The sequence below is a fragment of the Tamandua tetradactyla genome, chromosome 5 (genome assembly GCF_023851605.1).
Source record: "Tamandua tetradactyla isolate mTamTet1 chromosome 5, mTamTet1.pri, whole genome shotgun sequence".
NCBI classification, from domain to species: Eukaryota; Metazoa; Chordata; class Mammalia; order Pilosa; family Myrmecophagidae; genus Tamandua; species Tamandua tetradactyla.
The window spans coordinates 93,990,127-94,054,183 of NC_135331.1; the positions used below are offsets into that span (position 1 = coordinate 93,990,127).

Here is a 64,057-nt window from a genome sequence, read left to right on the forward strand (position 1 = left end):
AAGAAATGTTTATTTGGTACAAATTTATATTTTGACTAGTGCATTTCCTAATTTAACTTATGTGGAGTTAATTGAACACCATAAGTACATGGAACCTTGAATAGGGCATGAGATTTTGTAGGTTTGTCCAGGTTAGTGTGATGCCCCAACAAATCTCAGAGTGATCTGAGCAGTGAATGAAGAAGTATTTGCAAAGGAGGGGTGGGGGTGGGGGAATTCAACTTCCCCATTTGGAGAATTCCTGATATTCTCACAAGCAGTGGGGACAACAAAATCAATAGGCCAAACCCTCAATCTTGGGGGTTGTTAATATGAAATTTATCCCCACAAAGGGTAGGCTAAGCCTACTTAAAATTAAACCTATGAGTCACCCCCAGAGAACTCTTTTGTTGCTCAGATGTGGCCTCTCTCTCTCCCTCTCCCTCTCTCTCTCTCTCTCTCAGCCAACAGGGCAAGCAAACTCACTGCCCTCCTCCTCTCTACGTGGGACATGACGGGGTGTAAACCTCCCTCGCAATGTAGGACAGAAATCCTAGAATGACCTGGAACTCAGCATCAAGAGACTGAGAAAACCTTCTCGACCAAAAGGGGAAGAGAGAAATGAGACAAAATAAAGTGTCGGTGGCTGAGAGATTTCAGACAGAGTCAAGAGGCTATCCTGGATGTTGCTCTTAACGCATTATATAGATATCTCCTTTTTAGTTCGAGGTGTATTAGAGAGGCTGGAGAGAAGTGCCTGAAACTGTAGAGTTGTGTTCCAGTAGCCATGTCTCTCTCTCTTTTTTTTAAAAATTTATTTGTTAATTTAAAAAAAATTAACAACAAACGAACTAAAACATTAACATGAGATCATTTTGTTCTACATATATAATCAGTAATTCACAATATCGCATATTCATCATTTCTTAGACCATTTGCATCAGTTCAGAAAAAGAAATAAAAAGACAACAGAAAAGGAAATAAAACGAAAACAGAAAAAAAAGATTATATATACCATACCCCTTACCCCTCGCTTTCATTGATCACTAGCATTTCAAACTAAATTTATTTTAACATTTGTTCCCCCTATTATTTATTTTTATTCCATATGTTCTACTCGTCTGTTGACAAGGTAGATAAAACAGTAGCCATGTTTCTTGAAGATGATTGTATAATGATACAGCTTTCGCAATGTGACTGTGTGATTGTGAAAACCTTGTGTCTGATGCTTCCTTTATCTATGGTATGGACAGATGAGTAAAACATAGGGATTAAAAATAAATAGATAATAGGGGGGACAAATGTTAAAATAAATTTAGTAGATTGAAATACCAGTGATCAGTGAAGGGGAGGGGTAAGGGGTATGGTGTGTATGAGTTTTTTATTTTTCTTCTTATTTCTTTTTCTGGAGTGATTCAGATGTTCTAAGAAATGATCATGGTGATGAATATACAACTATGTGATGATATTGTGAGCCACAGATTGTACACCAAGTATGGAATGTTCATATGTTAAGAATGTTTGTGTTGTATATCGTTTATCAATAAAAATTTTTAAAAACGAAGAAAAAAAAAAAGAATGTGTGTGTTGTTTTGTCACTAAAAATATTATGCTAAGTGAAATAAACCAGAATCAAAAGGACAAAGAAGTTCTTGCCTGCCATGCTGGAGACCCAGGTTCGATTCTTGGTGCCTGTCCATGAAAAAAAAAAAAAGGAAGTGGACAAATATTGTATGATCCAATTATATGAAGTATCTAGAATAAGCAAATCCAGACAGAAAGTAGATTGGAGTTTATCAGGGGTAGTGGTTGGGGAGGGAGAGGGGGAATGAGGGGTTACTACTTTGTGGGTACAGGGTTTCTTGTTTGGGGTAATGACAAAATTTTGGAAATGGCTGGTGGTGATAGTACACATTATAAATGTAATTAATGCTATTGAATTGTACACTTAAGAGGGGTGAAAATGGCAAATTTTATGCTATATGTATTACCACAGTAAAAAGTTTTTTTTAAAGTAGAGGCCCACAAAAAGAAGTGTAACTAATAAGGTACCAGCGGCTAAAAGAGTTCAAATAGAGTCGAGAGGCTACTCTGGAGGTCACTCTTACACAAGCTTCAGTTAGACATTGCTACCTATCATAACTTTCCAAACCCCAACCAAAACCATTCCAGCCAATCCTAACACCTAGGGCAGTATATAAGATTCTTTGAAGATTCCATGCACTAGGGTAACTTTCCAGAAGCCCATAACTTCCAGATGGGTCTCTGGACCAGATAAATCCTGAAACCTAGAAGGTCCAGCCTCTCTAGAACGTCAGCTAGTTCCGTCTCCCTATCCATGTTATTGACAACCCCTTCCAACATGAAAAAGTTAGAGGGGGCACAGCCCAAATACCCTAAAGAGTGGGATAGAAAGATCAAAAGCGATGGTGGAGTTATATAGAGAAGGTAGCGCTTAACAAATGAGTTTGCTGAATTATTACATTGATATTTCTTTTGGTCTCCAGTACCTTAGAGCAGCTAGAAGTTAAAACCTAAAATTGTGGAACTGTAACCCATACCAAACTCCGAAATCTGTTCTACAAGTAATGTGGCGAAATTTTGAAATTTATTGCTTTTTGATATATATGTTATTTTTCACAAAAAAGAAAAAAAAGTCCATTGTGATGATAAAAATATATATATTCCTTCTAGCCTCCAATGTTCTGGAGCAGCTAGAAGGAAAAATCTGAGGTGATGGTGTAGAAGCCCCTGACAAACTCTGTGATCTGTCCTGTTATCATTTGTTGAAGCGTGCTTTGAAAATCGCTGCTTTTTACTTTCTTTGCTTTATATGTATGTTATACTATACAATGAAAATTTAAAAAAAAAAGAAAGTAGAGGCCTACATTCCACCTTCAAGTGCTGAATAGGATTCTCTGCAGCTTTGAAAAATGTTTCTAGAAGCTGATCACGCTCTAGTTTAAAAATCATTGCTGTAATGTATTTCTTCAATTAAAAAAAAATGACTATTTTTAAAAAGTCACTGAATCAAATCAAATTCCAACCATTAACATATAACAGTTCTTATTGTTCCAAATTGTTTAAATACTTGGTGTTAGCTTCTTTTAAAGCCAGTTTAAACCACATAACACGGTATGACATTGTTGTTTTTATTTACTTTCCTTAAATAATAAATTATACATTATTTCATATAAAAATTACAGATCTAAAAGATGCTTATCTGGCCCTTCAACTTTCAAGAAACACAGCCATGAACCAGGAAATAAGCAAAAATACATAAATGAGCAACCAATCAGAAGCTCATGAATTCCATGCACAAGAGCTGAAGCAAGCCTGTCTTAAAGAAACTGCTCTGGCTGTTGTCTGCACCTAGGTAGTCTTATTTTACACATAATTCTAACGAGCTTGGGCACCTGGTTTCTCAGCCCACAGTTCATCGGAAGCATACACAAGGAACAGCGGTAGAAGCTGAACGCTGACAGTTTGATAATCAAGTTAATCAAGTTAAGCTAATTAAGTTACAAACATAAGTCAATCTATAAACATAATGGAGGCCTTGCATTATCAAGAAATGGCTCGAGTATGTACTGCACGAAGATGTTTAATCCACTTTAAAAAGAGCTTTCTAAAAACCGGGTTTGGTGCTTAAAGGGGAGAGTTTCAGTTACCTGGAAAATTTGCCATGTGCTTAAAAGAAGCCCAGCCCTCTTCTCAAAGCTCTGATATCGCCAGTCCTGCCTGTGATGATTACTTCATCACACCGCATTGACAGGGTGAAAACTCCAACTTGGGTGTTGCACAGTGTTTCACAGCTTGGACTCTGGAACCAGGCTCCCTGGGTTCAAATCTTTGCACTGCCACTCTAAGCTGTGTGCTCTTGAGCAAGTTACTTAACCTCTCTGTGCTTGTTTCCTCATCTAATAATAGCAAGCACCTGCAGATCAGACACATGGAGAGACTTGCACATGAGAGTACAGGCACTGAATCAGATTCCAAGACCCTTGCCCCCTTGAAGTGGAGGCCAGAAACACCTGAGAGTTCATTAGGAATGTAGAATAGCAGACCAGACAAACTTATCCACTGTTGGTGGGAATGTCAAATAGTACAGCTGCAGTGGAAGGCAGTTTGGTGGTTCCTCAGAAAGCTAAGTATAGAATTGCCATATGACCCAGCAATACCATTGCTAGGTATCTACTCAGAAGACATGAGGGCAAGGACACAAATAGACATTTGCACACCAATGTTTATAGCAGCATTATTTACAATTGCCAAGAGATGGAAACAGACCAAATGTCCACCAACAGACGAGTGGCTAAATAAGTTGTGGTATATACATATGATGGAATATTATGCAGCTGTAAGACAGAATAAAGTTATGAAGCATGTAACAACATGGATGGACCTTACAGACATTATGCTGAGTGAGATTAGCCAGAAATAAAAAGACAAACACCATATGGTCTCACTGATATGAACTGACATTAGTGAATGAACTTGGAGAATTTCAGTTCAGAACAGAGACCATCAGGAGATAGAAATAGGGTAGATATTGGGTAATTGGAGCTGAAGGGATACAGATTGTGAGACAGGCCTGATTGTAAAAATTCAGAAATGGATAGCACATTACTACCTAACTGTAATACAGTAATGTTAGAATACTGAATGAAGCTGAATGTGAGAATGATAGAGGGAAGAGGGCTGGTGGCACAAATGAAATCAGAAGGAAAAACAGACAATAAAGACTGAGCTGGTATAATCTAGGAATGCCTAGAGTGCACAATGATAATGAGCAAATGTGCAAATTTTAAAATGTTTTTGCATGAGGAAGAACAAAGTAATGTCAATACTGCAGGGTGTTGAAAATAGATGGTCATTCATATTTTAAAATTTTAACTTATGTGTGAGACAAGCAAAAAATGTTTATTTGGTACAAAATTTTTATTTTGACTTGTGCAGTTCCTAATATAACTTATGTGGACAGTTCAATTGAACACCATAAGTACATGGAACCTTGAGTAGGGCATGAGATTTTGTAGGTTCATCCAGAGTGATGCCCCGATAAATCCCAGAGTGATTTGAACAGTGAATAAAAAAGTATTTGCAAGACTTCCGGAGAAGATGGCGGCTTAGTAAGACGCGCGGGTCTTAGTTCCTCCTCCAGAAAAGCAACTAAAGAAACAGAAACAATAAAAAACAGCTCCCGGAGCCACGACAGAGACCAAAAAGACAGCGTACCCCATTCTGGAACAGTTGAACGGGCAGGGAGAATCCGCTGCGGTGAGATACCTGAGGGGCGCGCGTTTTCCTGGGCCGGGGCGGCTGGCGACTGGGGTCCCCTCCACGCACGTGGCTCCCCGGTCTGACTGGGAACGTTGGATAGCGGGGCCCTCCCGCCACACTTGGCATGTCGGGCCAGCTGGGCAATTTGGACCGGCACTCCCCCAAGCCGCGGCGGCCGGTGACCCCCCACTCCACGCACGGTTTCCCGGGCCGACTGCGAGATTCGGATTGGCAATTTAAAGGAGCCACAGCATCTTTTACTGGTGGGCCCCGCAGACAGATGAGCGCCATGAGCGCCACCTACTGGGCAGGAAAAGAAAAACAGAGCCCAGAGATTTCACAGAAAAACCTTTCAACCAGCCGGGTCCCACACCCAGGGAAATCTGATCAAATGCCCAGACACCAGCAGAAAATAATGGATGATGCTCGGAAAATTGAAGATATGGCCCAGTCAAAGGAACAAACCAATAGTTCAAATGAGATACAGGAGCTGCGACAACTAATGCTGAATATACGAACAGAAATGGAAAAACTCTTCAAAAACCAAATCAATAAATTGAGGGAGGACATGAAGAAGACATGGGCTGAACAAAAAGAAGAAATAGAAAATCTGAAAAAACAAATCACAGAACTTACGGGAGTGAAGGACAAAGAAGAAAAAATGGAAAAAACAATGGATACCTACAATGGTAGATCTAAAGAGACAGAAGCTACAATTAGTGAACTGGAGGATGGAACATCTGAATTCCAAAAAGAAACAGAAACTATAGCAAAAAGAATGGAAAAACTTGAGCAGGGGATCAGGGAACTGAATGACAATATGAAGCGCACAAACATACGTGTTGTGGGTGTCCCAGAAGGAGAAGAGAAGGGAAAAGGAGGAGAAAAACTAATGGAAGAAATTATCACTGAAAATTTCCCAACTCTTATGAAAGACCTAAATTTACAGATCCAAAAGTGCAGCGCACCTCAAAGAGAATAGACCCAAATAGGCGTTCTCCAAGACACTTACTAGTTAAATGTCAGAGGTCAAAGAGAAAGAGAGGATCTTGAAAGCAGCAAGAGAAAAACAATCCGTCACATACAAGGGAAACCCAATAAGACTATGTGTAGATTTCTCAGCAGAAACCATGGAGGCTAGAAGACAGTGGGATGATATATTTAAATTACTAAAAGAGAAAAACTGCCAACCAAGACTCCTCTATCCAGCAAAATTGTCCTTCGAAAATGAAGGAGAAATTAAAACATTTATAGACAAAAAGTCACTGAGAGAATTTGTGACCAAGAGACCAGCTCTGCAAGAAATACTAAAGGGAACACTAGAGTCAGATACGAAAAGACAGAAGAGATAGGTATGGAGTAAAGTGTAGAAAGAAGGAAAATCAGATATGATATATATAATACAAAAGCCAAAATGGTAGAGGAAAATATTATCCAAACAGTAATAACACTAAAAGTTAATGGACTGAATTTCCCAATCAAAAGACATAGAATGGCAGAATGGATTACGACCCAGCAATACCACTGCTAGGTATCTACTCAAAGGACTTAAGGGCAAAGACACAGACGGACATTTGCACACCAGTGTTTATAGCAGCATTATCTACAATTGCAAAGAGATGGAAACAGCCAAAATGTCCATCAACAGACGAGTGGCTAAACAAACTGTGGGGTGTACCTACGATGGAATATTATGCAGCTTTAAGACAGACTAAACTTATGAAGCATGTAATAACATGGATGGACCTAGAGAATATTATGCTGAGTGAGTCCAGCCAAAAACTAAAGGACAAATACTGTATGGTCCCACTGATGTGAACCGACATTCGAGAATCAGCTTGGAATATATCATTGGTAACAGAGACCAGCAGGAGTTAGAAACAGGGTAAGATAATGGGTAATTGGAGCTGAAGGGATACAGACTGTGCAACAGGACTAGATACAAAAACTCAAAAATGGACAGCATAATAATACCTAAGTGTAATGTAACTATGTTGGAACACTGAATGAAGCTGCACCTGAAATATAGTTTTTGTTTGTTTGTTTGTATCTTTTGTTTTTGTTTTTTTTCTTTTTCCTTTTATATATATATTTTTTATTAGTATTATTATTTTAATTCTCTTCTCTATATTAACATTCTATATCTTTTTCTGCTGTTTTGCTAGTTCTTTTCCTAAATCGATGCAAATGTACTAAGAAATGATGATCATACACCTACGTGATGATATTAAGAATTACTGAGTGCATGTGTAGAATGGAATGATTTCTAAATGTTGTGTTAATTTCTTTTCTTTTTTTTGATTAATAAAAAAAAATTTAAAAAAAAAGTATTTGCAAAATTCCCTTGGGGGAATAGCAAGAAAGGGGAAAATTCAACTTCCCCATGTGGAGAATTCCTGAGATTCTCACAAGTGGTGGGGACAACCAAAGTCACAGGCTGAGCCCTCAATCTTGGGGTTTGTTCATATGAACCTATCCCCGCAAAGGATAGGTCAAGTCTACTTAAAATTTAGGCCTAAGAGTCACCCCCAAGAGAGCCTCTTTCGTTGCTCAGATGTGGCCCCTCTCTCCAGCTAACACAATGAGCAGTCTCACCACCCTACCCCTCTCTACGTGGGACATGATTCCCAGGGGTGTGGACCTTCCTGGCAACGTGGGACAGAGATCTTGGAATGAACGGAGACTCAACATCAAGGGATTGAGAAAAACCCTAGAATGAGCTGAGACTTAGCATCAAGGGATTCAGAAAACCTTCTCAACCAAAAGGGGGAAGAGGGAAATGAGACAAAGTGTCAATGGCTGAGAGATTCCAAACAGAGTCGAAAGGTTATCCTGGAGGTTACCCTTATGCATCAAGTAGATATCATCTTGTTATTCAAGATGTTATGGAGCGGCTGGAGGGAACTGCCTGAAAATGTAGAGCTGTGTTCCAGTAGCCATGTTTCTTGAGGATGATTAAATAATGATACAGTTGTCACAATGTGACTGTGTGATTGTGAAAACCTTGTGTCTGATGCTCCTTTTATCTACTTTGTCAACAAAGGAGAACATATGAAATAAAAATAAGTAATGGGGGAACAAATGCTAAAATAAATTTAGTTAAGATGCTGGTGATCAGTGACAGCGAGGGGTAAGAGGTATGGTATGTATAACTTTTTTTTCTCTGTTATCGTTTTATTTCTTTTTCTGTTATCTTTTTATTTCTTTTTCTAAATCGATGCAAATGTTCTAAGAAATTATGAATATGCAACTAAGTGATGATATTGTGAATTACTGATTATGTATGTTGTTTTATTTTGTTTCTTTATTTTTTAATTAATAAATAAATTTTTAAAAATTTTAAAAAATTAAAAAATTAGGCCTAAGAGTCACCCCCAAGAGAACCTCTTTTGTTGCTCAGATGTGGCCTCTCTCTCTCAGTCAACACGACAAGCAAACTCACTGCCCACCCCTCTTTACGTGGGACATGACTCCCGGAGGTGTGGACCTTCCTGGCAACGTGGGACAGAAATCCTAGAATGAGCTGGGACTCAGCATCAAGAGATTGAGAAAACCTCCACCAAAAGGGGGAAGAGAGAAATGAGACAAAATAAAGTGTCAATGGCTAAGGGATTTCAGAGTAGAGAGGTTATCCTAGAGGTTACTCATATGCATTATATAGATATCCCCTTTTTAGTTAAGGTATAATGGAGAGGCTGGAGGGAAGAGCCTGAAAATGTAGAGCTGTGTTCCAGTAGCCATGTTTCTTGAAGATGATTGTACAATGATATAGCTTTCGCAATGTGACTGTGTGGTTGTGAAAACCTGTGCTGTTGTTCCTTTTATCTACCTTATGGACAGATGAGTAAAACACATGGATTAAAAATAAATAAATAATAGTGGAAACAAATGTTAAAATAAATTTAGTAGATTGAAATACTAGCAGTCAATGAGAGGGAGGGGTAAGGGGAGTGGTATGTATGAGTTTTTTTCTTTTTTGTTTTTATTTCTTTTTCTGAATTGATGCAAATGTTCTAAGAAATGATCATGGTGATGAATACGCAACTATGTGATGATATTGTGAGTTATTGATTATATACCAAGAATGGAATGATCATATGGGTAGAATTTTGTGTTTGTATGTTATGTTTTAAAAAAATTTTAAAAAAAAGAAAAAGAAAAAAAAGACTAGCAGATCAGATCTATTAAATCAGAATCTGCACTTAAGAGAGGGAGAAGTCTCCACTCCCAGTCAAATCAATGTGAAGAATGAAATGAGGTATTAATGTATACAGAAGTCGTGGGAGCATCAGGAGAATAGAAAACGGAGCAGGAGGCTAGCTTCTGAGGAATGCAGAGGAGCTCAGTACAAAGGGCACAGAGCGAGTGTGAGGCTTGGCACCCCAAAGAAACTAACTTGGCCTCTTTCCCGGCTGTGTAAGCTTGCCCCTCAATATCCTCACCTGCAGAATGGAGAGGATAACTCACGCTGTGTAAGGTTGTGAACAGAATGAGAGATGAGTACATAAACTGCCTGCACAGGATTCTCAGGCTGTCTTTGTTGTGGGCTCACAGGCCTTGCCCAGATGGATTTGGGTTTTGAAAACTTTCTGGATTTCAGAAAGATCACATGGTGCATGTGCTGACTACTACATAAAATCCTAGCAGAAGGTGGGCCGTGGTGGCTCAGCAGGCAGAGTTCTTGCCTGCCATGCTGGAGACCAGGGTTCGATTCCCGGTGCCTGCCCATGCCAAAAAAAAAAAAAAATCTTAGCAGCATCTGGGACAGCACTCTTAATTAAACACAGAAAAGTCTGCAGTGAAAGTTTTAACTTACATGGTAAGAGGCATAATAAAGGCTTTCTATAACCTCATATCAGTTCAGGTCAAGCCTGTGGCCAAATGAGTTTATACCAAATCTATGAAAAATGTTTTTAGAGCTTTTGGATTTCAGGATTTCGGATAAGGGAGTGGGAACCTGGATGCTTGATGAAGATGGGGCAGCCCTTGGAGACAACGGTGGGGAGAACCTTCCAGGAGGAGCAGGCTGTAGGGGAAGGGCCGAGCACTCATTTGCCTGAAGGTTGAGTCCCCGTGCAGAAGGAGAGGACAGAAAAAAGGAAACCAAACCATGAGAGGTCTCAGAGACAGAAGTGACCCTGACACGACAGGCATAGGAAGTTGCCAAGGCTGGGATCTGAGTAGGAGCATGACCTAATCAAAGACAGAGAGCAGCAGATTTGTCAGGCTTGCAAGCAAACAGGAAGAGGGCATCCTGGAGTTACCCAATCCCCCTGGGCCCTACTTATATTTCCCAGTGTGGGTGGAAGAATGTGCTTACCCCTGCTCCACATACACCACCCCCACCAAAAACACACAGGGAAAAGGTCTTAATATTCTATTAGACAGTCAGGGGCAGCCCACAGAGTCCTATCTATTACACAGGCACATGCAAAGTGATAATAATAGCAACAAAAAATAAGCAGAATAAGAGCTCTACAGCATGTCAAGCACCATGCACATTTGTCTCAATGCTTACAGCAGCCCTGTAATATAGGAGGATTTAGAGGCTCAGGTTGCCCAAGAAATAAGTCTAGGGTCACAGGCTTGGTTCCTCTAAGGCTATTGCCTGAGTGCCTCCCATTAAACCACACCACTGGGCAAGAGATCACTCACAGGATGACTGAGGCCAATATTAGAAAGGGACAAGTCAGAGGTCTGAGTCTGTGAAAGAAAGCACATCTCTTAGCCCCAGAGGCCCCTGATTCAAACCTTGGCACTGCCAGCGACTGTATACCCTTATGTTTTGGATGTATCTGTTGTATACTGCAAAGGGGTTGAATTTGTCCTTCATCCATTCTGCTAATCCATCTTTTATTATTATTATTATTAGAGAGGTTGTAGGTTTACAGGAAAATCATGCATAAAGTACAGAGTTCCAATATACCACCTGTGCTGGTTTGAAAGGAAGTATGCCCCCTAAGAAAAGTCATGTTTTAATATAAATCCCATTTCTTAAAGGTAGAATAGTCTCTATTCAATGCTGTGTATTTGGGACTGTGATGGGATCATCTCCCTGGTTGATGAGATTTAGTTAAGAACGGTTGTTAAACTGGATTAGGGGATGATATGTCTCCACCCATCTGAGTGGGTCTTGATTAGTTTCTGAAGTCCTATAAAAGAGGAAACATTTTGGAGAATGAGAGACTCAGAGAGAGCAGAGAATGCTGCAGCACCACGAAGCAGAGAGTCCACCAGCCAGCGACCTTTGGAGATGAAGAAGGAAAACGCCTCCCAGGGAGCTTCATGAAACAGGAAGCCAGGAGACAAAGCTAGCAGATGATACCGTATTCGCCATGTGCCCTTCCAGCCGAGAGAGAAGCCCTGACTATGTTCGCCATGTGCCATCTCACTTGAGAGAGAGAGCCTGAACTTCATCGGCCTTCTTGAACCAAGGTATCTTTCCCTGGATGCCTTTGATTGGACATTTCTATAGACTTGTTTTAATTGGGACATTTTCTCGGCCTTAGAACTGTAAACTTGCAACTTATTAAATTCCCCTTGTTAAAAGCCATTCCGTTTCTGGTATATTGCATTCCAGCAGCTAGCAAACTAGAACACCACCCTATTGCTAGCATGCTGCTAAGATTATTATAATTGATGAAACAACATTTTTATAATTCTACTTTTAACTATAATCCATGGTTTACATAAGGAGTCATTGCTTTCGTAGTACAGTCTGTAGTTTATTTGTTTTAATTTTCATTCTAATAACATATGTACAACCTAAAATTTCCCCTTTTAACCACATTTAAATATACAATTTAGTGCTGTTAATTATGTTCACAATCTTTATCTTTTAACTGGAGCATTTAGCCCATTTATATTTAATGTAATTACAGATATATTGGGTATGAAATCTACTCCATGATTTCTATTGGTCCTATCTCTTCTATGTTCCTCTTTCTCTCCTTTCCCACCCACCTTTTCCTGGATTAATTTTTTTGTCATTACATTTTTCCTTCCATTAGATAGGAAGTTATACCTCTTCCTCTGTTCAACTCTGCCCTCAATATTTTGGTAAATGACATAATATACATACATGTGAAAATGTTTTGTATCATTAGTCATAAATAGCTTGGGGTGATTGAAAAAGAGAGAGGGACAGCTTTGGAGTTAGCCTCATTTGGAACCCTGACATTGGTGCTTTCTGTTTGGTCCTGCCTAGCTGCTTTTCCTGAGTCTCAGTGTCTCTTTCTGTAAAACGTGGTTGATGGAACCTGTAAACAGCTTGCTGTGATGCTTCAGTGAGCTAAGAGATACCTAGTGTTCTGCCCAGAGACTGGCACAGAGAAAGGCCTCAATAAATATCTGCCCCTCCCTTCCCTAATTTCTGCATCTCTAGGTCCCGGAAAACTGTCCCTGGAAGGAGGCTACCCAAGAGTTTGGCTGTACAGCTGGGCTTGGCCGTAGGAAAACTTCCCAAAAGGAACCCTCTGGAATGAGAGTTCATGGAATGTTCTCAGCATGCAGCCAAGCTGTAGCAACTTCAGTGGACAGCACAGCCTCAGTCTGGGAAATGGGAGGCTGCTGGGAAATTCTGTTGGAATGGACAAGGGGAGCAGGTGTCCCAGTGGAGCCCAGCGAAGCAGGGAGGGTTGCCTAACAGTGTGTGTGTCTCCAACCCTGCCCAAAAAGAGGGGCCTGATGGCCTCCCCTCCTGGAAGGCAGGTGTGTCCTCTCAGAGAGCACAGCAGTGACTCACCAGACTGCCACAGCTTGTTATAAATATCCCCTGAGACACCTAACTCCCTCGGCCCTGATTCTATATTAACACAAGCAGCACTCCATAATTCCATAATTAATTAGGTTTCCTAGGCACCTCGAGACTGGGAGAGGGTGTCCCAACCTGTTGTCACAAATATTAAGAACCACATAGCAGTTCCCACCCCCACACTGTGAATCAATAAATCAGTTCTTTTCTCTCTCTTATCTATGTACTTATTTACAAATCAGCCCTGGATGAGGTTTGTTTGTTTTGGGGGCTTTTTTTTTTTTTAACTTTTTATCTTGATATGCATTCTAACTTACAGGATGTTTACAAAAATCACACAAACCCCACACAAAGAACTCTACCATAACCCTAACACCCAGCCCCGATACCCAGCTACAACAATTTTAGCATTTGCAACATTTGCTGTATCATTCTATCTATCCATCTATCTGTCTATTTATCAGTCCATACTATGAACAGGAGTGTAGGCTGTATACCATCATGTTCCTTGAACACCTGACACTGCCATGTATAAGAATAAGCACATGGTTTGTGTAGATGTGGAAGTTGTGTTAATGGATGGGGGTGATGGTAGCCCGACATTGGTAAGTAGTTAAGGGCACGGACTGTATATTTGAATGTGGTTGTACATATGTTACTGGAATAAAAATTTTTAAAAACATAGGACGGTACAAAACAAACAGTAGACTGTTGGCTGAGAGATTCCAAACAGAGTCGAGAGGTTATCCTGGAGGTTATTCTTATGCATTAAGTAGATATCACCTTGTTATTCAAGATGTAATGGAGAGGCTGGAAGGAACTGCCTGAAAATGTAGAGCTGTGTTCCAGTAGCCATGTTTCTTGAAGATGATTGTATAATGATATAGCTTTCACAGTGTGACTGTGTGATTGTGAAAACCTTGTGTCTGATGCTCCTTTTATCTACCTTGTCAACAGACGAGTAGAACATATGGAATAAAAATAAATAATAGGGAGAACAAATGCTAAAATAAATTTAGTTTGAAATGCTAGTGATCAATGAAAGTGAGGGGTAAGGGGTGTGGTATGTATAATCTTTTTTTTTCTGTTTTCGTTTTATTTCTTTTTCTATTGTCTTTTTATTTCTTTTTCTGAATTGACGCAAATGTTCTAAGAAATGATCATGATGATGAATATGCAACCATGTGATGATATTGTGAATTACTGATTATATATGTAGAATGGAATGATCATATGTTAAGAATGTTTGTTTCTTTCTTGTATTTTTTTAAAAATTTTAAAAATTAAGAAAAAAACAGTGGACTGTTTTTAATAGTGCAATGGACTGTATTTAATATGACAATTATAAAAATGTTCTATGAATTGCAACAAATGTATCACACAATGCAAGGTGTTAATAATAGGGTGGCATATGGGAACTCTGTATTTTATACATGATTTTTCTCTAAGTCTACAACCTCTCTAATAAAAATTTTTTTAAAAATCTATATATTTTAAAAAAAGAAAAAGTACAAGGATATTCAATTATGTAACCACCTTAAGTACAGTTACCAAGTTCTATAAATTTAACATTATATAAAGCTTACAGTCTATAGCCTAACTTTTTCATTGGTCCCAATAATGTTCTTTTGAGCCTTTCGTCCTCCCTTGTTGGATCCCATACAGGATCATGTACTGCCTTTAATCGTCGTTGTCTCTTTAGCTGTGTTTTTTGTTTGTTTGTTTCTTTGTGGGAATATATAATACGATATAGACTTTCCCATTTCAACCCTTCTCAAGCATAGCATTCAATGGGGCTGCTCGCACTCACTCCGTTCCGGCGCCCTCACCACCGCCCATTCCTAAGCCTTTCCCATCTCCCCAAACAGAAACCCTGCGCCCGTTCTGCATTCATTCCCCATGTCCCCTGCCGTCACCCCAGGCGACCTGTACTCTAATTCGTACCCCTATGAGTCGGCACATTCTCCGATATTTTCTTTGTAGTCAACATGGGGCTTAAACTTAACATCCTAAATCTATAGCAATCTCCTTTGCTTTGATACCAACTTAACTTCAATAGTATACACAAATTATGTTCCTGTACACCTCCATCCCCCACCTGTATGCAGTTCTTGTCACAAATTATGTTTCTGCATTATGAATCCAAAACCACTGATTCATCATTGCATTTTATGCATTTGCCTTTCAGATCCTGTAGGAAGTAAGAAGTGGAGTGATAAACCAAAAATACAATAGCACTGTCATTTATATTTACCCCTGTCATAAATTACCCTTACACAGAGATCTTTATTTCTTTGTCTCTGATCTGTCGTCTATTGTCCTTTCCTTTCAACCTTAGAACTCCCTTTAGCATCTCCTGTAGGAATGGCGTTGTGGTGACAAACTCCCTCAGCTTTTGTGTATCTGGGATCTTCTGAATCTTTCTCTCATTTTTGAAAGACAGCTTTCTGGATATAGATTTCTTGGTTGGCAATTTTTTGCTTTCAGCACTTTAAAAAAATATGTCATCCCACTACCTTCTTGCCTTCCTGGTTTCCAGTGAGAAATCCAGGGAGAAATTTTGAGAGATGATGTCTATAGCCAAATGTCCTCTACTGGAATAATTCTGAAATGTCCAAGCTCTTGATTGAACACTTAAAAAGTGGCTAATGCAACTAAGGAATTAAATTTTTATTTAATTTGAATTAATTCAAATGTAAAAACTGATAATAAATTTAGCTACTAGAAAATTTTATAGTATGTTTTCAATTTGGTTATGTGAATCTGCTGTTTCAACTGTAAATTTTATGAATTCTAACTACAGATCATGTATTTCCAGTGAAAACTTAGAGTCTGAATTGAGGTGCACTCTGTGTGTAAAATCCACAGATTTCAAAGACTTCATATGAAAAAAAGGATCTCAATATCTCATCCATATATTTTTTTCCATACATAATGTTCTTATGTTGACTTGACAATATTTGGGGTATACTGAGCTAAATAAAGTATATTATTAATTAATTTTTGCCTACTTCATTTTAATTTTTTTTTTATGTGAGTACTAGAAAAATTTGAATTACACGTGTTGGAAAAATGGTGAAATCTGAATAGAGTCTGTAGTTTGGTAATTTGTATTATACTAGTATTAATTTCTTAGTTTTGGCAAATGTGCCACTGTTATGCCAGATGTTAACATTACAGAGAAGCTGGAGAGGGGTATACAGAACTTTACTGTCTCTGCAGCTTTTCTATAAATCGAACATTATTCCAAAATGGAAAGTGTAAAACCCACCACTCCCTATCTCCATTGCGTGTGTAATTACATTATATTTCTAATGGGGAAATATATAATTCTATTCTATTTCTACTACAGAGCTTAAAAGAGTTCTCTAAGAAGACAGTATCCTCATTTATTGATGAAGAAACTGGGGCTTAAAGAGGTTTAGGTAGCTGGATTTTGGACCCCATCAAATTGTGTTTTGGTTTGAAGCCCTCGAACTTTCTGCAGTGCTCCCTTGGCTTCTGCCTTAACCACTGGCTCCCACTAGATCTTCCTGCACTATTTTCTTTTTGTGCTTCTTTGAAGGGACCAGGTGTGGGTGTGTGGGTCCACCGGTGAGCATGATGCCACTTGCTGCCGCAGGCTGGAGCTGGCTGGAGGGGAGGAGGCTGAGAGATGGAATCTGGCAGACTTCTGGCTAAATGGGTACTACTATGCAAGTGGGACACAAATGAGGTCTCGGGCACTGGACAAAGAGGGAAGGGTTATTGAACTGACAGACTTTCCATTTTATTGACTAGTTGATTTATTTTATCTCTGTCTTACTTTGGAAATATATTTAGGAGTATCTGCTACTGTCTCAAGGGAAGAATTGATGGGACTGAGAAAACCTTAGATGCCAGATCCCAAAGGGGACAAAACATGATACCACAGGGGCAGAGCCGGGGACCTGGGCGTGTCCCAGAGTAAGGAGAAGGCAGCAGGGACCCTCTGTTTCCAACATGCCTCATTTCACCTCCATCCCTTCTATCTTCATCCCTACTGTAGAAAACTCGGTGGCCTCCGCAAGGCCTGGCAATCCTTGCTCCTGTCCATTTCTTCTTTGCAGCACGTCCTGAAGCTGCCCTCCCCTCCCCATCCTCATGGGCCCCCAGGCCTCCCCTAGGGCAAGACACTGGACAGGGAGTCCACAGTGTCTGCCTCTCCTCCGGGCTTGCTTCCCCAGCCTGGGAGGCCTCTGGGGGCCTCGGCGCCCCCGCCAGTGAGTGGAATGGGCTGCTCTGCTGAGCTCCCAGGGCGCAGGGCCAGCCCAGCCGGCAGCGCACTGTCTGCAGCCTGTTGCCGGCCGCCTTCCCATTTCCAGATGTCTTGGAGAAGCCCTGGCCGCCCCAGAGTGTGCACGGGCAGCCCTGTCCTGACGTGCCCCTTCGCCTTTGCTGTCCTGCCGCGCGTTTCATCTCACAGCGGCCAGATGTGCCGGCTTTAGTGCTAGGGCCCCTAACAAGGTCCAGATGTGCAGCCTGTCCCAGGCTGGTGGCGGCTAGCAAAGGAGAGGGAGGCCCAGGGAGCGAGCAGCCGGGCTGCAGCTGGACACAGCACTGCTGGACCAGGAATGCACTGGGAAGGATTCCCACTGGAATGTGGCTTGGGAAGCCTCTGCCTAAATAAGGGCCTGGCCTCTTCTGGGAGCTGGAGGCTGTTTCTCTAGGTACAGCTGCGGCTGCAAGCCCACCTCAGGCGCTCTCTGGATCCTTAACAAATGAGATTTTCTCCTTCGCCTCCTCCTTCTTCTTCTTCATCTTCTTCTTTTCTAATTATAAAATCAATCCACAGTAATGAAAGGAAATTTAGAAAACCCGAATAAGCTAAAAGAAGGAAATAAAGAAGGAAGAAAATATCACCTAAAATCCCAACTACCATTAAAGTTCTGGGGTGCATCCTGACAGACTTTTTTCAAATATAAATGTGTACAAATGGAAACCTATATCCCTAAGTGAGTGTTTTTTTGGTTTAAATTGTGCTGCAAAGACTTTCATAACCTGCATTTTTCACTTACCACTGTCCATTTGAGTCTGCTTCCTTAGTGTCTCTCAAAGCTGGGTCCCACAAAACACACGAGTCATTTTACTATTAACTGGGGAGTCCCTCCCTCGTGTGTTTGGGACGCACTGGCTGACTCCATTGAGCTTCTTTCCTAGTAGGACTTGTCAGAGCCTTGAATTTATTATCATGTGTTCTGAATCATCAAGAGGGGGCTAGGTGGTTTCCTAAGCACACTTCCCCATGACACCCCTTCGGGGACTAGTCCTGAGCACATGATCTGTGGAACCTCCTGTAGGAATTGCTGTCCTACAGCACTGCTGCTCATGGCTGCACAGACGCCAACGGCAGGTTTAGACCATAATTTATTTAAGCATCCCTCAGTGGGTAAGCGTTGTGGTTGTTTCCAATTTACTGCTGTGACAAATAAGTCTGCGACAGGCATTCTTGTACCTCCATCTTTGTTGCATAAAAACATTCCAAGAACTGGGACTGGTGCTTATATTGAACACTGTTCTTTACTCCCAGGTTTTTTGGGGTCCCAGTGGCTCTTCCCCCAGCCTCACATAGCAGTCCTTAAATAGCAGGGGAGGCATCTGCCCCATTACCAAAAAAGGGGACATTGGAGAGGATGGGGAATGGGATCTGCAAGTCTCCAGCTCATGCAGCTCCTGAGAGCTTGCACTGCCCTGACCTTGGGGGTTGCAGTGAGAGATACTTTTCTGGGGCTATTATAAATAACACTGTAACGAACATCCATGACCAACTATTATTTTCCAAGGAATTACTGAGGCCAGAGAGTAAAGCATAGTTGCGTACAGAGAACCCTTTACTGACTGGCTCACCCGTGTGGCCGTCCAGCCCCGTAGCAAATCCAGGTGCCCGCCAGGTGGACTGAAGCTGTACAACTCCTGACGCCCCGTCACTGACGGTGCTGGTGAGGGCTCCGTGTCTGAACACAGATGCAATAAGCACTTCATCAGCACCGTTCAGACCTGTGCAAGCCTTACCATGTCCATCTTCCATATTATTCCCTTTTGATCTCACAACACTCCTGTGAGGTAGGGAGTAGTGAACTAAATGAGTTCATTCCAAAGACGAGAAAATCAGGGCTTATGGCAGGAGACACAACGAAGTAGTGGAAGGGAAGTAACCCTCAGCCACACCACTCCATGCCCGTGACCCGCGTGACACCTTGGAGAGCTGGAGGCTACTATCAGTAATGGTCTCCTTCCTTCCTTTATATTGGGCTCCACTGACACGGGACACAGGGCCCCAGAGTTCTAAGAACCCAAAGGGTCTGGAGCCTGAGGTGTGCACTACAAGGCCACTCCTGGCTGGCTGTGTGGTTTTTTTGAGGGGGGTGGGGGGACATGGAAGAGCAATGTGGGGGGCTCCAAACAGGTGCCTTATTCATTTTTGCACCCCCAGTCCTTGGCGCCTAGTAGGTGTTCCAACTGAAGACATACCCTCCACCCATGCCCGTTCCTGGAAAATCTCCTACGGGCTCAGCCCTGCATGGGGGCCTATGTGTATTCTCTTCTTTGCTCCCCTCATGCTCAGCCTAACCCTAACTTCTGCTCTTCCCTGATCCTTTGCCATATCCTAAAATCACCCAGTTTTTGCCCCATCCTGTCCCCATTCCGTCCCCCCACCAGTAACCAAAACAGCTCTCATCAGAGGTTCATGTCCTTAGAAACCCAGGTCCACAGTTGGGGAGAATCTAACCAAGCACTGCTTTGAACCTCAAGGGCACCTTCCAGCTGCGTTTCTTAGACTTATTTGCATAGCAGATTTCTTTTGAAGATCTAAGCAAAATGCTCATATGCATACACACCCGGCAGAGAAGTGCCTTCAGTGGAAGGGGTTCACATGAGGCCTCCCGGAAAGCTCTGGTCGAGTGAGACTGTTCCTGGTGGTCCCAGCTCAGGACACCTCCTGTGGGGGCAGCTGGCTTCTGTAATCTTGCATCTTCAGAGGACCCCTGTGCTACCCAGTAAGTTTGCCTTCATCAGAGCCGCTGACTTATTGGGAACTAATGGGGCCAGTACCTCTGCTCTCAACTTCCAAATCCCCAAACCTCTGAAAACTAAAAGTTTTATCATAATTAATTTGACTGCAAAACCTGACCTGATGTGAACTCGCATGGCAGCAAAATCTGACCTCAACTGACATGCAGCTATTTACAGCCTTTATTTACACCATTTTGTGTCTGAATATTCATAGACTGCTCAGAAATATTTATGTGTTTACCAGGCGCTGCCCCAGACCCTGCTGGGGGTATTTTATAATACACAGTCTACTCACCATGTCACCTTTCTAAATTATGAAAAATTCTGAATTCCAAATCCCATTTGCTCCCCAGGGTTTTAGGTAAAGGATTGCGGCTCTCTATTTATATAATTTCTTCTAAACCATGAGTGAAAGGAGCCAGACACCAAGAGTGCATACAGTATGATTCCATTTATATGAAGTTCAAGAATAGGCAAAACTAATTGATGGTGGTAGAAGTCAGAATAGCAATTACATCTGGAGAAGGGAACCGACCGAGAGGGGGGCACAAGGGAACTCATTTAGGGAGCTGGAGACATTCTGTATCCTGATCTGAGTGGAGGTTTTATGGGTGTTCACACATGTAAAAATTCATCAGGCTGTCCATTCAAGGTGAACGCTCTTTGCTGCATGTATTACCTCAAAATAAAAGTGAAAATAAAAGTTATGATCCTATATCTCAAAGTAAGCAATAGGAAGCTGCTCCCTTGGCACCAACCTCACCCTGTGATATCTTTGAACTCCCCAACAAAGCTAAAATTAAAATCATCTTAATATCAGTTTGGCTCTCCTTTAATCCCAAGAAACTGGTTTGATACAGAGTCAAATCCAGTGAACATTTTAAAACTGATTTGGCCTCAAAGGGAATCCATCCCTGGAGCCAATCGTGTCTTTGAAAGCACTGTATGAAAGCTCTCAAGCCTGGAGTCCCCTCAGCACGAGCCTTTCCATGCACAGTGCACATCAGGGTGTTTCCAGGTCCCGCCGCCTCCGATGCGGTGGCTCAAAGGATGCCAGCCGGCGGCGAGCACACATCCGAGCCTGGCGCCCGACCCAGGGCGCTGCAAGCCCGAACTTGCACCCAGTAAACAATATCCTTTAATTGCATCTGATTAACCGGAATTTGGAATTTGTATCTGAGAAGAAAAGGGCACAGGGGAGTTGTTGATTCGACAGGCCAGATAACCATATACTGCTAGGAGGAATGGGGCAGCCTCTTTCCTGTAGGGCTCTGGTTGCTCAACATCTGATTGCACGCGGCCTTGTCCTTTGACACTCACTCCCACACCAACCCCACCTCTGCCGTCCCTCCCATTTCCTCTCTGGGTCTCGCTGCTCTATGCTCCACCATGCCCAACCCGGCTCAGCCCACACGCCAACCTTTCCCGGTCTCCACACAGAGGGCCCTGGTCTTAGGGTCTCTGGCTGTCCTCAGCTGCCTTAAATCCTTGTGGGAACAAGTTGGGGTGTAAACAAAGAAACAAATCCACCTGGTTGGGCTTTTTCATCATCTTCCAAGAGCTGTGGAATTTGCAAGAGCTCCCTGCACTGATGGGAACGTTCTACATTTGTGTGGTCCAATATGGTGGCCACATGCAGCTAGCTACATGTGGTTCCTGAGTATTTGACCTATGGTTAAATGTGATTAAGGAACCGAAATTTCAATTTTTTTTAACTTTCATAAAATGTAAATGCCGCTTATATTGGCTAGAGGCTGTCACATTGGACAGAGCTGCTCTGGAGAGAGGGAGGGGCTGGGGCCCTAACACTCCTTTCCCCTAGGCCAGCCACCTGGTATCTCAGGAAGGTGTCTGCCTGCTCCTTGAAGGTGCCCAACTTTGGTCTCTCCACCTCCCAGATCTCTCTGCTTCCAGAACGATACCTGGGAATATCCATTGAGCCCCTACAATGTACTGGACATTTTGCAGACGTAACCCAGATGTATCGGGTGACCTCAAGGCCTATCACAGCATTCAAAAGAAGCCCAGGATTCCAACATGCTTGAAAAGTAACACATAGGCCTTTTCTGAAAAACTCTTGAGGAAGCACAAGGGGGAAAATATGTCACACAACACATAGGCGGCTTCTTATCTCTCTCCCCAAATCCCACTCCAGCACAGCTGCTTGGCCTCCCCCTGCCCACATTCTGGAACTGTTCTGCTGGCCTCTTCCTTCCCTCCTCCTCTCCATCCTTTCTTATTTAAAGAAATTTGACCTCACTTGAAAACAGCATCCCAACAGGCCAGCTAACAAAGCATCCTTCCTCCTTGTGGGGGGAGAAGATAAAAGCGATAAATACTTAGCATGTAACAGTTTTACTTTTATCCCTATTACACAGAGTGAGCATTATCCCCAGTTTACAGATGAGGAAACTGAGGCACCGAACACTAAATGGCACACAACTACTGAACGGAGAAACCACCGCACAAACCCAGAGTTATCTGACAATGATGGGTCTTCCTGACCTTTCTCATCAAAATGTACCTATGTCCTGTATGGTTCATTGCCACTGTCTGAGGAAAAACCTACTACCAGCAGTTGACTGGCAAACCCACCCATGTCCATTTAATATGCTGACTACACTGTGTTCCAGTAAACTTGATTCTTAAAGATGATTGCATAAAGATATAATTTTTATAATGTGTCTATGTAATCGTGAAAACCTGTGTCTGATGCTCCTTTTATCCAGGGTATGGACAGGTGAGTAAAAAATATGGATAAAAAAATTAATAAATAATGGGTTGGGGGGTACAAACAAAAAAATAAAGATAATAATGGGGGAGGGGTAAGGGGTAAAATAAACCAGGTAGATGAAAAATTCTAGTGGTCAATGAGAAGAAGGGGTAAGAGATATGGGATATATGAGTATTTTCTTTTTTTTCTTTTTCTGGAGTGATGCAAATGTTCAAAAAATGATCATAGTGATGAATCCACAACTATGTAATGATATTGTGAGCCATCGATTGTATACCACATATGGATTGTATGTATGTGAAGATGTGTCAATAAAAATATTTTTTAAAAAGACATGAATAAAGAAAAAACTAGGAATTAATTAAACAACAGAAAATTAAATCAAATAGGGACAGAATAAAACAAACAAAAAATTATGCTGGCTACAGAGTTCCTGGGTTACAGCTTCCCAAGAAACTGCTCACATTAACAAGGAGATCAAGGCTTGGCCCAAAGAGTGACTCATGAAGGATTTCAAACCCTAATTTCTCTACAGGACTTCCAGACTCACCAGGGCATGCTTAGCCTCCTCTCCTGCAACCTCCGGTTTTTCAAGCATGTCTTCCCTCAAGGGAACCTGCTCTCCAACTCATCCTGGACTCATTTATCCAGCCCAGCCCACGGGCCAGGCCTTCTCCAGTGCCAAATAGATCAACAGATTGTTGCACTCTTAAATCTCATCCCCACACTCTGACATCTACAATAACCAGCAGATTAACCACCACCGATTTAAAATGTAGGGCTAAAGTCATTGCCTCCAACCCAATGTGGGTCAACCCTTGGAGCTGTCTGTTTTTTGTTTTTTTTTTTTTTGGCATGGGCAGGAACCGGGAATTGAACCTGGGTCTCTGGTACGGCAGGCGAGATCTCTGCCTGCTGAGCCACCGTGACCCCTCCTATGTTTGTATAATGGTTCATTTCAACGTTCGTACTGAAAGGTCCAATAAGGTATGTAGGTCTACTAAACAAATATGGAGATGCTATCAGACAGGAGGACAGGCACACACAAAACAAAGATTTTGAACTACTTTGGGAGGAGAGATGAAGCCATCAAATTAGCCTCTGTTTATTGAGTGCCTCGATGGGCCTAGCATTGTGCTGTTTGTTTCCTTTATGTATCATTTAATTTGTCACACCTCTATGAGATGGGAAATATTGACTCTACTTCACAGAGGAGAAAAGCGAGACTTAGGCTAATTAACTTGCTCACCCTGAGCTCCCAGTCAAAGGAAGCTGAATCCAGGGCTCATGCTCTTTCAACCCCACTGGGCCACCTCCTGGTCCGTACACAAACAAAACGAACATCAAAGCAGTAAATGACCTTGATACAAGTCACGTTGCAGTTGGGGAAGACCTGGTTTGCCAACGTTCATGACATCAAGGTCTTAGAATTTTTGCTGAACTTAAAGGATGGTCATACAACTCTGAAAGCATAGCCTTGGGCTCCATCCATGGGAGTATGGTGACAAAATCAAAGACGCTCATTGTCCTACTGGGCACCACATGAGTTGGTGACATCCAGAGAATGTGGCCAGTTCCAGACATCAATATTTTTTAAAACAGCTTTCTTGGGGCATGATTGCAATACAATAAACTGCTCATGTTTCAAGTGTACGATTTGATAAGTTTTGACATATGTATGTGAAACCATCAGCACAATCAAGTGATCATATTCATCACCCCCACCCCAAAGTTTCTTTGTGCCCCTTGGGGACCCCTCCCATATTCCTCCCTGCCTCCTCATCCCCAAGCAACCACTAATGTGCTTTCCATCACTGTAGTTTAGTTCGCATTTTCTAGCGTTTCATCAAAGAGGAATCACACAATGTGGACTAGTATTATTTTTCATCTGGTTTCTTTTACTCAACATAATTATTTTGAGGTTCATTATTGTTGTTGAGTGTATCAATAAATCCTTTTGATTGCCAAGTAATATTCCATGTGTGGATAGCCATTCACTGTTGATGGACATTTGAGTTATTTTCAGATCTTGGCTATTACAGATAAAGCTGCTATGAACATTTGTCTTTGAATGAACGTATGTTTTCATTTCTCTTGGGTAAATATTTTGGAGTGAAATGATTAGGTCAAATTAAAGATACACGCTTAACTTTTAAAAAAACTGTCAAACCGCTTTCAAACTGCCGGTATCACTTCACATTCCCTGCCAGCAGTGTTTGAGAGTTTCGATTCCTCTCCATCCTCAATAATATGTGATAGGGTCAGCCTTTTACATTTTCACCATTCTAATAAGTGTACAGTGGTCATATTCTAACCAGAAATGACTGAAGAAAACGCTGGAAAAGGAAAGATCTGAAAGCAGGACCCATGGGAACCTGGGGGGCATTTGGCCTGGAGAGAGGCGGTTATCTTGAATATCTGAAAGAGGGATTAAATTTCCGTGTTGTTTTAGAAAACTTCACTAGGACCCAGAGGGAAAAGTCATTAGGAAGCTGACTTTGCTTCACCAAAGGACCTTCTGATACAGCCTCTCAAAGACTGAATGGGCTTTTGATGAAGTGAGATCCTTGACACTGGAAGTGTTCAAATAGCAGAATCTGGATGGCTCCACTCTCAGGGATGGTCAATTGAATTCTATTCACATTGTCTGTACCCAGCTAGGTCTTGCAATGGAGCAGGGGTGAGAGGACACCAAAGTAAATCTTATCATGGCTTTACCTAAATAAGTACAGTGTCCTGTGATTAGGGCTCCGGCAAAGGTATGTACAAGGGTGATGGGAGGTGAGAGGGAGGTGGAGCTCCCCAGAGGAGGTGACATTGCAGCTGGGTCTCAGAAGTCCACTAGGATGCTACGAAAGAATTCCTAAGTAGGGTGGGAGTTTGGACTAAGCGACCTGCCGGTTTCTAAGGCTCTAAGATTAGGCTGCATATAAAACAACGTAAAAGGCCATTGGTAGGGATCAGACTATGTAAGCTAAGTTCTATCCTCACAGTCAAAAACACAGCTACTGTTTAGGTGAAAAACGATCCATGATGTTCTTTACATATTAACTTAGAATGATCTCCAAGATATATTGTTACGTGAAAAAAGCAGGTGTGGAGCACCGTGGTGGGCTACTATTTGAATTTTTACAAAGGAAGAGTGGGTAAGAAATCACACATACACACGCACATGTAAAAACACACATACATATGCTTTTATCTGCATATCTCTTGTTTCCAGACCACATAAGAAACAGGTAACATTAGGCTGCCTTTGAGAAGGGAAGTGGATGGGAGACAAGTGTGGGAAATAAACTATCTCCTATATACCCTTTTGTTTCCTTAGAATTTTAACCAGATAAGTGGTTAACCTATTAAAAATGAAATTAAAATAAAACTAAAAGCACTTAATATTTTTAAAGAAATAGAAGTCTGTTTCAGCACGTTGCCATCACATGTATCTCTTAGCTTTCTCTTGTGTGCTATCTCTCTCCGTCCGACAGGGCTTGGGGATCATGTCTTTCCTTCATGTGAGGCCTCCCCAGGGAGCTTCCTTCGTGTTCTTTCCTACCTCCCCCTAGACATGCAGCATCTAGACCAGTGTTTCTCAAACAGTCATTGCATTTTTTTCTTCTTTTTTTTATGTGCATTTTTAATCAATTGATTATCTTGTGAAAATGCAAATTGATCCAGTCATCTGGGTGGGTCCCAAGATTTTGCCTTTCTAACCACTCCCAGTTGACGATGCTGCTGGTCCCTGGACCACATTTCGAGTAGCAAGGGCTCTGTACACCCCACAATGAGGCTCACACTTTAAGTATCAACAGATCTGCAGAAACAGGCCTGGTTTGGAGAGGAGGAGGAGTACAAGATGGGAGAGGTTCTGGTAGAGAGTGATGCACGTTCCTCCCTCACCTGGGCCTCTCAGCACTGCTGGAACCACTTACCATTAGCCCTGGTGTCTGTTCCCACTCACCACTATTTTGGTCGGACAGTAGGCATACTCCCCCAGCTGCACCCACTGAAGGAAAACCCAGACAGAGGGTGGGACAGAGTGCCACCTTGGAGGTTGCTGGCTGGGATTACATAGTGTGTTATAGCAGCATGTGGCACCCCAGGACAGCCGTCCCAGGCCTCACCTGAAAGAGGGAAGCCTTCCCTAATAGGCTGATGGCAACCTGCAGGCCACCCCTTCTCTCATTCCCTCCCTGAAAATCCAGAAGGCAGACGTAAATGAACCAGACAGTGTTTTACCAGCCTTTTTCCCCGAGAGAAAAGCAGACGTCTTGGATCCAGGTGTGGTGAGACTACATGCTTCCTGGCAGAAAACTGCTGCCTCTCCAGTGCAGGTTTCCCCATCTGCCCAGGATGGGAACGGACCTGAGAACCTGTAAATCAGACAGCCAAATGGCCCACCGCACCCCTTGCCCCAGGGGACGGGGTAGCTGTCCAGGCCATACACACGGGTTTCCACGTGTATGGGGGAAAGCCTCCCTGATGAGGCTTTTTTTCACAGGACAAAACCCTGCTCTTGGCCACTGCCCAAGAGGAATGAGCCACGGTGTGAGCTCTGAAGGAAAACCTGTGGGTGTACCCCTCAGGGCTGACATCACATGGAGCCCACAGTGACCCCAAGAGGCAGGCCTGTGAAGGAGCCCTGCCCCCATAGCTTCCCCACCTGCTGCAGGTGCCCTGTCTGAAATTGCACCACCCAGGTTCATTCCTCTGAGAAGAGAACTTGAGTCTCTTAAAATGCTACTACCCACAGGACAGGTAATGCATTAAGGTGTTATCAGTCATCTACACCTTAGTACGAATTAGTTGATCAGTCATAGATGGAATGTTACACCTGGAATGGGTCTAGTCCAGCACCCCCTCTTTACAAGCCTAAAGCTATCTCCAGGTCAGGCAGCAGAGAGGTGATCATGTCAAGGGTAGGAAAAGGCATAAGGAATGGATGGTAAACAGGTGATGAGGTGATGAGGAACACCCCAATCTAATCAAGGGGGCAGGGGGCTCCTGCAAGCTTGGGCTTTACGTACTAACTCAGAGCTGTACCGAGTTCTTCCCAAAGGGAAGGCACAGAGCACAGCTGCAGCAACGCCCCACCAAGGCCCACCCTTTTGAGCATGAAATGTCTTTGAAGTTTCCTGTTCTTTCCTAAAATTCATTCAAATGAAACATTCTACTCCATAATACACGCTGGCTTGTTTTCACATCAAAATAAAGGTGGGCTTGATTTAGGGATGCATTTTCCACTAATCAGTAGACTGAGGTCAAAGTTTGTGTTTCTGGGGAGGGGACGTGGATGGCTGGGACAGGGTTGAGGAGACTTCTCTCTATGTGCGCTCTTGTACCTTTTTTAATTTGGTGCCAGGTGCGAATATTACCTAGAAGAAAAAAATAATAAAATTTTAAAAGTCTCGTTGGTGGATGTAATAAAATTAAGTTTAGCTTTCACACAAGATGGTGCAGGCAGGGAAAGGGGAGATCCTCTGATGCAAGCCTAGAACTGGTGCCAAATCCTTATGTAGAGAAAAACAAGTTTGGGTAATGGCTAGGGTGGAAATTTCAGTGGAAATGTAAAGCGTAATCAAAAGCGGGAACCTTCTGCGAAAATTTTGAATTAGTTAGACTATCCGGATAGGCTGTAACCTCTGGAGTAGCCAATGCAAACAGGGGAGGGTCCTGCATGGTAGGCTTAAGGAATAAATGCTACTTCTTTCAGTTGCTCAGCATGTCAGCCATCATTTTCTCAGTTGAGTGCCAGTTCTTACAAGAGCATGAATAAATTCTTTTCTTCTCCATAATCGGAGGAGCAGTTGTTCTCTTTCAGGTGTGGCTTTCTTTCTAACACTGGAGGGAGGGAGCCACGGGCACCGTGGTTCTGACCAGAGAGAGTGCCATCAGAAAGGCCTACGTGTAGGACAACTGTAATAGCTAATAAAATGTTGCATACACTCACCTCTTACCCAGCAATAGCTAGTTTAGGAATCTAGCCCATTCTCGTGAAAGTGACAACCAAGCATTTTCACCGCTCATTTACGCCGACCCTGAGAGGCTGCCCTGAGCGTCTAGTCATCTTTGAAGACCTTGCCATCTCTTTGAACTAGATCTCTTACTTTCCAGTCCCAAGATCTTCTCCCGCCACCTCTTGGAGAAGTGCTGAGATTATACTAGTAAAATAATAACAATGTCTGGATTTGTGCTGGGCTTTGTTACATAGACTAAACTCCTTTGATTCTCCCAACCACCTCATGAGTTGGAAACTGTTATCATCAGCCATGCGTGATAGCTGAGGACACCAGGGCAAGGAAGTGCTAACCTTGGCCAAGGTCACACAGATTGGAAGTGGCAGAGAAAGCATTCAATCCAAAGTCCTGGCTTTGAACCACTTCACGACAAAGGCTCTCTGTATGACAGCACATACTGTATTAGCTACCACTTACAAAGCAATTTACTTGTTATGCCTCTGTGCTAGTTACCTTGCGAAGCCTTCTGTAAGGTTTTCTATGTGCCTGGTCCTGTGTTGATTGCAGGCGATGGAGGGAGTGGGGATGTCACTGAAGGAACTAAAGAAAAGACAGAAGAAATGGTCCCTGCCCTTAAACTGACAACATGCGTAAGAAGATAACAAGGATCTTTCCATTTGTGCAATGTTTAACAGTTTTCAAAGCCCCTTTAATTATCACATGTAATCTTCTTAACAATCCTGCCAAATAATTTTCATGTTCTTCGCTCTACGGTGAAGAAAGCGAAGCTCTCCAAGTGGCATGGGGCAGCCCCCAAGATCATCCAACCATCCAGAGAAGGAGCTGAAACTTGAACTCAGGTCTTGTGACTCTAGGCCTGCCAAAGGGGAATTACACGCTGGTTTGACAGCCCAGCCCAGTGGTTTCCAACCTCCTCCGGCACGAGGGCTACTTTTCACCTTTGGGAAGTGTTGCAATCCTGCATTCGAGAAGAACCGTGTTTTGAGCTTTGGTCAACGGAGAAAATTCATAGTGACAAGAAACAACTAGGGTTTCAGCACAGTTGAAAAGGAGCAGCACGGTTAGGCGCCAGACATTACGTATACAGTCGGCAGACAATATTTGGTGTGCAAATACACATGCAGACTGCTCACAGTAATTCTGTAGCCCACAGGCAGGTAACTGACTGAGACCACACTGCCAGAGAAGTTCAGGGAAGGGGACCTCTCCAAAGGCTGTCCCTTTGACCAGGGCACAAGGGGAAAATAGAAGTTAAGTTGAGTGGGGTTGGTGAAAAAAGTAAACTGGAGGAATAGCAGGAGCACAGGAGCTTGGCTGAAGGAGCTATGTCTAGGGGAGGTCCAGAGTGTGTGTGGGCACGCATGTGTGTGTTTCTTTTTGGAGCGAAAGCTTGACTGAATATAGCCAAGTACCAAGTGAGCTGCAGAGGTGGAAGGAGTAGGGGGCTGGAGGGGAGATAATACAAGTCCAAATCCCTTATCTGAAACCTTTGGGGACAGATGTAGTTTGCAATTCAGAGTTTTTCAGATTTTAGAAAAGGAATGCAGTGTCTGTATTTTGTAATGCCTCTAGCAAGATCTGGGACAACATTCCAAAATCAAACACATTAATATTTCTGCAACGAAAGGTATGAACAATCACACTAGGTGGGAATAAATAAAGACTGTAAATAGCCTCACATTAGTTCAGGTCAAATTTTGTCCCCAATTGTTTTGTTTTCAGAGCTTTTAGGCTTTGGGGGTAAGGGACTTGTGTTACTTAAAATTAAATAGGAAAAGATAAATTAAAAAAAAATTTTAACAAAAAATAAATTTTTTCAAGAGAAAAAAATTAAATAGATACCATTTTTTGGAGTTCTAAGTGACCGAAGTGGTCTAGATGCCTTAACTCCTCAATCTCATGTCAACACGGTGAGGTTGTCAACCTCATTTAACAGTCGCGCACACTGAGGCTCAGAGAGCTTGAGTGACTTGCCCGAAGTCACTCATCCAGTCAGGTGCGGGACCAGGACCAGACCCCAAACCAATGGAGAAACCTATTCTGCCAACTTTTCGATTTTGTTTGGTTAGTTACGCTTCATCCCTGAAATTACCCAACTAGGAACAAAGCGATCACCTGAAATCTAAGGCGGTGACAGTGGGTTCTTACTTATTATTCTAAAAGGTATTTTGAGTGTCTGCCTTCTTGGCTCCCTGCATCATACTGTTCCCCTGCACACTCAGATCACAGCAGTGTGGAACAGGCAGCCATTCCGCACCCCGGCCTTGGGAGCTCACATTGAGTGGAAGGCTCTGTGCCTGATCATCACTTGTCTTTCCAGAATCCACTCAAGGCGATACGGTGCAGTGGTTAAGTGCATGCAAATTAAAGTCCTGCAGCCCTGCAGCTTACCAGCTACACAACCCTGCAAGACAATATACCTCGGGGCTTCAGCTTCCTTACCTGTGAGATGGGGGTCATAACACAGGTCATAATACAAGGGCACCTAGAGCCCTCATAAGGATTAAATGAATGAGCATCTGAGAACAGAGCCACCTTGATTAAGCACATAATATTGTTACTGTGAAAAAACTTTTTTTTATCCCACCTACTCCCTCCTCTACCCTGCACACCTATCAGCTTTTGCCCACTGTTTTTCTATATATGCTTCTTTCTATTAAACTGCAAGCTTGTTTGTGAGAGGTGTTGTGGCTTATTCATTTCTCTGCCCCCAGCACTCAGCATAGTGCCTGGCACAATGTTTAATGCTGAATGAATGAATGAACGAATGAATAAGCTCTGCTTACAAAAGCTTATAATTTCATTACGGAGAAAGTCGTCAATGCAAAAAGTTTAACAATATATGCTCCTCATCTTCAAAAGGTATATCATAAAATCCTACTTCCCATAAACTCTGGGGAAGAGGGTTTGCAAAACTCACATAAGTTGCAATCCCAGCCCCCGTGGAGCAGATAGTCTGCACTGGGCAAAGGCATGTGCCCATGTGAAAAACAGCTGTAGGACACGGCTGTGGCACATGCCACCTGAGGAACAGCTTCACTGGGAGTCCAGAGCTGGAAGAAGGCAAAACAATAAGGGACGAGTCACAGATATGCCTGTCATCCTTGCCCAGGGTAAAACAGGCCTGTTGGGTAATGATAGGAACAATGTGACAAGGCAGGATGAGCCATGTGCATGATTGCGAGTGGTGGAGACAGCAGTGGGTGCGGGGTTCAGAGAAGGGAGAGGGAGGGATGGCTGTTTTGCTGGTGATCAGGGCAGGCTTCATAAATCAATGGGATGAGTCCAGTACTCACACTGGCCAAGAACCTCCCAGTGTTCAGAGATGGCTTATACCTTCCCTGTGACCTCAGCTCTCAGTAAGACGTCTGATCTTCTACTGGCCTGTAAGCTCTCCCAGACCAGGGTTCCCGATCTTTTTTGTTGTATAAGTAACATGCTTTCAATGTAGAAAAATAAGAAAATTCAGGGAACCAGAGATTAAATAATTAAAATAATCTATAATTCCATTTCCGTAAAAACCACTCAATATTTTGGTGCCTGCCCATGCACATACCATCCATCTACCTACCCACCCATCCAGTATCCACCTACTCACCCTCTCATCCACCCACCCACCCTCTCATCCACCCTCCCACCCACCCATCCACTCATCCCCCCCCCCACACCCATCCAATATTCACCCTCCTACCTACCCACCCACACACACACCTATCCATCCACCCAGTTGTCATCCTGTCAGTCTGTATTCTTAGTTTCAAACAACAAAATCCACTCTAACAAAAAGAACATATTAAGAGATCTTAGGAGGTTTACAGATTCCTGAAGGGAAGACAGGCACAAGGACTTGGTATTGAGGAACGATACCCAGGCCACCCTGAGGTTCCTCTCCAGCAAAGGTTCCTCTCCATTGTAGCTACCTCAGTACAAACTCACTACAAGGCTCAGCACAACTTGCCTTATGCCTCCACCCCTTTGGTGGTGTTGGACACTAGGTCCCAGAAGAGCCCCCCTGTTGCTCTAAAGGCCCTGCTCTACCCCTGTCCCAGGGTGCCTGCTTTCTCAGTTGGTCTCTTCCAAAGCAAAATCTCATGTCAGTGCATCTGACCAGAGGAACCTAGGTCACATGACGACACCTTAGCTGCAGAGGAGTGTGAGAAAGCATATATCTGGCCTTTACCTAGGAGAAACGGGATTTATGATGTGGCAAAAGTCCACAAACATAAGAGAGTTGATCAAAAGATGCTAGTAACCTTATTTCAAAAGAGAGAAAGAGAAACATATGACCTAAAGGGGGCGTGTGATGGTGGCACAGTGGCAGAGTTCTTCCCTGCTGTGCCAGAGACCCAGGTTCGATTTCCGGTGCCTGTCCGCAGAAAAAATAAGAAAAAGAATGACCATAGACCTTTCAAAAGAAAGAAAGATGCTAGTAACCTTAAGGCATGGCAAATATTCCCTATACTATCCTTATTTTTTTTTCCTCCGTACAGATATGGACTAATACCATGTAATCATTCTCCAAACCCTCGGTGCTTAGCTCAGGGCCTGGCACACAGTAAGAACTCAATCCCCGAGGAAGGAAAGGGAGTAGAAGGAAGGGGGATTGTACTTTTAAGTGCCCACCTCACAAAGCTAGACTGGACGAAGACGTGATGTGTGATACATAAGCCTCCCAAGGCCACTTATGGCTTATGAAGGGGGTTCCCTCACCCCGCATTGAGGCACCAAGCTGCCCTCCCACCCCCATCACTCACACACCCTCATGTGGTGCCCCTGACCACTGGCAAGCAGCATCTGGACCACACGAAGTCTTCAGTGTGTCCTCAACCACTTACTTTCTCTGTAGCCCTCTTGTTAGCTTCATGTCCCTCAGGCTGTCGCTGAACCTCTGCCCCTCCCAGTCCCAGAAGAGTTTTGAGAGGTTTTAGTCTCTGAAGGCCAACCCAAAACAGTTGCTCCAAAGGCAACATCAGAGACCTCCCAGAGTGACTCTGTCAACAAAGCTCCCTTGCACCTAAATTCAAGCGAATCTGTTAAAATCTCAATCTGGTTCTTCATGGTCAAGGCAGGCTGTCCACGGAATTATTAAACAGGGGTCCTGCCCTTTAGAAGTTTATGCTGTAGCTTAACTGGGGGAGGCAAAATAAACACACTTAAATGAAAAGTGTGCCAAAATGAGGTAGCAAAAGGTAAATGCTCCGAGGGTTCAGGGAAGGCCAGGTCGGCAAAGGCTGGGCATGATCAGGGAAGTCTTCTGAGAAGAGGAGGGCTGTGAGGGATAAGGAAGCTAGGGTTTTGGCTTGGGAGCCAGAGCAAACCTGGCTTCTTTTCTAACCCTTCCAAGCCAGGTCAAATTCTCATATCTTAAATTCCTATAGCATCGCATACCCCTCCAGATCATGGCTGAATATCATTTTGATGATAATCTTATCAATGTCTGCCTTCTCTCCTCCAGAGTGAACTTGTCATTGTGTCCCAGGGAGGTGCTGGGGGGACAGGGGCTGGGTGAGGCACAGGTCAGGGTGACGCTGCAGAGAAGGGAGGCTGAGACCCACCGCAATGACAGCCTGCAGCCTTCCCCACCCCCTCCCCCAGGGGGGAGCAGCTGATGTGTTTCTGGAGTGTTCCAATCCAATTAGCAAACAGCCCCTACCCCCCGCCCCCGCCACAACCAAAAACACAGACCTAAAACCCTGGTGGGACCCAAGCCGCCACTCCCTTCTCCAAGGTGAGGACTGGGTGGGGAGGGGGTGCCGAAGCGGTCTGAACACCCCGATCCAGCTCCCCGTGGCAGTACGCCTGGCTCGCCGTTACCGAGAGGCTGCTATGACAGCGCCGGTTTCTAGGCGACTGTTTTGGGGAATGGTCTGTTTTGGCAACCAGAGGGCTCCTGGGTAAGGTGGGGAGGGGGGCGGGGAGCGCAGCCGCCACGTCATTTGCATAGCAACGTGCGGCGCGCAGCTCTGCGGCAGGCTGCAGCCCCGCAGTCCCCGCCCGGCCCGGCCCCCGGCCCGCCCCGCAGCGCTGGCCCCGCGAGCTGTCGCGGCGCCTCTCAGCCTTATCGCCCCAGTCATACCTCCCGGGGAGGTGGAGGCTGCACGCTGAGCTGGGGCATTTCCGGAAAGGCCGGTGCCCTAGGGAAGTGGGGAAATGATGCTTGGGGACAAAACACAGAAAAAGGGGAGGGTGCATGAAATATGATCTTTTTCAAACCAGAGTTCAAGTCACATGGTTTGGTAGCATCAAAATGCATTCCGGATAACGTGGTTGGCTCACAGAATGTTTATTTGGGTGAACCTTCGGCTGAGCCCTAGGAGGTACTCAGAAAATGTCTGTTCAGTCAGTAAATTGCAAGTGTGTTTGTGATTTGGGAAATGGGTAGGCCTGGAAAAATGTATTACTCAGAAAAATAAGGCAGTGATATTCCTAGGAAATGTTTTCAAATACTTGCAGGGGGAAGTTGGCGATGTGGTATTGTTTGAATTCATTAGAAGAAATAGAAAGGGGAAAATAAATTAACATATAGCTAGATGGCTTCCGGAAGCCACCCACTCTCTTGCACACGCCCACTCCACCCCAACCACACACATCAGCTGAGTCCATGATGCCAACTGAGATACCAGGGCTGGAACAGAACTGACTTTAACTGCCCAAGGACACATGCCCTAGGCTGGAACCGGAGAAGGGGGTTGGGCAGGGGCAGGTCACTCCAGCTGAGCGATCACATTTCCCTGGCAGCTGTCCAAGGGGCAGCTCCCAGCTGCACCTGTTTGTGGGGCGATTTGCTTTTATCAGTATTGACACAGCAGCAGGGCCAGGGAATAGCAGAGTAATAAATAAATGGGAGAGGGAAAGAGAGAGAGAGAGAGAGAGAGAGAGAGAGAGAGAGAGAGAGAGAGAGAGAGAGGAAGGCTGGAGCCACTGAGGCGAGGCAAAAATGCTGAGGTCTTTTTATGCTTGTTGTATGTCAGCGCGTTCAATCCGGCTTCCCCACCCCTGAAATCTCTGAGGATCACGGAGCAGGCTTGGCATGGGAGCTCTGGGTCTTAAAGAGATAGAATTGCAGAGCCAGGAGCACCTCGAGATCCATTTGTGCCAGGCGTTCCTAAGTAAGGGACCTCAAGGTTACTTGCTACCCTCACCTACCATTTAGGGTTTGTCAGGAGTCTCAACAAGAAGGACATTCCTTCTGCCAAGTTTCAGCATCAAGGAGGCAGTATGGAATAGTGATTAAAACGTGGGTTTTGGAGTTAGTCAGACCTAGGATCAAATCCGTGCTCTATCTGACTATGTGATTTGAGGTACGTTAAGTAACCACTCTGAACCAAAATTCCTCCCCAGAAAAATTGAGAGAATTATACTGTCTATTGTTTGAAGAATATAAAAGATGGTGTACGCAAAGGCTTAGGATCACACTGGTCATAGAGTGGCTCCACAGTATTCATTTTTTATTATCTATCGAAATCCCATCAGAGTTTCTTTGAGGTTTCAGAAAAAATTCGAAGAAAAAAATATCTGGGGAATCTGATCTGTTCCAGAAACGGGAGAAGGGAAGCAAGAGCCTGACAGTCCTTTGTTCCCACAACAGGGCCACATGTGCCCTCTTGGCGTCTGCAGCCTTGTTTTCAGTCTTCAGGGGGCTGCAAGCAGATTCACCTTGGCTCTAGTACAGTCAGGTACAGTAGGTCGGATGCAAACAAGCTTGTTCATGAGAGCCCACCTAACTAGGCACGGAGATGAACTACCTTTGCCAAAATTACTAGCCATGAGCTACTACGAAGTTTCAGACACTGAGGTGGGTTCTCCAGGGGTGGCTAAGAACTTGGGTTCTTGGGTTCTGGTGCCTAAGAACTTGGGTTCAGCTGTCAGCCCACTGGGCTTGGGGACTGGCAGAATGGCAGCCCTGATACCTGTTAGTCATGTGACTTCATCAGGTTATTTAACCTACATAAGCCTTACTTGCCTTATCTGTAAAATGGGGATAATAACACATTATAGGTTTGTTGTGAGGATCTCATGCAGGTAAAGCAGACTTGGAGAAAACTACTTAATCAGTTTGCACTTGCGGTCGTGACCGTTAGATGTATGGGTCTAGGACTGTGCCATAGTCATCTCTGTATCCCCAGATCCTCAGCTGAAGCCTGGCATTTGGTAGAGAACAATAATGTTTGGCAAATGAATGAATGGCAAGGTCTCTGTCATCTAGAAATTCAAATCTGCCTGGAAAATATAAAACATAGACTGTCTGTGCCACTCACCACACTTAGGAGACAGCAGAGGGTTAAAAGCCATTCTGCCAGTCCCCAAGCCCCAGAGGCAGACAGTCCCTTTGATCCCTCAGTTTCATCTATCCAGGATGCTTTCAAGAGAGGAAAACAGGAAGTATCCCTGATGGCCCAGCTTGCTTCATTTCTTTCTTTCTTTTTTTTTTTTAAGGTGGGGGTGGGGAAAGGATGGTCCTTTGGGTCATATTTTGTCAGGAAATCAGCCTCCTTCCTTTTAAATGCCGGGGTTTCCAAAGGGACAGATAAATAACTTCTTACTCAATGTAGAGAGAAAAATGTGATCCAGAAGCAGCAAGGTTGACACGTAGAGATTTCTTGGTGGACCACATGACTGTCATAGACTGGAGGAGGCTTCAGAGCATGTTGTCCTTTTCATCCATTCATTTACTCCCTCACTCTCACATTGTTGACTCAGTGCCTCTGTGTGCCTGGCCCTGGGCTGGACCCTGAGGTTATGGCTCAGCGCCTAGTACTGAGAGTATGAACAGACCAAAAAGGCAAAAGACAGTGAACTCAGAAGAGATGGGCTGAAGGTCACAAAATGAGGGCATTCCAAGGGGGAGACTCGGCAGCAAGTGTGAGAAAGCAATTCTAGGAAAGAGAAACTGAAGATAGCAAAAGCAAGACCATGGAAAGGAATAAGTGCATAGGAAAAAGAAGAGCAAGCTTAGAAAGAATTTGTAGCCAGGGCAGTAAAGGCCTCGAGCTAGAATAACTGGACCCTGAGTACCTACAGGAGAAGGTCATACATTCCAGCAACACGTGAGGATGACAAGCGTGGAGTGGACAGAGGAGGGAAGGAGAGTAATAGCTTAAGATCTGACACTAACCTAGCCAGCCCCGAAAAGAGAGGTACCTGCTAGCCCTCAACCTGCTAAGTGCATGTTTAAATATGTTTAATTGTTTACTAACTTCAGTTCTACATTTGCACAAGACGAACGCGAGGGAACTTTCTTTCTAGAGTGGTAGAAATACTCTACATGGTGATAGACATATAGGGTACTCAAGGCACATCCATTTGTCGAAATTAAGCAGTTAAGTTTTCTGCATTTCAATGTTTGTAATTGAATTGAAAAAAAAACTAAATATAACAAGTGAGGGGTGGACGTGGCAGACATGAAACAAGAAATGCAGATTGTTGAATTTGGGTGATGGGTGTATGGGTGGGGGGAGGGTCATTATAATGTTCTGTTTACATTGTTTGAAGTTTTCCATGCTTAAAAAAAAAATTAATTGCCTATAATATGTCAAGGTTGTCCTCAAGCAATTTTTTTTTTTTTGGATTTATCTGCCTTTAAAAAAAAAAATGTTTTTTATCGATAAGTCTTCACACACATACATTCCATACATGGTGTACCATCAGTGGCTCACAGTATTATCACATGGTTGTGTATTCATCACCATGATCGTTCTCTAGAACATTTGCATCACTCCAGGAAAAGAAATAAAAAGAATAAAGGAAAAACTCATACATCCCATACCCCTTACCCGTCCCTCTCATTGACCACTAGTATTTCCACCTACCCAATTTATTTTAACCCTTATCCCCCCTATTATTGATTTATTTTTTATCCACGTTTTCCACTCATCTGTCCATATCTTAGATAGCAAATTCTTTTTGGGTTACAGGAAGAGAGCTAAGATGCCATCTAACCCAGCCTTCTTCTTCTAGGTGAGGAAATTGAGGTGCTCCTTGAATTCTTCAAGGTATCAGATATCACATGGCTGAACTGATGCTAGAATGTCAGGCTGGAATGCTTTTGACCTTTTCAACCCTCCCCTCTTTGTGGGTTGTCAACTCCATGGTGGTCTTTGACCACAGAAGGAATTTGCCCCTAACTTGGACAGCCTTTCCATCGCACAGGCCCAGGTCTTGGTATGCAAACTAGAGGGATGGGGGTGGGGGGTGGGAGTGTCTTTGAGCTGCAAACCCCTTGACTTGCCACTGTTTGAATTCTGAAAGGTAATCCTGACCTTGGAGAGATTCAACTGGGTCCCCTAGTTTACAATTCCATAGATAGAAAAGGAAACCCACACAATTTAACAAAAATTTTCAAAGGAGAGAAGGGGGATCCTGCTCTCCTGGGCTAACAGATGCTTTGCCTCAAGGCAGGTGATTCACCTCTCTAGCCTCCTTATTTATAATAAGGGGGTGACATTTTCAGTTGTATTTTCTTTACAAGGCTCCCAGGAAGATCTCAGGAGGTGCTGGGTGGGAAAGCACACAGAGAAGTAGAAAGAGATGTGCAGGTGTGAGGGAGCATCGTCACAAAGAGAGGGGAAGGGCAGGAGAGGTGACATAGGAAGGTAAGGAAGCTTCTGCAAGATTCTTAAATACTGTCTTTTGGGCTGCGCCTTAGAGGAAAATCAACTTTGGGGGAACGAGCAGATAATATTCATTGATGTCTTGCATTAATTCAGACATTGTGTTGTGTGCTTTATACAGAATTTCAAATTGACTCCTCCTAAAAACCTTATAGGGAGGTACTATTATTTTGCTCAGAGACACAGAGACAGTTAAGCAACTTGTCCAAGATTGTACCGCAGATAGGGGGCAGGGCTATGGCTCAAACTCAGGTCATCTTGGGAGTGAAACCCATGTCTTTCCCCCAGACCTCTCATCTGAGAGATGAGGGGACTGAGGAGGCAGCAATACTGCGTTCATCTCATAGTCAGGAGACCTGGGCTGGAATGCCAACTCAGCTGCTTATTACGCATGTGACCTTGGCCAAAGTCTCGTAACCTTTTGGATCCTCAGTCTCTTCAGCTGCAAAATGGTGATAAAATCTGCTCCACCTCAGTCACAGGGATTATGTGAAGATCCTCGGAAATCAGATAGGCAAGAGCTTTGAAATGGCTGCAAGGGGCTGCAGAAATGAAGAGATCATGATTTTTTCTCTAGAGAAACATTTGCTGGATTATTTCATTGTGGCATTTCAGCTCTTAATCATACCCTCAACCTGCCCCATACGCCCTGAGTGATAGAAATCAGGAATCTGGACTTTGTAGGTCTCTTCTAATATTGTTTTGGTGGAAAGCAGAAAAGAAATGTCACAAACTGTACCAGCATAAGAATTCCCAAAACATATTAGAGCATTGGCTTAGATTTCAATCCTAGGCCAGAATTTCAGCAAGGGCCCCTTTCTCCTGTTTGTCGTAAAACAAACAGGCTTTCAGCTACTTGGGCAGGAGTTAACTAGCGATCAGCCCTAGAGATAAGTGGATCACGCTCAACAAGCTCACATGGGAGTAATTTGTACCCAAGAGTGGTTTATAATTTATACTTTTTGAATTCACAGTCAGTGACATAGTCTCCTCCATACTCTACACCCCCTTCTTTTCTATGACTGAGAAAACTGAGAAATTGGATGAATAATCAGGGGACTAAGTAGGGACCTGAAATCATGGGCAAATGTGACTAGCTTATTCTTACTAGCAGTCTGTAAAATTTGACAGCAGGAACATTTATCTGTTTTGCATATTCCCCCCCACTTAGCATATATACCTCCAGCACTTGGCACGGTGCTTCACACAAATCAAAAGCACAGAGAATGTTTGTGAAATAAATGGAATTAGGAGAAAGGAAAAGCAGTGGTTTTACAAGTTTCCTGGAGGTAAAGACAAAGCCTGGAAGCAACATGTTGTGTCTCTCCACCATGGCCCCTTTGTCCTGGAAATGTACTGACCACTCCTCATGCTGCATTCAACTTTAACTAAGTTTAAGGTGAGTGTACCTCCAAAACCTAAGTTGGGAAATAAGGACTGACAGAATATTTGAAACCAGGTACCTATATTTCATGAGGATCTATAACCTTATGTTTTCACTTGGATTTACAAAATCCTCCCCTTTGACACCTTGTCAGAGTTTTCTCAACCTAATTTGCCAGTTTACAGCTTTCCTTACAGAGATTCAGTTGACTCCTAAAACATCTAGGGCTATCCCTTAAACTCATCAGTAAATCTTCAAATTCACTAATCCCGTGATTTGTTGGTCCTTTTCTGATATTTGCCCATTTCTCCATTTCCCTCTTCTAATGTCCTTCCTGGAGGTCACATGACTAGCCATCCACCACCTGGACCACAGATGGGTTGCGTGCCAATGTGGTGAGGATCTGTTCATGGAGAGCCATAATGTGCTGCACCAGGCAGTTAAGACACCTCTGCCTGTGGTCTATGGTATGTCCTTGGGCAAGTCACTTCCCTCTGTGTCTCATCTATAAAATGGAAGGGAATGGTGGAAGGTAAAGATTCAAAATCTTAAGATTTTTTGCAACTCAAGCATTTGATGACTTATTCACGGGATGTGAGAATGTACCCACATATTCTCCTTTCCCTCCTGCTACCAGGGATAAACAGCCTCCGCTCCTATCTCAAGCAAACACCTTGACTTGTGTGCAAGATACCAGGCCCTCTCTCTAGCCACTCTTCCTCCTCTCTCCTGCATCATCTATTTTTCACTCTTTGCTGAATCATTTCTCATCAACATATAAATATGCTGTAATTTTTCCCACCTAAAAAAAAGTATCAAGATGTTCCCAATATGGTATATATGGGAATCCTGTATTTTATGCATGACTATTCTGTAAACCCACAATTTCTCCAATAAAAATTAAAAGTTTCTCTTGACCCTACTTGCTTTCCAGCTTCTACTCCATTCTCTATTTCCCTTCATGGCAAAACTCCTCCAAATAATCACTTATGCTATCTTCCTTTTCATTTTCTCTTGAACCCATTTCAATTATTCCACAACTCCACCCAAACTGCTTTTTAGAGAGCCCGAGTTCCCTCCTTTGTGGTGAGACCACAAGGTTCAGTCTTCATCTTAGTTGACTGCTCAGCAAAGATCAGCTAATCATTCCTTCTTTCTTGAAACTCTTTTTTCCCTTGGTTATTCCTTAAAGGGTTCCTTTGCTAGGCTCTCCTTATCAACATCTAAAGGTTAGCGGGTCCCAGGACTGAGTCCTTGGATCTGTTCTCATCCTTCCAAGTGCTCTTTCCTTGGAGATGTCCTTGAGTCCACTCCACATACAATCCATCAAGTAAATTATGCTGACTTTCCCTTCATGCTATATAGAAAATCAGACCACTTCAGGCCCCTGGCCACCCATGTCCAAGCCACACTACCATCCCTCCTGGTCTGGATTACTGCAATTACCTCCTAATAGGTTCCTTGTTTACCTGCTCATTCTATTATAGTTCATTCTCCTCTAGTAGCTAGTGATCCTTTTAAAATGTAAATCAGATAATGTTACTCTTCAGCACTTCCTTTCCCTCTTCCTTGCTTTATAATTTCCCCACAGCACTTGTCAGCGATTGACATATTGTATCTTTTAATTATTTACTTTGCCTGTTGTCTGTTTCTTTCTACTAGAATGAGGGCAAGGATTTTGGCCTATTTTATCCTCAGTGCTTTGACAATGCCTGGTACCTAGTGCCTAGTGGAAGCCCAGTGAATATTTGTTGACTAGAGCCCACCTAGCTCAAGCCCCTGTGTTTTACAGATGAGGAAACTGAAGCCCAGAGATATGACAGTGCTTATTATATTGCCAAGGGCTTCTTGATGCACATACTAATATTTTGAATGACTGGTTTCCATTTTGGGCAACATTAATTGTTAGTTATTATTATGGATGTTGGCCATCTAGTCACTCAGAATGATAGTTTGTAGTGAGGCTCAAATGCACCCCCATGAAATCACAAAAGACTAACTCCAAAGCAGTGGATGTTTAAGTAATCTATGATCACGTGGTGTAAAGGCAGCAAGCAAGAACTGAGGGAACTTAAGGTGAGGAAAGTATCTTGGGGCTATAGAGGGATGTCCAATGAGATCCCTAGAGAAGAAAGTGGTTGTTTCAGGTACAAGAATACCAACACATGAAGACAAAATCACTAGCCCCTTAAATGTGCCCTTTTGTGCCCATTATTTCAGTGGAGTGGAATGGCAAGAATGGATTTAACCCAGGGGGAGTTGAGAGGCCAGAGTGCGAAGAGGGGTGGAGAACTGAGCTCCAGTCAGCCATGCTCTGACTTAACCTTTCTGAATCTTGGTTTCCTCATCTACAAAATGGGGAAGATTATTTCCACTGAATGGAGTTATGAGGATTATGGAAACTAAATGAAAGGGTTCTTAGGAGAGTGACATAGGCAAGAGATAAATAGTACTTATCTCTACTAGTTACTAGGGTTATTACTCTGGTGCTTTGATCATATAAGAGGAATATGTAGTGATAAATGCCTGGGCCAATCAGAAGAAAGTTGTGAATGGCACAGAGGGTTGTACTACGTACGAAACAGTGAGATGCAAGGGCCAGATAAGCCAGGTAACGGAGGGCACCGAATGCCAAACTGAAGTCTTGGCTCTGTATAGTTACTAATGACCTGATTCAGCTGGGCTTTAATGCAAACAGGGACTGTGGCAGTGAGAATGGGCAGGGTCAATCTCAGGACTCCTAGGGCAGAGGCAGACACAGAAAGTACTGCAGTGCTTCTTTTTATGTGGAAAGTCAAGAAGACATGCAGCCCAGTCCAAGGAAAACTATGAGTCTGAGTCCCAGGTTGCCCCCACCTTCGAGTCCTTGGGTGATTTTTAATGGTTTGTTGACAGATGTGGTGTGCACGGGGGAGGCGGAGCATGGGAGAGATTATACATGGAGTAGCAGCTAGGAAAGCATGTTGGACATTTAAAAGCTTTGAATTCAAGCTCTACCCCCAGCCAGTAGAGACTGGGCATGTCATTTGCCCCCTCTGAAGCTCAGTTTCATCTAGGAAGTAGGAACAATAAAGGGATAATCATGACTGCTCACCTTCCAGGGTAGTAGAAAGGATCAAATAGATTGTGGATATTCAAATACGTTGAAAATTGTAAAATATTTTTAAATTATAAGGCAGCACGTTTAATATAAGTGAGTTAATTGCCATTCTTTTCTATTCTTTATTTAAAATCATGAGAGGACTGGTTTTAAAGGTTCAAGATAAGTTATTTCACAAACAAATATAGGTTTTGCTTTTCTTTCGCTATAAAAAAGGGAAACAAAGATCTTGGCATGGGTGAGGTTTTCCAGCTTTAGGTGAAAGCACAGGGTCAGTGACCGTTCTACAGCTCCTGGGTGATGGAGAAAGAGCATGAAAGCAGAACATCTGAGTGCTGCCCTTCAGTCCTACAATTCCCTTGTGAAGTTCCCACCTCTTCGGTAAAGCCCTCCATCTGTCTTCTGATGGCATTGGCGAGCTACCACATTTTCCCACCCTACCCCTCAGTCAGGGACTATGACGTAAGAAGGTTGCCTATCTGAATATTGAATTAAAATATTAACTTTATATTAAAGTATTAAATCAACCATATCACAGAGACTGGAGCAGAGATATATGAAAAGACATCCTTTTAAAGAGACTTAGTGGCTCCACAACCTACAACATACTTGTATGTTGATTAAAGACATTTTGGCATCACCTGGGAGTTTGTCAAAAATGCAGGCTCTCAGGCTTCCACCCTGGACCACTGAATCAGAATCTGAATTTTTATAAAATCCCCAGGTGATTCCTATACAGATTAAAGTCATGAAGCACCCTTTAAAGGAAAACCAAAGATTCAAGGTAAAATCAGGGAAAAGGAGAGTTGATACAAAGACTCAAGTTGACAGTACATATCCGAGCACTCTCAGGGCACAGAGATGGGAGTCTTGGTTAATAGACTTGGCAAAGCCATCCCACCGTGGAGATGGGTGAGTCTGGCTATCCAGCCCTGTGTGCTTACGCTTTCAGGTCATCTGACCATTCCTTGTAATGAAACTGTGCTCCCCAAACAATGTTTCAGTTACTACTTGGCTTCTGCTTATGGGACACAATGTGCTGGGCATATGCACAGAAAGATTCAGATCCACATGACAGACAGCTTCTCCCTTTGTGAATAAAACATTTGACATTCTTACCTTATATACTAATCAAACAAAATTAGGCAAAATCACGTGAGGGCCCAATTCTGGACTTTGATAAATTAACCAGGGTTGTAAATGCCACCTTAGATATGCCTACTCTGGGATGATCCAACATGCTTTATCCAACTAACCATCCCTCATCTCAATTCTCCCTCTATCTTTGAACGTCTAGGCGTTTCACATTGTTTGACTCAGCTGTTCCCCTAATATCACATTGCTCACTTTTGTCATTCTGACTTTACTTGTAAACTCCTTGAGGGCAGTCAAGATCCCTAACGGAAAATATATTTGTTGAAAGGATCAATCTCCTGACAGAAATTTAAATCCAGAAAAGAAAGGAAGTGCCTGCAATTACTAGAAACCACGATTTCTTGTCCAGGGAGTGTTTCACTGAGGTTTTGATACTGTAAAAAAAAAAAAAAAAGGAAACAAATGAAATGTTGACCAATAAGAGAATGGTTAAGTGAATTATGATATATATGCACAAAACAATGCAATGCAGCTGTAGTCCCCAAATATGATGTGTAGTATTCTGGAAAATCTTAGTGATATATGTTCTGTGACAGTCTCAGCGGAAAGCAGATGGCACATTCAAATTGGAAAATTTGAGGAGTATTTAATACAAGGACTATTTACAAAGGTGTGGGCAGAATTTGGAAAAGTGACAAAGCAAAGGGGAGCTGTTTCCCTGTCAACAAGGCCTGGACGAGCAAGGGGAGACCTACTGGAGTGATGAGACAACCCCATGACAGAGACCATGGCCTTGTGGGACAACTGGGCTAGTCTGCCCACTATCTAGAAGGGAGGGAGAAGAAGAAGGAATACAACTATTTCTCAAGTTCCTCTTCCACTGGAAATTACCCTGGGAGCCTTTCATTGGTCAAACCCAACCAAAAGCAGAGGAGAGCATGGGAGCCCACAGCAGCCCCTTGGAGCACAGAGCCCAGTGAAAGCAGTTGGTGAGAAAATCGGCAGGGACAAACAGAAGATATTCAGCACCACAGATTTAAAGAGAAAAGAAGAATACAAAATTGTAGACGAAGAGCTTACAATCTCTTATAGCAGTCACATTTAGTCCAGAGTGGTAATTTTTATTTTGAGAAGCTCTTTTATATATGTATAACCTGGTATTTAGAGATAAGAACAAAACCGATCAGGTCAGGATTAAGGTAATTCAGAACACAGAGGTAAGGAAGATATTGTTTATATTTTGGAACCTCAGCTACTCTTTGAGACTAAGGCAAGAAAAGTTTACTTTGCCTAGAACCTAAATTTTCTGTAGCACCTAGTCTGACTCAACCTGTCTGGATAGAGCATTTTAACAATTGAAACACAGGGAGCCCAGAAAAAAGAATGAGGGACTTTGATCCATTATTGCTTGGTGTAATGCCTGGATATATCCTAGAATATATTAAACAGATAACCAAAAAGTATTGGCAAAGACACATACACACACAAAAGTACTGGCAAAGTCCCTTGAGGGATAGGAGAAAAAATATGGAGCTATTAAACTTTGCTACTGAGGAAACCCTTGATACTGTGTCGGGCACTGGGGACACTCAAATCAATAGGCCAAGCCCTTGATCTTGAGGCTTACTCTTGTGAAGTTTGTGTATTTAGCAGAGAAGCTTAGCCTACCTATAGGTATGCCAAGAGTTACTTCTGGAGGACCTCTTTTGCTGCTCAGATGTGGCCTCACTCTCTCTAAGCCCAACTCTGCAAGTGTAATCTTTGCCCACCCCCCTACATAGGACATGATGTCCAGAGGTGAAAGTCTCCCTGGCGGCATGGGAGATGACTCCCAGGGATGAGCCTGGCCCTGGCACAAGGGGATCAACAATTCCATCCTGACCAAAAGGAGGAAAAGAAGTATAGCTAATGAAGTATCAATGGCTGAGAGAGTTCAGTAGAGTCAAGAGGTTACTCTGGAAGTCACTCTTATACAAACTTCAGTTAGACATTGCTACCTATCAGAGCTTGCCAAATCCCAAACAAAACCATTCCAGCCAATCCTAAAAAACACCTAGGGCAGTATATAAGATTCTACAAAGGTTCCGTGCATTAGGGTAACTTTCCAGAAACTTACAACCTCCAGATGAATCCCTGGACCAGGTAAGTCCTGAAACCTAGAGGGCCCAGCCTCTCCAGAACATCAGATAGTTCCATCTCCCTACCTCATATTAGTAACAGCTCCTTCCAACATGAAAAAGTTAGAATACTAACTTTAGTTAGCCCAAATATCCCTAAAGAGTAGAATAGAAAGATCAAAGGTGATAGTAGAAGGTAGGGTTTAACAAACGAATATGGTTACTGAATCATTAAATGGATATTTCTTTTAGTCTCCAGTATCTTAGAGCAGCTAGAAGTAAAAACCTAAAATTGTGGAATTGTAACCCATAGCAAACTCTGAAATCTGTTCTACAACTAATTGTTGTGCTATGCTTTGAAATTAATTGCTTTTTTTGGATATGTTATTTTTCACAAAAAAAGAAGGAAAAAAAGTCGATTGTGATGATAAAAAAATATTTATTCCCTCTAGCCTCCAACATTTTGGAGCAACTAGAAGGAAAAATCTGAGATGATGGTATGATAGCCCATGACAAACTCTGGGATCCCTCCTGTAACTACTTGTTGAAGAGTGCTTTGGAAACTATTGCTTCTTTCTTAGCTTTGTATATATGTTATATTATATAAGAAAAAATAAAAATATTGTAGATGAAACACAGACAAGTTGAAAATATAATACACCTCATACATTGCAAGTGCAAATGTAAAATGATGGAGACACCATGGAAAACAGTTTGGCAGCTCCTCAGAAAGTTAAACAGAATTACTGAACAACCCAGCAATCCCACTCCCAGGATATACCCACAATAATTGAAAACAGAGGCTCATACAGATATTTGTACACCAATATTCATAGTAGCATTATTCATGATACCCAAAGGTGAAAAAAAACAAAAACAAAAACAAAAGTCCATCAACAGATGAATGGAAAAACAAACTGGCATATACAAACAGTGTAATACTATGCAGTGTTTTACCAAGAAGGAATGTATTTTACCAAGCACTCAAAGAAAATTTAACACCAATCCTCTCAAACTCTTCAAAAAAATTGAAAACCAGGGAAAATTCCTTATTTATTCTATAGAGCCAATATCACCCTAATACCAAAGACAGAGATATCACAAATGGAAATTGCAGACCAACATCCCATCTAAATAGAGATAACAATTATCCTCAACAAATTACTTGCTGACCAAATCCAACAGTACGTTAAAAAATTATACACCATGATCAATTGGGTTTTATCCTAGATGTTCAAGGGTGATTAAACACAAGAAAATCAATTAGTGTAATAAATGAAGAGAGAAAAGCATGTAAGTTGCTCTTATGCAAGCTTCAGTTAGACCTTGCTATCTATCATAACCTGCCAACCTCCAACCAGGACCATTCCAGTCAATCCTAAAGAACACCTAGGGCAATATGTAAGACTCCACAAGGGTTCCATGCACTAGAGTAACTTTTCAGAAACCTCCAACCTCCAGATGGGTCCCTGATCCAGATAATTCCTGAAACCTAGAGTGTCTAGCCTCTCCAGAACATCAGATAGTTCCATCTCCCTACCCCATATAAGTGACAGACCCTTCCAATATAAAAAATTTAGAATTGCCATAGCCCAAACACACCCAAAGAGAGGGATGGAAAGATCAAAGGTGATGGTGGAGTTATACAGAGAAGATAGGATTTAACAAATGAATATGAATGCTGAATCATTTGATATCTCTTTTAGTCTCTAGTATTTTAGAGCAGCTAGAATTAAAACCTAATATTGTGAAATTATAACCCATGTTAAAGTCTGTCTGAAATATGTTCTACAACTAATTGTGGTGCTGTGCTATGAAATTTTAATAGCTTTTTTTTTTTTTCCCCATGGGCAGGCACTGGGAATCAAACCCGGGTCCTCCGGCATGGCAGGCGAGCATTCTTGCCTGCTGAGCGACCATGGCCCGCCCGAAATTTTAATAGCTTTTTTGCATATGTGTTATTTTTAAGGAAAAAAGTTTATTGTGATGATAAAAAAATATTTAAGCCCTCTAGCCTCCTATATTCAGGATCAGCTAGAAGGAAAAATATGAGAGGATCATATGGTAACCCATGACAAACTCTGGGATCTGTCCTGTAATTACTTGTCGAAAAGTGTTTTGAAAACTATTGCTTTTTTATTTCTTTGCTTTGTATATATGCTACACTATACAATAAAAAAAAACTTAAAAATAAAAAAAAGCAAATGATGATCTCAATTGGCACAGAAAAAGCTTTTGACAAAATTAGGCATCTTTTCTTGATCAAAACACTTAAAAAAATAGGAATAGGTGGAAACTTCCGCCACATGATGAAGGGCGTACCACAGCCAACATCAATGGTGAAAAGACTAAAAGCTTTCTGTTTAAGATCTGGAACAAGACAAGGATGCTACTGTCACCACTGTTATTCAGCTTTGTATTGGACTATCTAGCTAGAGCATTAGGCAAGAAAAAGAAATAAAGGGTATCCAAATTGGAGGAAGAAGTAAAACTTTCACTATACATACTGTGAGAATATGTCATGAATTTAAATCCTCAGCAAGTTGATTGTATCTGTGACTGTTTACATTTACAATCAACTGAGGAGAATGCCTTCGACAAAACAAAATATTAATAAACTGACTCCAATTGTACAATAAAAATATTCTATACCATGATCAAATGGGATTTATATAAGAATGCAAGGGTGGTAGAATATAAGAAAATCAATAAATGCAATATACCAAATAATAGAATGAAGGGGAAAAAAACACCATGATCATCTCAGTTGATGCAGAAAAGGCATATGACAAAATCCAGCATGCTTTTTTTATTAAAATACTTAGAAACCTTGGAATAGAAGAGAATTTCCTCAACATGATAAAGGGCATATATGAAAAACCCACAGCTAACATCGTACTCAATGGTAAAAAGCTAAAGCTTTTCCCCTAACATAAAGAATAACACAAGGATGCCCACTATTACCACTGTTATTCAACATTGTACTGAAAATGCAAGATAGAGCAATTAGGCAAGAAAAACAAATAATAGGCATCCAAATTGGAAATGAAGAAGTAAAACTCTATTCACAGATGACATGATCCTAAATATAGAAAATCCTGAATAATCTACAACAAAGCTACTAGAGCTAATACATGAATTCAGCAGAGTGGTGGGGTACAAGATAAAAAATCAGTGGTTCATCTATACACCAGCAAGGAACAATCGGAGAAGGAAGTTAAGAAAAGTTTCTAAGGACTTCCGGGTCAAGATGGCAGCTTAACAACGTGCGCGTTTTAGTTCATCCTCCAGAACAACTACTAAATAACCAGAAACAGTACAGAACAGCTCCTGGAGCCACAATAGTGACCAGACACACAGCGTACCCCAGTCTGGATCAGCTGGACTGGTTGCGAGCACCCCCCAGAACCGTGAGTTCCCAAAGCTGCAACGGCCAGCGCCCCTCCCCAACAGGCCGCTTCCCAGAGGGGAAAGGAAAGGACTTTATCAGCAGCAGGGACTGGGCACAATCAAACGCCAATTGTGGAACTAATTAACAAATTCTGACTACTAAAAATAGGCCCCCAGCTTAGGTGAACCTGGTCAAAGTGGAGGTTGCTCATTTTTGCCCCGGTGCCAAGGGGGCAGGACTAACAGAAAAAGGGGGAAAAAAAAAAAGAAGGAAACAGGTTTTTGTGGCTGTGTATCCACAAAGGCTTGACTGCCTCTGGATACAGCGGCAGGACTTTTCAGGCTGGAACTGCCCCAGGCATAGGCAGAAGTGAGCTCTTTTGGGGGCTTGTCTGGAGCCTGTGCCTTCCCCAGGGGAGGGGTGAAGCCCAACTCAGGTGGAATCTTTCCATCAAGGAATTCAGACCCCAGGGCTTGGTAATTTGAAGCCATTAAAACCAGCCTACAACCTCTCCTCTGTCTCCACCACCCCCTAGCAGGGAGGGTCTGCCAAAGTTAAAGGTACCGCATCATCTTATGCTGGTGGGACCTGCAGTCAGACAAGCGCCACACACAGGGCAGGATAAGAAAAACAGAGTCCAGAGACTTCACAGGAAAGTCTTTCAACCTGCTGGGTCTCACCCTCAGGGAAAACCAACGCAGGTGACTCTTTCCTCCTGATAGGAGGCCAGTATGGTCTGGGAAAATCTGGCTGGGGTATATAATATCTAAGTAGACCCTCCTAAGTGTGTGTGTGGGGGGGAAGGCACCACACAAGCAGGGCAAGAAACAAGAAAACAAGAACTGAAAAATTTTCCTCTGTTAACAAAACTTAAGCTAAAGGTCCAGATAAAGCTGAGCGGAATGTCAAAGAACAGATAGACAAAAAATTGATCCAGCAAGAAAACCCTAGATAAAAGAAGGGAAAGCAATCTCCAGAATAAACTAATTAAGGTAATTAAATACCTAGACACCAGCAAAAAATAACAAATCACACTAAGAAAATTGAAGATATGGCCCAGTCAGAGGAACAAACCAACAATTCAAATGACATACAGGAGCTGAAACAATTAATTCAGAATGTACGAACAGACATGGAAAACCTCATCAAAAACCAAATCAGTGAATTGAGGGAGGATATAAAGAAGGCAAGGAAAGAACAAAAAGAAGAAACTGAAAGTCTGAAAAAACAAATCACAGAACTTATGGGAATGAAAGACAGAGTAGAAGAGATGAAAAAAACAATGGAAACCTACAATGGTAAATTTCAAGAGACAGAACATAGGATTTCAAAACTGGAGGACGGAACATCTGAAATCCGACAAGAAACAGAAACTGTAGGGAAAAAAATGGAAAAATATGAGCAGGGACTCAGGGAATTGAAAGACAATATGAAGCACATGAATATATGTGTTGTGGGTGTCCCAGAAGGAGAAGAGAAGGGAAAAGGAGGAGAAAAACTAATGGAGGAAATTATCACTGAAAATTTCCCAACTCTTATGAAAGACTTAAAATTACAGATCCAAGAAGTGCAGTGTACCCAAAAGAGAATAGATCCAAACAGACATACTCCAAGACATTTAATAATCAGAATGTCAGAGGTCAAAGAGAAAGAGAGGATCTTGAAAGCAGCAAGAGAAAAGCAATCCATCATATACAAGGGAAGCCCAATAAGACTGCGCAGATCTCTCAGCAGAAACCATGGAGGCAAGAAGACAGTGGGATAATAAATTTAAATTATTAAAAGAGAAAAACTGCCAACCAAGAATTCTATATCCAGCAAAATTGTCCTTCAAAAATGAGGGAGAAATTAAAACATTTTCAGACAAAAAATCACTGAGAGAATTTGTGACCAAGAGACCAGCTCTGCAAGAAATACTAAAGGGAACACTAGAGACAGATATGAAGACAGAAGAGAGAGGTGTGGAGAAGAGTGTAGAAAGGAAGACTATGAGTAAAGGTAAAAAGAAGGAAAATTAGATATGACATATAAAACCCAGAAGGCAAAATAGTAGAAGTAAGTACTACCCATGCAGTAATAACACGGAATGTTAATGGATTAAACTCTCCAATCAAAGGCATAGTCTGGCAGAATGGATTAAAAAACAGGACCCGTCTATATGCTGCCTCTACTCTCAGGACACGAGGCCAAGGACACAAATGGACATTTACACACCAATGTTTATAGCAGCATTATTAACAATTACCAAGAGATGGAAACAGCCAAAATGTCCATCAACAGACATTTGGCTAAACAAACTGTGACATTTACATAAGATGGAATATTATGCAGCTGTAAGACAGAATAAAGTTATGAAGTATGTAACAACATGAATGGACCTTGAGGACATTGTGTTGAGTGTGATTAGTGAGAAACAAAAGGACAAATACTGTATGGTCTCACTGATATGAACTGACATTAGTGAATATACTTGGAATATTTCCTTGGTAACAGAGACCATCAGGAGACAGAAATAGGGTGAGATATTGGGTAATTGGAGCTGAAGGGATACAGATTGTGCAACAGGACTGAATATAAAAACTCAGAAATGGACAGCACAATACTACCTAACTGTAATGTAATTATGTTAAAACACTGAATGAAGCTGCATGTGAGAATGATAGAGGGAGGAGGGCTGGGGACACAAATGAAATCAGAAAGAAAGATAGATGGTAAAGATCAAGATGGTATAATCTAGGAATGCCTAGAGTGTATCATAATAGTGAAACCTACAATGTACAAATTTTAAAAATGTTTTTGCATGAGGAAGAACAAAAGAATGTCATTATTGCAGGGTGCTGAAAATAGATGATAATTAATACTTTAAAATGTCACCTTATGTGTGAGACTAAAGCAAAAAATGTTTATTTGCTACAAAATTTATTTTTTGACTAGAGCATTTCCTAATATAACTCATGTAGATAGTTTGATTGAATGTCATAAGTACTTGGAATCTCAGGTAGGACATGAGACTTTGTTGGTGATGCCCTGATGAATCCCAGAGTGATTTGATCAGTGACTGGAAAAGTATTTGCAAGCCCCCTTTGGGGAATGGTGAGAATGGGGAGAAATTCAACTTCCCCAAGTTGAATTCTTGATATTCTCACAAGCAGCGTGGACAACCAAAGTTATAGGCTGAACCCCCAGTCTTGGGGTTTGTTCATATGAAACTTAACCCCACAAAGGATAGGTCAAGTCTACTTAAAATTTAGGCATAAGAGTCACCCCCAAGAGAGCCTCTTTTGTTGCTCAGATGTGGCCTCTCTCTCCAGCCAACATGATGAGCAGTCTCACCAACCTCCCCCTCTCTGCGTGGGACATGACTCCCAGGGGTGTGGACCTTCCTGGCAACATGGGACAGAGAACCTAGAATGAGCTGAGACTCAGCATCAAGGGACTTAGAAAAACCCTAGAATGAGCTGAGAATGAACATCAAGGGATTGAGAGAACCTTCTCGACCAAAGGGGGAAGAGTGAAATGAGACTAAGTGTCAATGGCTGAGAGATTTCAAACAGAGTTGAGAGGTTATCCTGGCGGTTATTCTTATGCATTAAGTAGATATCACCTTGTTGTTCAAAATGAAGTGGAGAGGCTGGAGGGAACTACCTGAAAATGTAGAGCTGTGTTCCAGTAGCCATGTTTCTTGATGATGATTGAACAATGATATAGCTTTCACAATGAGACTCTGTGAATGTGAAAACCTTGTGTCTGATGCTCCTTTTAGCTACTATATCAATAGAAGAGTAGAACATATGAAATAAAAATAAATAATAGGGGGAACAAATATTAAAATAAATTTAGTTTGAAATGCTAGTGGTAAATGAAAGCGAGGGGTAAGGGGTATGGTATGTATAATCTTTTTTTTCTCTATTATCATTTTATTTCTTTTTATGTTGTCTTTTTATTTCTTTTTCTAAATCGATGCAAATGTTCTAAGAAATGATAAATATGCAACTATGTGATGATATTAAGAATTACTGATTGTATATGTAGAATGGAATGATATCTTAATGTTTTGTTAATTTTTTTAATTAATAAAAAAAGTTAAAAAAAAAAAAGAAAGAAAAGTTTCTATTTGCAACAGCAACTAAAAGGATCAAATACCTAGGAATAATTTTGTTTTGCATGGGCAGGCACTGGGAATTGAACCCAGGTCTCTGGCATGGCAGGCGAGAATTCTGCCTGCTGAGTCACCGTGGCCCACCCTACCTAGGAGTAAATTTAAGCAAAGATGCAAAGGACTTGATGCAGGAAACTATAAAACATTACTAAAAGAAATTAAAGAAGACCTAAATAAATGAAAATATATTTTGTATTCATGGATTAGAAGACATAATATCATTAAGATATTGTGATGGTTTGAAGGTGTATATACCCCAGAAAAACATGTTCTTAAACCTAATCCATTATGGGTGTAAAACCATGGTAAACAGTATCTTTTGACAAAACTACTTCAGTTAAGACGTGACCCACTTCATTTGGGATGGGACTTAATCCCATTACTGGAGTCCATTATAAAGGGAAAGAAAAGAGAAAGAGAAAGCCACTGAAGCAAGAAGCTCAAAGCAACAGATTTGTACAGAATTTGTACAAAATCTGGAAGAGAAGAAAGAGACCAATAGACACCACCATGTGCCTTGCCATGTGGCAGAGGAATCAAGGCTCGCTGGCAGCTGGTCTTCAGGAAGAAAGCATTGCCTTGATGAGGTCTTGATTTGGACATTTTCCTGGAACAAATAAATTGCCACCGTTATATTGTCACTTCTTTTGGTCTCCAGTGTCTTGGAGCAGCTAGAAGAAAAAAATGAAAAATCGTGAAAGTGTAACCCATACCAACTTAAAAATCTGTTCTATAACTACTTGTTAAAATGTACTGGAAATTTATTGCTGTTTTTATTTACATATTATTTTTCACAATTTAAAAAATGTTTTAAAAAATTGCCATTGTTTAAGTCAAACCATTTCATGTCATCTGCTTTGAGCAGCCTAGGAAACGAAAACAGATGTCACTGCTACCGAAAGCAATTTGCAGATTTAATGCAATTCCAATTAAAATTCAGCAGCCTTCTTCACAGAAATGGAAAGTTCATCATCAAATCCATATGAAAGTATATGTGACCTCAAATAGCCAAAACCATCTTGAAAAAGTTGGAGTCATGCTCTGTAATTTTAAAACTTATTACAAAGCTACAGTAATCAAAACAATTTACCACCGGCATAAGAACAGACATAAAGACCAATGGAGTAGAATTCAGAGTTTAGGAATAAACCCACAGATCTATAGCCAAATGATTTTGACAAGGGTGCCAGGTCTACTCAGTGGTTGAAGAATAGTCTCTTAAACAAATGGTACTGGGGAAACTGGATATCCACATCTAAAAGAATGAAATTGGGCCCCTACCTCACACTACATGCAAAAATTAACTTAAAATGAATCAATAACCTAAATATAAACTTAAAACCATAAAGCTCCTAGACGAAAACATAAAGGGAAATCTTCGGGACTTTATATTTGGTAATTGATTCTTAAACATAACACCAAAAGCATAAGCAACAGAAGAAAAAATAAATAGGACTTCATCAAAGGACATTATCAAGAAAGTAAAAAGACAATTAACAGAATAGGAGACAATATTTGGACACAAGATATCTAATGAGGGTTTAATACCCAGAATATATAAAGAATTCCTATAACTCAACAGCAAAAAGATAAACAACCCAACTTAAAAGTAGAGAAATGTCTCGAAAACACATTTCTTCAAAAACAATATACAATATGAATAAGAAAGGATGCTAACATCAGAGCCCTTAATTAGGGAAATACAAATCAAAACCACAATAAGATATCACCTTCACACCTACTAGATTGGCTATTAGAAACAAACAAGCAAGCAGAAAATAACAAGTGTTTGGTAAGGCTGTAGAGAAATTGGAACCATTGTACACTGTTAATGAGTATGTAAAATTGTGCAACCATTGTGGAAAATAACGTTGTGGTTCCACAAAAAGTTAAATATAGAACTACCATGTGATCCAGCAATTCCACTCTTAGATATATACCCCAAAGAATTGAAAGCAGGAATTTGGACAGATATTTGTATAACCAATGTTCATAGCAATATTTTTCACAATAGCCAAAAGGTGAAAACACACCAAAGTATCCATCCGCAGATGAATGGATAGAAACAAAATGTGGCATACACATCCAATGAAATGAAGTTCTGATACCTGCCATCACGTGGATGAACCTTGAAGGAAGCGTCAGTGGGAAAGTTCTGGTAATGGCCTTTGCTGAGAACAGTATAACATTGTGAATGTGATTAATCCACGGGGGTGTGTGCTCGGGAGTGGCCGAGATGAGAAAGATTTATGTGTTATTATATATATCTTCACAATTTATAAAAAAAGAGAGAGACTAAAGAGACAATGACCGTAAAATGCAATACATAGTCTTAGACTGGATCTAATAATGAAAGAGAAAATGCCCAAAAGGACACTATTGGGACATATGAAAAAATTAGAATATAGACTACAAGTTTTATATCACTGTTAAATTTCTTGAACTTGGTAACTGTGCTTAAAGTGGTTACATAATATTCTTGGTTCTTAGAAAATGTACATGGACGTATTAATGTTAAGAAGCACGATGTATACAATTTACTCTCAAATATTTAGAGAATAGATGAATAGATATAGATAGATAAATAGATAGATAGACAGACAGGTAGATAGATGATAGAGCCACAGATGGCTGGCGAGCTGGAACGATAACTTGGTGGGTCTGGGTTTATGAGTGGGAGGCTATGTTGGAATTCTCTGTATAGGTTTAGCACATATATTGTAAGGTTGAAATTATTTCAAAATAAAAAGGTTTTTTAAAAAAGGAATGTATTTCTGATACATGTCACAACATGGACTAAGCTCAAAATCATTATGCTAAGTGAAAAAGCCAGACACAAAAGGACAAATATTTACAATTCCTCTTATACGGTCTATCTAGAAAAGGCAGAAAGTAGATTAGAGGCTACCCAGGGCTGTGGGTGAAGGGGGAATTATTGCTTAACGTATACAGAGTTTCTGTTTGAGATGATGCAAAGATTTTGATAATGGACGATGGTGAACACTGTGAATAACACTGAATGTAATTAATGCCACTGAATTGTGACCTTAAAATGGTAAATTTTATGTTATATATGTTACAACAATAAAATTAAAAAGTGCATACATGTTTGAAAAGTTTGAAGGGAAATCCACCCAAAAGACAATTGTATTATAAGAAGGTGTTGGAGATTGGGTTGGGGATTTTTGTGAGATGGAGGGACCTTTACTTTCTATTATTGATAATGTGGTTATGTGACTTTTCCAAGCCATCAATCACTGAGGCAAACTGGAGAAGTGTTTCCAGGGGAAGGAGGAGGAGAACATGAGGCTTTCCCTCCCCTTACCCCAAGGCAGCCCCCTGAGGCACCTTCTGGTCTCCTTGCAATCACTTCATTTTACAAAAAGGAGAAATGACTTGTTCAAAGCAGGTGAGAGGATAGTTGGGAGGAAATCTGGATGCCCCCCCCCAAAGGACTTCCAAAATGTCCTTACCTCTCCATTTACTCTCTCCATTCCATTCATTCTCTCTACTCCAGCATCCCTCCCCTCCTTCACTCGCCACCCCCACCCCCACCCCACCCCTTTTCTCTCTGTTGCAATTCCAAGAGCTACCCTGATTTGAAACTGCTAAACAGTCTCACACCCTTAATCTCGCAGTCTGGATGATAAATCCTGCAGGGCAGCTCATTCCATTCAAGCCCTTCACACCCTCCTTTGAGTGGCTGGGTGGTCTCTTCCGCCAAAGCAGGGGCAGCTTGCCTTTCCTTCCACTTAGCATTCCCCCAGGAGTCTCCGACTTCCAGGGAACCAGGCATTCACCTCAAAACAATATCCAGATATGACAGGGCCCTCCTCACCCCCTTTCAGGGCTAGACCATAAAATAAAGCCGCGTGGGCCTTGCACCCCTGGACGGAATCCTTTGTTTGAGTTGGAAACAGCCTGAAAGGATGAAAGAGGCTTCCACTCTGACCTCTTCACCTCTTGTTATCTTGTGCCCACTCCTCTGAGACTCTCTGAAGCAGACGGCAGCGTTTTCCCATGGTCACTGAGGTTAACAACGTCTTAGCAGCTAACAGGGGGAATGTGAGGAATGTACCTGCCTAAGGGGCGATTATTTTCATCAAGGACAGGCTGAAATGGATAATGAGGTCAAAAACAAACGCCATCTCTTTCTCAAAGGACTCTCTAAAGAGAGGCTATTAGATATAGTTCATTAGTCGCTGGGGGTGGGGGGCGGGGTGGTTAGAGAGCTACTTTTTAGACTGCTGCCCGAAGATAGATGGAGAGGAGGCATTTGCCAAGTTTAGATTCTTCTCCAAGTTAGTAGGGGGTTAAGTTTAGACTCAAATCCAAGCATTTATATATCTGAGTTTCGTGCAGGTCCAGGCAACAAGCACCTCCCCATATCCACATGTACATACACACACACACACACACACACACACCTATTTAAAGACCCTTTCCAATAAATACCCTAACTTTAGTAATATCCTCTCAGGGCAAATACCTTAAGCTGTGGTGGTGACACAATAAACTCATCAGAGTATGTTTTGTTTTTTGCTTGATTTTAATTTTCTCATGAGAAAAAACAACAACAACAAACAGCTTCAGGCTTGGTTCACCTTGTGCAGAATCACATGCTGGAACACTGGACAGATAAAGAAGACCAAAGCAGAGTGGCTGGCCTCCTAGAGATTCCCATCGGTCAGGAGGGCCTGGACATGAACAGACACACACTGGAGAAAAAAAGCACATCTCTAAAAAACAAACAAACAAACAAAAAACAATCTACAAAGAAACGGGAAAAGAAGAAAAGAAGAACATCACCGAGAGTAGTGATTCAGAGCAGAGACTCTTCCTATCATGGGCTGGTAGGGGGAAGACCTCGTTAAGCTTCATTTCTTCACCTGTAAAATGGTGTTACTACCTAGCTCATTGGGTGGTTGTATTAAATAAGGGGATGTGAATAAAGCGGTAAGCAGAGTGCCTGGCACAGAATAAATTCTATAAAGGTTAGCTTTTGAGGATGATGAGGTAGACTGATAGCTGCAAAAGTTGTTCTTTGCATAAAAAGAAACTCCTGCTCTCTGTAGAACGTGCTAGATCTCCAAGTTCCCTGATCAGGTTGTGCTCGCTCAGTCCTTTGTACCTTCGCTCCAGCGCCTCTCAGGGTTGGAACGTACCTCCCCTCTTCATATCTCAAGACTCAGCTCATACCTTCCTTGAAGCTTTCCCAGACCAACCCTCTACCCTCAGCTTAGGCAGAACCAGCTCCTCTCTCCAAGAAAGGCCCAAAGCTACCTGATAGCATTTCTCACATTGTGTAATCATGGCTTGCTTATATGTTGGACTCCAGAGTTAGAACATTAACTTGAGTATTAGTTTTGAGATTCCCAGTGTCCAGAGTCCCAGATCTAACCTGCCTATACGGGTGCACAGTAAATATGTGTGGAGGAAGCGAACAAAGGGGTGGCTTGCCCCTGAGGGTACTGCATAACTTCACACCAAATTCCAACCCACCTAGCCTCTCTGCTCTCAGACCTTTGCCAGTACCTATTTGAGAGGAATCGCCAATCCTGGCAGATCCCTGGAACCTGATACAGGGTATTCCACTTTCAGCTGCTGCCTTCACTCTGCCTTCACTCCACTCTGTGTGACCTGCTGACCAGCTGGAGGTGTCACAAGGAGCACAACTCAGGGTGGCCAAAATATTTTTTTAGTACCCAAACTATAGCATTCAGTTATAGGTCACTACTCAAACTGTTACTCTAGGAAATTGCTGCAAATTGATCTGTATAATGCAGAGTTTATCAATACTAAGAACTTGGTGGGCTTGCACCCTTTTAGCCACTAGGAAGCTCAGAGGGTAAGCACTTTGATTTTTTTTTTTTTTTTTTTTTATACATGGGCAGGCACCGGGAATTGAACCTGGGTCTTCTGGCATTCCAGGCAAGCGTTCTTGCCTGCCGAGCCACCGTGGCCTGCCCAGCACTTTGAGTTTTTGTCTAGTAGTCATGAAAGAGTCAAACGATCCTGGTTCTTCTTTCCACTCTTGAGAGCCCCATTACTGAGTATTCATTGTGAGATGAGGGGTCAAATTCAGGGGTCCAGTCTGTGATCATGGAATAGGACAAAATTATTGGGTCCTTACAGGAATTAAGTCAACGAGCTCAGATTCATTAGCCTCCTATATCCAACTAAACTAATTAGCCAGAGTTTCAGAGCTGCTGGGGAGACAGCGTAGGGTGGTGATTAAGAACTGAGTTTAGTCGCCAGTCAGATTTGAGTGACATTAGGGACTCATCACTTATTAGCTATGGGATTTTGCAAATATGTTAATCTCTGAGCCTCAGTTTCCTCATCTATATAATGGAGAGAATAACCTAATTTAGAGGATGGAGGTAGGACAATTATACATGATAGCATAAAGTATTTAGTATCACATATGGTGAGTGATTCCTGAACAAATGTAGTGGAAAGCTATAGATAGACAAACTGGAGTAATAATGACCCAGTCAGCAAGCAAAAATTAGGGGATATATATGTCTGTGGGTTGGAATGGAGGAAAAAGGAAAGGACGGGCTACTCTAAGATGAATGGTTCCTAGAAGGACAAGGACAATTGGAGCAGATGAAATGAAGAGACTGGAAAAGGTGAGATCATATGCCCCAAAGTTTGTGAGTTATGAGTTAGCCAAATGGCTCCCACCTTCTTTGCCACGTATTTGCCTTGTCCAGGGCCCTGATCTACTAGGATCCTCCGGGAAGACCGGGAAAGTCACTCAGTTTTGTTTTTGTATTTTAAGAACTAAAGGGATATCTTAGAGATCATTATATCAAATTTAGGCCCACAGAGAAAAACTAACTTGCTCAAGGTCACCAGGTCTAATCCTGCCTCAGATTCTAAATGGCTGTGTGTCTTGGGACAAATTCATTTCCCTCTCTGAGTCATTGGTTTCCTCTGTAAAACAAAGGGCTTGGGGCATTAAGTTATCTAAATTCTCTTTCAACTTTGACCTTTGCAGCATGAAAACTATGGTTCCTGTTCTAAGAAATGATCATGATGATGAATATGCAACTATGTGATGATATTGTGTATTACTGATTGTATATGTAGAACGGAATGATCAAAAGTTAAGAATGTTTGCACTTGTTTGGTGTTACATTTTTTTTTTAAATTTAAAAATTAATAAAAAAAAAGACAAAAAAAGAAAACAATGGTTCCTTCTACTACCCTCAAGCAGATGATTCTTCCCTCCAGTAAACACATATAAAAGTCAAGAAAAGTACGTTTAGATTTCTCTTTAGTTCACTTAATTTTAAACTAAGTGCTAGTTTAGACCAGAAAAGTGAGAGTGGTCAAGTGGAGGGCACTGCCAGAAGAAGCAGGGTGGTGGCCGCCCTGTGTGAACAGCTCCTGTGATCAGTCCCTGCAGGGCTTGCTCTGGCTGGCAGCGCAGTGGGGATAAATAAGGCCAGAGATCGCACCTTACATGGCCATCCCCACGGACGCCCGGTATCCCGCGGATTACGCACACTTCTGGAGGACTTGGAGCAAGTGCACATCACCTGCCGGCTGCCACAAGTTTGCCTGGGCTTCTGCAAGCCTCCCGTCTTGTGACTGAGGAATTTTTAAATGGAAGCGCTGAGCTCACAAAGAAGAAAATGTCTTCCTGATGTCACACAGTTGCTGCCAATTCATCAGCTCAAGCGAAAGGTCAGAGAGGGGGAAGCCACTGCTCTAGGGTCCTGAGGCTGCTCCCTCAGATGGGGCTTCTCTTCCAGCAGGCTTCCAGCCAGCCGTCCGAGCCAGCCCTGGAAGCTGAGGCCTGTTTGCATTTCCAGGGCACGCTCAGAAGCAGTCATAACATCACTTAGCTGCTTCTGCCTTCTTTCCAGACAGTAACCAATTTATCCTCCCAACCCTCTCCTGCTACCACTCTGTTTTGTAGGCAATTTCTTGGCACCTAACGGTCAGTCTCTTCCCGCCAATCTTCCCTCTTTCCCCCAAGGCAAAGGTGCTCAAGGCTCACCGTGGATGGAGGTTTTATCCTAACATGGGGCACCAATATTTTAATTATGAGATCTAAAGATTTGATATAAATGTATCAGACTCTACAAATGTGTCTTGAGCCTATAGACAATAGCCAGGCACAAAGCCAGACCTTTCTATTCCCTCCCAACTACCCTATTCTTGTCCATTGGGACATCAACTTTCCAGATGCTTTAGATGGGAAACCTTGGAGAATCACAGTGGTTGATTCTTCCCACACCTTTGCCCCTCAAATTCAGGTAACGAAACAATGTGGTAAGATTTTTCTTCTATTTCTCATACGTGCTTCTCCATTTCCATTCCACTGGGCACCCCACCTCAGCCCTTGTCTGCCACTTGTGCCCCTGAAGTAGCTTATTCACAGTTTCCTCTTTCCTGCTATAACTCCCGCTAATGTATCCCATGCAACTAATAGCTTCATCTTCCTCAAAAGGCCCCCACATCACTTTATTCTTCCCAACTCCTAACCCTTCAATAAGAATTCTCTCCAAATTCATTCAAGGTCCTCCATAAACCTGCCTGAACTCCCCAGAGTGGAATATGCCATAGACCCCTGCCTCACTCACAAAGGTTTCAGGGAGGGGGGAGGAGGAGGGGGTCCCGGCAGGCCAGTCTGGCCAGAGGGGTGTGTACACAGGAGGGCCTGTTGCAATGTGGCTGGGGTGAAAATCTGAATCATAGTCAATGAGGGCAGCCAAATTCCTATCTGGCAAATCAGGGCAGTCTGAAGGGTGAGGCCAAGCTGTAAACAGAATGAGTAATGAGGTCAGAAGCTGGTGGGGACCAGAATCATGTCTAGATGCAGTTCAAGGAAATGGAAATAGTACAGGACTGAGGCAGTGAATCGAATTATAAAAAGGTATTGGAGATCTGCTGGGCTGTTCTACACGGGGATGGGGGTGGGAGGAGCAGCCCGTGAAGTCTCTCTCTCCTCTGGCTTCCTGAAACACTGTGTACCAAATTGCCATTTGGTTTTTCATTTGTGTGTAAATGCCATGTTTCCCCCATTGCCCGTGGTTAATGCCTCTCACATACCCCTTGGCACAGATGAGTGATTTATCCAAGGTTTCATGGTAGAGGATACAGAAAAAAAAGCTGGACCCACTAATAGGAGATATGCTAGGGAGAAGAGTTCAAGCTCATGTTCATGGGTTGGCAGATTATTTAAAACACCTCCAAGTCTCGGATTGCTCATTTGTAAAGTTCAGATAATAATAATAACACTACTTCATAATAGAGTTATGTAATAATCACACTACAAAGAGGATTAGCCAGGCAAATATTTGTAAAATGCTTAGAACAATGCTTGGCACATAGTAAATGCTGTATAAGTGTTAGTTAAATAAAAATAAGGTGCCCAGCTGGTAAACAGAGCCAGTACTCAAAGTCAGTTCTAATTTTAACATTCAAC

At 42.3% G+C, this 64,057-nt stretch overlaps 1 long non-coding RNA gene across 5 annotated transcripts; it reads right to left on the reverse strand.

Annotated features, from left to right (window-relative positions):
* Positions 1-25,548: 25,548 nt before the first annotated feature.
* On the reverse strand, positions 25,549-34,639 carry LOC143684575 (uncharacterized). 5 transcript variants are annotated; one of them, XR_013176080.1, is made up of 7 exons: positions 34,442-34,639; positions 32,053-32,195; positions 31,677-31,809; positions 29,249-29,335; positions 28,121-28,153; positions 27,018-27,151; positions 25,549-26,606 (listed from the first exon to the last, which is right to left on the reverse strand). It is a non-coding gene; the product is annotated as an uncharacterized LOC143684575 (long non-coding RNA). The 5 variants fall into 5 exon arrangements; XR_013176079.1 differs by having other exon boundaries at positions 27,003-27,151; XR_013176082.1 differs by lacking the exon at positions 28,121-28,153 and having other exon boundaries at positions 27,003-27,151.
* Positions 34,640-64,057: the final 29,418 nt, after the last annotated feature.